Source organism: Manis pentadactyla, chromosome 9, assembly GCF_030020395.1.
Source record: "Manis pentadactyla isolate mManPen7 chromosome 9, mManPen7.hap1, whole genome shotgun sequence".
Classification (NCBI taxonomy): domain Eukaryota; kingdom Metazoa; phylum Chordata; class Mammalia; order Pholidota; family Manidae; genus Manis; species Manis pentadactyla.
Genome location: NC_080027.1, coordinates 34,364,745 through 34,436,833, shown reverse-complemented (window position 1 = coordinate 34,436,833; position 72,089 = coordinate 34,364,745).

Below are 72,089 nucleotides of genomic sequence, written 5' to 3'. Positions count from 1 at the left end.
CCTCTTGAATAATTACTCCCCATCTTCTTCAGTCAAGTTGATTTACTCCTTGAGGGGCACTACTAAAGTCCAGAGACCTTTCAGTAGAGACAAACTGGCCAGAAAGGGTGGGGAGAAGAAGTTGAGGTGCCCACTGGTGGGTTCTGTTTACAGAGTTGGGGAGGAAGAGCAGCTGAGATACCTTTGTCCCTTCCTGACTAGATGTATATGCTATAAAATCCCTGACAGTGGAAAATGGGCAGAAGACACTTGCCACAGTTCACGGCACTTAGCTCTGGGTAAGAAGCAGTTCCTTTCATTATTGACACCCTTCCAGTTAAGTAGCTGGCTGAACTCAGATGTTTCTTTACAAGCCTTAGGTTTTCTAAGAAGTATTTCTGGCCTATTAATGCCACACTCTATGAAACTTGCTAAAAATCACAAAGTTTACCAGTTGTACAGGTAGGAATTAAACCCAGATACTCTGGTTCTAGAGTGTGTTTTTCTAACTACTATAATAAGCTGCCTCTTAGAGGAAGATTCCCAGAATTTCACCTAACATTGGTATTGACTAAGCATTGTGTGTAAAAACACTAGAAGTGTGTTTTTGTTTGTTTTGCTTTGTTTTGACTGTTTTTTAGGCAGGGAGAGAGGTTAAAAACAAAACAACAAAGCAAAACCTAGACACACAATCCGGTATGTGTAACTGATAGGTAGAAAGGGAGCTTCAATACTATGTAAATGTGTTTAATAGTCAAAAATCATCCAGTGACAGAATTTATCTTTGTTTTTGTTTTGTTTGGTTTGTTTTTTAGTTTTAGGCCGTTAACACTAATAAGACTGGTTAAGGTTCCAGTTACATAAAAAAAGAAATAGAAAAATGAGACAAATTCCTTCATTACTAATACCTAAGGCAAAATAAATCCACTGGGCATTGAATGAGGTGCTTTGGGTTCAAATTTTGTCATCATTTAGCTATTGTGAGTTAGCCCAAGTCACTCAACATCCATAAACTCCATCTTTTCGTTTGTAAATTGAAAACAAAATAACAATACCTACCTGCCTATCTCATAGATCTGTTTTAAGTGTTAGCGTGGGTTAATGCAAATAAAAGCAATAACAACATTCATAAACCAGGGTGTGGAATCCACATGGATGATGTTAAAAGATGGCAAACTTCTTGAGAGTTATAACTAAGACTCATACATTTTACCCAGCACAGCACATTAACATTTACAAACATTTAGTAAATATTTGCTATATAAATAAGATCAACTAATCATCTGAATTCCTTTAAGAGATATATGAATATTTGAGCATGTAAGGAATAAATGCCAACTATAGGCTGTTATTTTTATGAAGCATCCCTTACCCACCTTCCAAAGAAAAAGCTGCAGAGCTATTCACAGTGAAAGTCAGTGTTTACTCTCTTGCTGTGAAAATCAAAATTGTTTTGCTTTTTCAATTTTTCTATATATTGTACATTAACTTATAAAACAACCATAAATCTTATCTTGAAGCCAATCTCCCCTTTCTCATAAAATAATGAACTTTTGGCCCTACTTTATATTAATCTTCTCTAACGCTGCATAATATACATGGCTCTCAAAAGCAGATGTTTTAAAATAGTAACAAAGAAAGGGAAAACAATTTAAAAAATGAAAAATGCTGAAGAGGTGGCAAGAAACTGCACGATTTGTTTTCAATTTGAACACACATACATACATATACATATATATCCTGTTTGTTCTTTTATTATAATTTGAAGTTTCCTCAAGTTTTTCTTATGCTTTACAAAGTAAATACAAATGATCTGATTAAAAAAAAAAGGAATGACAGAACCAGACGCGTCTACCCTGCAGAAATGTTTAAAAGGGAGGCCTTAGTTTGAGGGCAAAGGTTCAGGACCAAGAGTCATAAGAATGGACATATGAGTCATCTCCTCCAGGGATTCATCAGGGACCTTCACCAGTCACTTCTTTCTGTGCTTTGGTTGGGTCGTCTATAAAATCCCAGGTATGGTTGGGAAGAGACTAAGGTGCTGAGGTCCTTCAGAGTTCTAACTTAGTAGAATCATCTTCAGAATATATAGATGTAGCTATAGAATAGACATATCTTTAGAACAGATATATCTGCATCTATAAAATATATATCTACATCTATAGAGTAAATAGAATAAGATCTGTAAGTGTGTATATGTCTATCATCCATCCACCTCTCCCTTCCTCCTTTCCTTCTTTATCCCTCCCTTCCTAACTTGGCACATTTCTCTAGAGGGAAGACTGAAGATCTGCGTGTTAAAGAAAGAACATGATGGGGTTTGAAGACTCTAATGTCTGTCCATTAATTTATTTGTTCACACAGCACTCACTGAGGTTGCTGCCCCTTCTGAGAATATAACAGAATGCAAAAGTCTATGAGGTCCTCCTACACTGCTGGTGGGAATGTAAATTAGTTCAACCATTGTGGAAAGCAGTATGGAGGTTCCTCAAAATGCTCAAAACAGACTTACCATTTGACCCAGGAATTCCACTCCTAGGAATTTACCCTAAGAATGCAGCAATCAAGTTTAAGAAAGACAGATGTACCCCTATGTTTATCGCAGCACTATTTACAATAGCCAAGAATTGGAAGCACCTAAATGTCCATCGGTAGATGAATGGATAAAGAAGATGTGGTACATATACACAATGGAATATTACTCAGCCATAAGAAGAGGGCAAATCCTACCATTTGCAGCAACATGGATGGAACTGGAGGGTATTATGCTCAGTGAAATAAGCCAAGCAGAGAAAGAGAAATACCAAATGATTTCACTCATCTGTGGAGTATAAGAACAAAGGAAAAACTGAAGGAACAAAACAGCAGCGGAATCACAGAACCCAAGAATGGACTAACAGGTACCAAAGGGAAAGGGACTGGGGAGGATGGGTGGGTAGGGAGGGATGGGGGGGAGAAGAAGGGGGTATTAAGATTAGCATGCATGGGGGGGTGGGAGAAAGGGGAGGGCTGTACAACACAGAGAAGACAAGTAGTGATTCTACAACATTTTGCTATGCTGATGGACAGTGACTGTAAAGGGGTTTATAGGGGGGACCTGGTATAGGGGAGAGCCTAGTAAACATAATATTCTTCATGTAAGTGTAGATTAATGATAACAAAAAAAAAAGAAAGAAAGAAAGAAAGAAAGAAAAGGGGGATTACTCCCTGATAGGATAAAACTAACAGTAAATCAACAATTAATGCATGCTTTAAATATCCTTAATTTTGATCACTTAAAGGGTGTCAGATGATTGGCTATGGAGGTACATTTTTCTGATAATATTCCCTTCTCTTTAAAAAAAAAATAAAAACAAAATTAAAAAAAAAAAAAGCAGTTCATGTGTGGTGACCTCCAATGAGTTCTACACAATGGTATAAAGGGCATATCAAAGTGTGGGCAAAGGGACTGTGTTTATACAGAGGATCAAAGCCTAATTTGGCTACCCAGAAAATGAACTAAGATACGGTATGAAGAAGAACTTCCAACATCAGCACTCTCTGGAAGAGTCACACCAGAAGATGATCATCAAAAAACCTCAACAAAGATCCAGGCAATGCTGCAGTTGTAGCTGCATTCATCCCACCGGTTCCTGGATTTGCCATTGGAATGAAGAAGGAGATATCTAAGCTGGCCTGTGCAGTCAGTAAAACAACAAATTTGACTGGATCTATACTGTTGGAACTCAACCCAGAGTTAGGAGAAGTGCAAGTTGTAGCGCTCCACAATCTTACGACTACAGACTATCTACTGTTAAAAGAACATATGGGATGTGAACAGTCCCCAAGAATGGGTTGTTTTAATTTGTCTGATTTCTCTCAGACTGTTCAAGTTCAGTTGGACAATATCCACCATATCATAGATAAGTTTTCACAAATGCCTAGGATGCCTAACTGGTTTTCTTGGTTTCACTGGAGATGGCTGGTAATTATAGGTCTGCTTTGGTTATGTAACTGTATTCCTATTATGTTTATGTGTGTGTGCAATTTAATTAGTAGTTTAAAACCTATACATGCTTAAGTTACTCTACAAGAAGATATGTCAAAGAAATAATCAATCTTCCCACGTTTTCTTCCATCTGCTACTCCTATAGCTTTTCTTCTTCCTTCCTAATTACAACCCTTAAATAGAATTCATGCCTCATATCGAATTTACCGAGTATCGAGTATCATAATTCTTCCAAGTGGCAAAGACACCTCAAAGACAAATGCTGGGCATAGAAGCCACAGGGCATAAATCTGCAAAGAAGTAAAAAGCTAACCTTTTCAAACAATATGGCTTCTCTCTCTTACCAACTTTACATTTCCCTGTATGGCCCCGGAAGATGACTGGTTAGCCAGAGACGGGTAAGATTCCTCAAGGGAGGAACAACCTAAGACAGGCACAGTCGCAGGGGGGCCATCTGGTGAGAAATTGGGGATCAACAGAGGTGAGGCTTAGAACCTCACCCCCCATGTTCTGAGAGAAATCTTCTGCATGCATGGATGTTTTATTGCCCTTGTCTAGCTTGGATTAACACATAGTCTACAGGCACACACCTGATCATCTACATTTGCTCTCTTACAGCACTAAACTATGTTTTCTACCTTTATCTTGCATCTACCTTCCACTTCAGCATTTTATTAAAAATAATAATAATAATAATAAGGGAGAAATGTGGGATTCACATATAAATCAAGTATAAAAATCAAACGAATATTCATATTTGACCTGATTGTTTATAGTTCGTAATTACTGATCAAAACCGAAAGTTTCTGTGATGACTGCCCTTGTACCATAAGTTCACCATGTAAGAACTTATTCACCATGTAAGAACTTGTTCGTTATGCTTCAGAAGATTGGAGGCTGATGAGAATTAGGCTTGGGGTGGATTAATGATTGTGCATTGAGCATTGAGTCCCCTATACAGAATTTTATTGTTGTTAACAACCATTTGATCAATAAATATGAGAGATGCCCTCTCAAAAAAAAAAAAAGCCTGGGTATTGATGGAAGGGGGCAGCAGGGAACTTTCTGGGTGACTGGAAATGTTCACTATTTTGATGTGGGTGGTGTGTATGCAGATAAAAATGTATCAGGCTGTACACTAATGTTTTCCATGCTTATGTCTGTATGTGGCACCTTAATAAAAGGTAAAAAAAAAAAAAAGTCTATGAGGGGATGAAGTAGCATGACAATGCCAGACAATGACAGTGTGATGTGACCAATAATGTAGCAGCAGCAAGCACAGGGGCTTCTGCAACAAAGAAATAGATCAAAGAACCCAGTCTAAGTGATCAGAAAGGCTTAAGGAAGAAACAGTGACTAAACCAATTTCAAAGAAATGGGTAAAAGTAAGCAAGCAATGTTAGACTGGTCAGATTTCAAGTCCTGGTTTCTCTATTCAATGTCCTTGAGCAATATACTCATATTCTCTGAGCCTGGGGTCTTCCTTTGTAAAACAATGATAATAATGCTGCTTAACTACAGGAAGAGGTGGATTTAAAGCATTCATAGCAGTGCCTAGTATATTCTAAGAGCATAATAGATGTTGATTCTCTCCTTTAAAGAGGGAGCATACAGGAACACAGTTTTGTTCTGTTTTGTTTTTTTAATGAAGACATTTATCATTGCTATCCTTTTGAACCTGAAATAGGATAACAGATAAAGAGGGCACAATGCCTTTCCTTCTTTTGCTCATATCAACCTTTTTTGAGGTTGAAACAGGCTTTTTAAAACAAGGCTAGCCACAGCCCTAAGCACTTTCATAATTTGTTATTTAATCCTTATAAAAACTTTTACTTTATCAGATAGGTACTGTTGTTATCTCAATTTTCCATGCTAAGAAAATGAGACACAGAGAATTGAAGAAATTGCTTAAGATGGCCCCAAGAGATCAAATCAGTATTCAGATGTAGGTTGCCTGATTTCAGAGTCTGTTCCCTTAGTCATTGTATACCATATACACTCTTGATATAATATGTCTTTTATCAAGGGCATTATGCTCATTTATTATGTATTATAATAACCCACAAATCATCTCTAGAGTAAAAACAGAAGTCCAAGAACAGAACCCTGGGAACACCAAAACTGAAATGTTTATAAAAGGAGAACAGCTCACAGGAAACTGAGAAGACACTATGAGAGTGTGGTGACTTACACGAAGGAACCTGTTTGTCACCTCTGCAGTAACTAGCGCATCTCCTCACTTCCAGCCAGGCCATTGGTGGTGTTCAGACAGCCCTCTGCCCTTCCATAGGATACAGGGAAAATGGAATCCATCCCAAGGGGAAGGAGAGAATCATGAGGACTTGACCTCGGGCTGACCACAAGCTGGTCCCGGGCAATCCCTCACCTGCTCTCTGTCCTTGGAATGTACACTGTGCCCACGGTTCCCACAGCAGGAGTGTTCCAAGGATGCAGCCTTGAGAACGTTAGGTGTTACCGAGACTATCTGATGGTATATGTGATTGGACGCACTGAAGGCTTCTCTGTAAACATTCAAGAATCCGGCGTGAGAGTGGAGATTCACTTCCCTGTGGCCACCCAAGGCAAGCCTTGTGTGTAAGTTCTCTTACTTATTGAAACTCGCCACCTACTAATGTGAAGTGGTCTGCTTCTTTGGTTTGTTCCCCTCCATGCATAGGGACCAGTTTGTGGGTCCGCATTCCAGCTTCAGAAATAATTCAATCACCCTAAATAATTCCAAATTGGCAAAGGCATTTCTCTCTATACTCCTATTGGTCCAGCAACCTAGGTCAGCACCCTAAGCCCTAAAAAAAAGGACTCATATTATAGGACTTCTCATTGCATTGGTAACGCCCTGCTCTTTCTCCCACTGCCTGTGGACCAGGAAACGTTTTTCCCCACTTGCAGTTAGTAACTATCCTACGGCCACAATGAGCCGCCCTAAAGACAAAGCTGACACTGAGGACGCAGGAAGGAGAATCCAGGAAAGCAGAGCCAGACCCCTGGTGTTCTTGCCACTGGTTGTGTTCCTACCATTATACTTAAAATTCAAGAGTTATACAACCAACAATGCCCTCATTATTTAAGTTGTTCTGAATTTTTACTTGAAGCAAAAAAAGAATTCTAATTGATATATCTTTGGAGACAATGTAGCAAAGAGTTTTAAAAGGAAACATCCAACGGTGTGACATGTTTCAGAGAGAATACAATTTTTAAAAAATCTCATGATACAGATATAAGCTTCTGATCTCTAGGTCATTTGACCCATCAGCCTATGGTGGATCTAGGAAATGTGCAACACATATTGCGGTATGTCCACAATATCAAGGGAATAAAATGGAAGAAACAAGTTAACTTTGCCATTCAGCTCATGGAAATTCACTCAATTATATGTATTTTATTCCTGCAAATAATACTGTGCATTTATATGTAGTCAGTCTTGTATGCTACACTCAAAAATACAGACTTTGTCTCTGAGAAACCCATGTAATAAAGCTGGAAGGATTCTGTAATTAACCTTAGAGTAATTATCTTCTTACCAAGTAAGCCAGGAGTGAGCATGTGGCTTAACTACCACGAAATATGTTATAACAAGGTTGGAGGGAGCAATTTCTAACATTTTGCCCATCGTGTATAAACCTTCAATGGAGACAAATGCCAGTCATTCACAGAGCTAGACAGAGAAGATCAAGGCAAGTGAGAGCTTAAGAAAGCTGTATTTTAAGCACCAATTTCCATCGTTAGCCTTACCAGAGTATTTCGAGTACACCATCCAGCTACATCATACAATCAAAGAACCAGAGAAATTGAAAAGATCTAAGAGGTCACAAAAACCAGTCTGATTTCCAGTGTGAGGTTCCTTTCAATATATCCCTGACAGGCAATTGGATAATTTCTACTTAAATGACTTTTGAGAACCGGTAGTTAGAAAAAAAATTAATGCACCTGAGCACTGGTTTCCCCTTCTGAGATGGTTAAGACATTGTTGTTTCCTACGACACTGTTTTGATATGACATTTTGTTTTGAGAAAGATAACACTAGTTTTCTTTCTTTTCCCTTTTGTTGCCAAACATTTAGAGTTTTTATAGAATCGATGAGATATGAATCTATAATCGGCCTCCCTACAACAGCTTCTCACTGGGTTCTCATGCCCTGTTCCCAGGACTGGACAGAACATGGCTGTTTTCTTGGGAGACATATTACCCTACCCCAGGGAAGATACTTCTTGAACTCTGGAGGCAAGACCTTTGACTTAAAATGAGCCTGAGAGCTGAGGATCAAAGCCTAATTTGGCTATCCAGAAAATGAACTAAGATACGATATGAAGAAGAACTTCCAACATCAGCACTCTCTGAAGAGTCACACCAGAAGATGTTCATCAAAAAACCTCAACAAAGATCCAGGCGATGCTGCAGTTGTAGCTGCATTCATCCCACCGGTTCCTGGACTTGCCATTGGAATGAAGAAGGAGATATCTAAGCTGGCCTGTGCAGTCAGTAAAACAACAAATTTGACTGGATCTATACTGTTGGAACTCAACCCAGAGTTAGGAGAAGTGCAAGTTGTAGCGCTCCACAATCTTACGACTACAGACTATTTGCTGTTAAAAGAACATATGGGATGTGAACAGTCCCCAAGAATGGGTTGTTTTAATTTGTCTGATTTCTCTCAGACTGTTCAAGTTCAGTTGGACAATATTCACCATATCATAGATAAGTTTTCACAAATGCCTAAGGTGCCTAACTGGTTTTCTTGGTTTCACTGGAGATGGCTGGTAATTATAGGTCTGCATTGGTTATGTAATTGTATTCCTATTATGTTTATGTGTGTGTGCAATTTAATTAGTAGTTTAAAACCTATACATGCTTAAGTTACTCTACAAGAAGATATGTCAAAGAAATAATCAATCTTCCCATGTTTTCTTCCGTCTGCTACTTCTATAGCTTTTCTTCTTCCTTCCTAATTACAACCCTTAAATAGAATTCGTGCCTCATATCGAATTTACTGAGTATCATAATTCCTCCAAGTGGTAAAGATACCTCAAGACAAATGCTGGGCATAGAAGCCACAGGGCATAAATCTGCAAAGAAGTAAAAAGCTAACCTTTTCAAACAATAAGGCTTCTCTCTCACTTACCAACTTTACATTTCCCTGTATGGCCCCGGAAGATGACTGGTTAGCCAGAGACGGGTAAGATTCCTCAAGGGAGGAACAACCTAAGACAGGCACAGTTGCAGGGGGGCCATCAGGTGAGAAATTGGGGATCAACAGAGGTGAGGCTTAGAACCTCATGCCCCCCCCCGTTTTGAGAGAAATCTTCTGCATCCGTGGATGTTTTATTGCCCTTGTCTAGCTTGGATTAACACATAGTCTAAGGCACACACCTGATCATCTACATTTGCTCTCTTACAGCACTAACCTATGTTTTCTACCTTTATCTTGCATCTACCTACCACTTAAGCATTTTATTAAAAATAATAATAATAATAATAAAAATAAAGGGAGAAATGTGGGATTCACATATAAATCAAGTATAAAAATCAAATGAATATCCATATTTGACCTGATTGTTTATAGTTCATAATGACTGATCAAAACCAAAAGTTTCTGTGATGACTGCCCTTGCATTGTTCACCATGTAAGAACTTATTCACTATGTAAGAACTTGTTCGTTATGCTTCAGAAGATTGGAGACTGATGAGAATTAGGCTTGGGGTGGATTAATGATTGTGCATTGAGCATTGACTCCCCTATACAGAATTTTATTGTTGTTAACAACCATTTGATCAATAAATATGAGAGATGCCCTCTCAAAAAAAAAAAAAGCCTGGGTATTGATGGAAGGGGGCAGCAGGGAACTTTCTGGGTGACTGGAAATGTTCACTATTTTGATGTGGGTGGTGTGTATGCAGATAAAAATGTATCAGGCTGTACACTAATGTTTTCCATGCTTATGTCTGTATGTGGCACCTTAATAAAAGGTAAAAAAAAAAAAAAGTCTATGAGGGGATGAAGTAGCATGACAATGCCAGACAATGACAGTGTGATGTGACCAATAATGTAGCAGCAGCAAGCACAGGGGCTTCTGCAACAAAGAAATAGATCAAAGAACCCAGTCTAAGTGATCAGAAAGGCTTAAGGAAGAAACAGTGACTAAACCAATTTCAAAGAAATGGGTAAAAGTAAGCAAGCAATGTTAGACTGGTCAGATTTCAAGTCCTGGTTTCTCTATTCAATGTCCTTGAGCAATATACTCATATTCTCTGAGCCTGGGGTCTTCCTTTGTAAAACAATGATAATAATGCTGCTTAACTACAGGAAGAGGTGGATTTAAAGCATTCATAGCAGTGCCTAGTATATTCTAAGAGCATAATAGATGTTGATTCTCTCCTTTAAAGAGGGAGCATACAGGAACACAGTTTTGTTCTGTTTTGTTTTTTTAATGAAGACATTTATCATTGCTATCCTTTTGAACCTGAAATAGGATAACAGATAAAGAGGGCACAATGCCTTTCCTTCTTTTGCTCATATCAACCTTTTTTGAGGTTGAAACAGGCTTTTTAAAACAAGGCTAGCCACAGCCCTAAGCACTTTCATAATTTGTTATTTAATCCTTATAAAAACTTTTACTTTATCAGATAGGTACTGTTGTTATCTCAATTTTCCATGCTAAGAAAATGAGACACAGAGAATTGAAGAAATTGCTTAAGATGGCCCCAAGAGATCAAATCAGTATTCAGATGTAGGTTGCCTGATTTCAGAGTCTGTTCCCTTAGTCATTGTATACCATATACACTCTTGATATAATATGTCTTTTATCAAGGGCATTATGCTCATTTATTATGTATTATAATAACCCACAAATCATCTCTAGAGTAAAAACAGAAGTCCAAGAACAGAACCCTGGGAACACCAAAACTGAAATGTTTATAAAAGGAGAACAGCTCACAGGAAACTGAGAAGACACTATGAGAGTGTGGTGACTTACACGAAGGAACCTGTTTGTCACCTCTGCAGTAACTAGCGCATCTCCTCACTTCCAGCCAGGCCATTGGTGGTGTTCAGACAGCCCTCTGCCCTTCCATAGGATACAGGGAAAATGGAATCCATCCCAAGGGGAAGGAGAGAATCATGAGGACTTGACCTCGGGCTGACCACAAGCTGGTCCCGGGCAATCCCTCACCTGCTCTCTGTCCTTGGAATGTACACTGTGCCCACGGTTCCCACAGCAGGAGTGTTCCAAGGATGCAGCCTTGAGAACGTTAGGTGTTACCGAGACTATCTGATGGTATATGTGATTGGACGCACTGAAGGCTTCTCTGTAAACATTCAAGAATCCGGCGTGAGAGTGGAGATTCACTTCCCTGTGGCCACCCAAGGCAAGCCTTGTGTGTAAGTTCTCTTACTTATTGAAACTCGCCACCTACTAATGTGAAGTGGTCTGCTTCTTTGGTTTGTTCCCCTCCATGCATAGGGACCAGTTTGTGGGTCCGCATTCCAGCTTCAGAAATAATTCAATCACCCTAAATAATTCCAAATTGGCAAAGGCATTTCTCTCTATACTCCTATTGGTCCAGCAACCTAGGTCAGCACCCTAAGCCCTAAAAAAAAGGACTCATATTATAGGACTTCTCATTGCATTGGTAACGCCCTGCTCTTTCTCCCACTGCCTGTGGACCAGGAAACGTTTTTCCCCACTTGCAGTTAGTAACTATCCTACGGCCACAATGAGCCGCCCTAAAGACAAAGCTGACACTGAGGACGCAGGAAGGAGAATCCAGGAAAGCAGAGCCAGACCCCTGGTGTTCTTGCCACTGGTTGTGTTCCTACCATTATACTTAAAATTCAAGAGTTATACAACCAACAATGCCCTCATTATTTAAGTTGTTCTGAATTTTTACTTGAAGCAAAAAAAGAATTCTAATTGATATATCTTTGGAGACAATGTAGCAAAGAGTTTTAAAAGGAAACATCCAACGGTGTGACATGTTTCAGAGAGAATACAATTTTTAAAAAATCTCATGATACAGATATAAGCTTCTGATCTCTAGGTCATTTGACCCATCAGCCTATGGTGGATCTAGGAAATGTGCAACACATATTGCGGTATGTCCACAATATCAAGGGAATAAAATGGAAGAAACAAGTTAACTTTGCCATTCAGCTCATGGAAATTCACTCAATTATATGTATTTTATTCCTGCAAATAATACTGTGCATTTATATGTAGTCAGTCTTGTATGCTACACTCAAAAATACAGACTTTGTCTCTGAGAAACCCATGTAATAAAGCTGGAAGGATTCTGTAATTAACCTTAGAGTAATTATCTTCTTACCAAGTAAGCCAGGAGTGAGCATGTGGCTTAACTACCACGAAATATGTTATAACAAGGTTGGAGGGAGCAATTTCTAACATTTTGCCCATCGTGTATAAACCTTCAATGGAGACAAATGCCAGTCATTCACAGAGCTAGACAGAGAAGATCAAGACAAGTGAGAGCTTAAGAAAGCTGTATTTTAAGCACCAATTTCCATCGTTAGCCTTACCAGAGTATTTCGAGTACACCATCCAGCTACATCATACAATCAAAGAACCAGAGAAATTGAAAAGATCTAAGAGGTCACAAAAACCAGTCTGATTTCCAGTGTGAGGTTCCTTTCAATATATCCCTGACAGGCAATTGGATAATTTCTACTTAAATGACTTTTGAGAACCGGTAGTTAGAAAAAAAATTAATGCACCTGAGCACTGGTTTCCCCTTCTGAGATGGTTAAGACATTGTTGTTTCCTACGACACTGTTTTGATATGACATTTTGTTTTGAGAAAGATAACACTAGTTTTCTTTCTTTTCCCTTTTGTTGCCAAACATTTAGAGTTTTTATAGAATCGATGAGATATGAATCTATAATCGGCCTCCCTACAACAGCTTCTCACTGGGTTCTCATGCCCTGTTCCCAGGACTGGACAGAACATGGCTGTTTTCTTGGGAGACATATTACCCTACCCCAGGGAAGATACTTCTTGAACTCTGGAGGCAAGACCTTTGACTTAAAATGAGCCTGAGAGCTGAGGATCAAAGCCTAATTTGGCTATCCAGAAAATGAACTAAGATACGATATGAAGAAGAACTTCCAACATCAGCACTCTCTGAAGAGTCACACCAGAAGATGTTCATCAAAAAACCTCAACAAAGATCCAGGCGATGCTGCAGTTGTAGCTGCATTCATCCCACCGGTTCCTGGACTTGCCATTGGAATGAAGAAGGAGATATCTAAGCTGGCCTGTGCAGTCAGTAAAACAACAAATTTGACTGGATCTATACTGTTGGAACTCAACCCAGAGTTAGGAGAAGTGCAAGTTGTAGCGCTCCACAATCTTACGACTACAGACTATTTGCTGTTAAAAGAACATATGGGATGTGAACAGTCCCCAAGAATGGGTTGTTTTAATTTGTCTGATTTCTCTCAGACTGTTCAAGTTCAGTTGGACAATATTCACCATATCATAGATAAGTTTTCACAAATGCCTAAGGTGCCTAACTGGTTTTCTTGGTTTCACTGGAGATGGCTGGTAATTATAGGTCTGCATTGGTTATGTAATTGTATTCCTATTATGTTTATGTGTGTGTGCAATTTAATTAGTAGTTTAAAACCTATACATGCTTAAGTTACTCTACAAGAAGATATGTCAAAGAAATAATCAATCTTCCCATGTTTTCTTCCGTCTGCTACTTCTATAGCTTTTCTTCTTCCTTCCTAATTACAACCCTTAAATAGAATTCGTGCCTCATATCGAATTTACTGAGTATCATAATTCCTCCAAGTGGTAAAGATACCTCAAGACAAATGCTGGGCATAGAAGCCACAGGGCATAAATCTGCAAAGAAGTAAAAAGCTAACCTTTTCAAACAATAAGGCTTCTCTCTCACTTACCAACTTTACATTTCCCTGTATGGCCCCGGAAGATGACTGGTTAGCCAGAGACGGGTAAGATTCCTCAAGGGAGGAACAACCTAAGACAGGCACAGTTGCAGGGGGGCCATCAGGTGAGAAATTGGGGATCAACAGAGGTGAGGCTTAGAACCTCATGCCCCCCCCCGTTTTGAGAGAAATCTTCTGCATCCGTGGATGTTTTATTGCCCTTGTCTAGCTTGGATTAACACATAGTCTAAGGCACACACCTGATCATCTACATTTGCTCTCTTACAGCACTAACCTATGTTTTCTACCTTTATCTTGCATCTACCTACCACTTAAGCATTTTATTAAAAATAATAATAATAATAATAAAAATAAAGGGAGAAATGTGGGATTCACATATAAATCAAGTATAAAAATCAAATGAATATCCATATTTGACCTGATTGTTTATAGTTCATAATGACTGATCAAAACCAAAAGTTTCTGTGATGACTGCCCTTGCATTGTTCACCATGTAAGAACTTATTCACTATGTAAGAACTTGTTCGTTATGCTTCAGAAGATTGGAGACTGATGAGAATTAGGCTTGGGGTGGATTAATGATTGTGCATTGAGCATTGACTCCCCTATACAGAATTTTATTGTTGTTAACAACCATTTGATCAATAAATATGAGAGATGCCCTCTCAAAAAAAAAAAAAATGTCTAAAAAAAAAAAGGTTAAAAAAAAATCAGCCTGAGATGTGCAAATTCTTCTGAGAAAACTGCAAGATTGTTTTATTATCATCACTAGATGTGGTGGAAAGGTCAGCGATCTTTGGCCTAAGAATGAACTCTTCTGCCCTTGGCATCCAATTCTCCAATGAGAATGTTGGATTAAGGTATTTTATGATTGGAGTTTATAAAAAAAATTTCTCTTGTCGTAGAATTTCTGAACCCTTCCTCTGCACACTCAGAAGTCTGTAACTGTTTCATAAATATGGCTACCAGAATCAAAAGCAGTATTTCCAGTGTAGCTCACTGCAAGATCATAATGCATAAGAATCTGTCATTTGGATGCTGTACAGCTATTAAAAGAGGTAAAGTCATATTATTTTGTTGAATGGTCATACCACATAGGCCATTAATTATGTTTTTATTTCACAAAAATCTCTAGATTTTTTTTTTCCTCACCTGGGTCCTGAGTCGAAATTTCAGCTTCACTGGCTCTATGATCACAGTTAATCTGTTGAACATTTGGGCCCTCATTTCCCATCTGTAAGACAGGAATAAACCTAACTAAAGAATTGTTGGGGGAATTAAGTAAGGTGATATACAAAAAGGGCCTTATAGCCAGCAAATACTCAGAGTTTAACAAGTGTCACTTCCCTTACCATTCAAGGGGAGGTATAAATGAGTGACAATGTGATAGACACCTGTAGCCTAACAGATGAAAGAGACCAAGACTATAAATAATCTACCACTTGTCATCTTTGGCCATAACCACACTGTGGTGTCTAGCACCTGCTGACTGCAGTCCTCAGGTGAGTATTCCAGGCAGCAACCGGTGAACAAAACCCACTGGATCATTATAATACAATTATTAGTGTGTGAGAGGCAAACGGAGGGCACACCACACACATGCACACGTGCACAGATGCATACAAACTCTTGCCACCCTCCCAATCCTGACAGCATCTTTGTCAGTGAACATGTGAAACAGAAGCTGGGCACATTTACTGGTCATCTGCTGCCAAAGAGAGCTGGAAATGTTCTGCTTCAAAACGGTAGCTTCCTAAGTGTAAGGGTTTAATTCCCAATTCTTAAAGCTGGAAAGGTTTCTCAACAATTCTATGCCTTCCAGTCTTTGTGACTAATGAGAAAGGTCATCCATGTTAGCCTTTCTTTCGTTACCAGTTGCACTCTACTAATAAACTCCATCTACAATAGCCAGCCTGACAAAATGACTTTCCTGTGGAGAAGGTTCTTTTTCCTTTTTTACTCCCTGATTAGCGACACTTTAGGTAGGGTAATTGGGGGAACTAGGACCATTATTTAAAACTCTAGGGAGGGCCATACTTTTGCCTATGACAATAAACCAAATAAAATCAAGTGAGTCCATTTAAACTCAACAGACTATATTCTGCTAAATGTACCTTAATTGGTAGAGAATGTATGGTGTGATTTTAAAATGGCATTTTAATGATTCTGGGGAGCAAAGACACTTACTCGAGCTTAAAATTTGTTCATCCACTGATTTAACGACTGTTTACTGAGCAGCTACTATTCTGGGCAGTTCAGCTCAGTGGAATGCTATGGATGTTTGAGTTACCCAACTTAGATTCGATTCTCATTTTCATCTCTTATTAGAATGTGTTCTTTTGGAATCCACTTAAAGTTGATCTATGGGAAATCAAGATGATAATATTTATTTCATAGGGTTAATTATACTAAGAGATAATATGGTAAATATTAGACACTTGATAAATGGATAAGACTGTGTATTTGTTAACATTAAAAATACTAAAAAAAACTCTGGGATTTCCCCCAAGGAAATGTACTTTGAAGTCTGGGAGCTTAAATTAACATAAATAAACTAAATACTACCAGATAACTGCAAAGAAATGAAACTATCATGGACTGAGAATGTGCTGCGTATGCTTTATCCCAGTCAAGTGACTTTTTTCACTTTTGTTTGGGGGTTAGCTGAAATGCTAAGATGATTTTCAAAAGTAATAGAATCAACTGGGAAGTATAAGAGAAAAAAATATGCTTAACACTTAGTAGGAAATCCAGATGGGCAAGTATTACAAGTAAAAGGCTACCGTTTTTGTTCACATACTTTGAACAAAGAGTTCTTAAGAAACACACACCTTTGAGCATGCCACTTCCTTCTTTAACACCTTTCAAAGTTCCTTATTGCTCTCAAAAGGAGTCCTTACCAGGGCCCAACAGGTTCTGCAGGATAGGATCCTTGCTGACTGTTTCCTGCCGCCCTCCCCCGCCAGCTCTTAGCCTCTTGAGGACTACTCTTCTCAACCTGACCCTTTGCAGATGCCCATTCCTCTCCCTAGCACTCTCATTTGCCCTTTAAGGTGCATGATTGCATTTATTTTTGTAATAACTGCAATATATAGGTATTATTAATCTCCATTTACAGAGAGACTAGAAGTTCTTTGCCTATGAACACACATCATTAGAAAGAGTAACCTAGGATTTAAACCCAGGGCTGTCTGATTCCAAACTCCATCCTTTTATCTGTTCAGATTAATAGTCTAAATATAGTAGAGCCCCCAAATACACTTGTTTTCCTCTGTTAACTTTTCTGGGAAATATTCAGAGCAGCATGAAATAATCTAAAAATAAAACAAAGCAAAATGAACAAAATAGCAGTAGACTCATGGACACTGAGAAGTGACTGGTGGTTTCCTTGGGGAAGGAGTTGGAGTGGGGGGATGGAGAGGGTGAGGGGGATAACGGGGCACAAAACTTTCAATCATAATATAAGTTGTTCTTGGGGATGGTAGTACAGCATGGTGAATATAGTCAACAATTCTGTAACATCTTCCTATTTTGATAGATAGTAACTGCACTAGTGGGGGCAAGGATTTAATAACACAGGTAACTGTTGAATCACTGTGTTGTATACTTGAAAGCAATGTAAGATTGTATATCAATGATACTTTAATAAAAATAATATAAGTTGGTCACAGGGACGGAAGTGCAGCATAAAGAATGTAGTCAATGGTTCTGTAACATCTTTCTATGTTGACAGATAGTAACTACACTAGTTGGGTAAGGATTTAATAATATGGGTAACTAAGTTGTATATTTGAAACAAATATAATATTGTATATCAACTATACCTCCATAAAACAAATTCTTAACATTTCAAGACGAATGATGTGACTTGCCTCTTCTGTCTTCAGTTCCCCCACAAGTACCTGCCCCGTGGAAATGGACTAAATCAGTCTGGTCTACATCATGCTACCATCCAAAACCTGATCATGCCCTTTAAAATGTCCCTTAATAAAAAAGACATATTATGGAAATACCCTTTCATGAGAATTTACACGATCTTTTCCTGTGGGGGTGGGAATAGAAGGATAATAAGGATATAGGTATTTTCTTTAAAATATTAGATACTTAAAAAATTTATAAGTTATATAAATCACTCAGAAGAATGTCTGGCATAAAATGTTGCTTAATAAATAGTATTATTTATCTTATTCATTCAAATAAGTCCTTTTTTTGTCTACTCTGGGGACACAATAATAATTATCACTTCAAAGCTGTCTCATACTTTGGAGTCAGAGTGCCTGGGTTAAAACTCTGGCTCCATCATTCAGTAGCTGGGTGGCCCTGGGCAAGTTTCTTAGCCTGTCTGTGCTTTAGTTTCCTCATCTCCAATGAATGGATAATAATAGTACCTGTCTCACAGAGTTGCAATGAGGATAATGAGTTACTTCTGGAGAGAGAACATTTATAACAGTGCTGGATGCTGTGGAAGTGTTTGATAAATTAAAAAAATAAAGTATTTGTTGGAAACCAATTATGAAGCAAGGTGATATGATAAAAAACAAGACACTTTTCAACTAGATTACAACGAAACCTTTAAGGAGTTTAGAATCTTATTGTAAGAAATGATGCACCCAGGAAAATGATTATTGCAAAAGTATAAGGTGCTACATTCCAGACAAGGAACAGGCATGTTTATGTTGCTTGAAGTTTCCAAAGAACATTTTTACATATGTCAGGAGATTTAAATGAGATAATATGTAAAAATGTTCTTAGGAATCTTCAAGCAAAATATGTTCCAAAATTTGGAAGACAGCAGAGCTATAACATTAAAGTTAGTAGTAGAACTGCATCCAGGACCTCTGATTTCAAATTGGAATTCAGTCATTTATTCACTTGTTCATTCACTCATTTATTTATTAAAAGGTATTTGTGCTTCACATGCACTTTATATAGTAGCCAAATTGCCTGAAATATTTAGGATGATTCTCTAATATCAGGGATACTCGTAAAATCAGTGGTTTTGAATATTTCCATGGGATTTGTACTAGTAAGCAACTGGGTTGAGCAGGGACCAGGCCCACTTCTTCACAAGGGGACTCATTTTTTACCAACATTCTTCCTTTTTCCCCTTCTGCTCCACCTTGGCTAAAATGCAATGAAAATGCTGAGGCAGGAGAACATATTCCACCTGGAGGGTGGGGAAGAACACCTGATTGCAACCTGAAAAAGGTCAAAAGTGAAAGAATGCCTGTGAGCATCCTTCCTGGTCACTGTGGACGTGAAAGAGCATATCCAGCCACATAAAGATGCTAAAGGGTGTGACCCAGGTGTGACAGCCTCTTGCTGGAACTTACCCAGAACACTTCCCTTTGCTCTCAGACATCTCACCTTCGTTATTATTACTGCTATTGTTATCATAAAGTTATGAAGGATATTATACTAAAAGGAGAAGAGAAAAACACTGAAAGAAATGTAACAGTTGACATTATGTTAAATGTACTTCCCTACTTCTTCTATACATAGCTCAAACAAACAACAAACATGCTACCACAATGCTGCTCTGAACTTGCTTTTCCTCATTCATTCTGTCATGAACATCTCTTCATGCCAAACCATAATGCACACTCAGCAGTACTTTCATGGTTATGTCACAGTCTATGGAAAGGAAAATGTACGTAATGAACTCTCCATGGATGCTACTTGTTATTCTTTGATCCCCTGTTTGGTTCTGTCCTCCATCCCTCCCTGTCTTTATCCCTTATTCCTCCTCCTTCAACAGATACTGACTGATTGTGTCCCAAGCCAAACTCACTGACAGAGGAGCTAGAAATCCTTGCAGGGGGTGGTGGTGCAAACAAAGGCCAAGGACCCCAGAAGTGATATGATCTGAACTGTGATTCTTGCACTCACACCTTGGGAGGTCAGGCCTACCTTCCTCTGTCTCATGATTGACACATGCTTATGGACTAACTAGCTTGCCTTTTTTGGTGTTCTTCTCCAGATGGGGCTTTTAGTTTAACTCCACAACCCCACTCACAAGTACTCCCCCTGGGCCCCTCCCTTCCCTCAGATCCTCCCTCCCATTTTTTGTCCTTCATTTTCTTATTTAGTGTCCTCCTTATTCACAGCCTTTCTCTCATCCTGCACAGATGTGCTTTGAATGACAGTGTTTACTTTCTGTTGGGGAATCCTTGCATTTCATCACAAAGAGGTGTTTTTAGAGCCGATAACTAGCTGAACTCCATAACTGCTTTTCTGAATAACACAGTTCAAACTTTTGAACTTGCATGTTGTTTTCATTCAGAACACATGGTTTATCATAACCTCTGGGGATCTTATGTCCTGCATTTCACAACTTGTCCTTTTCTCTGTCAGTGACTCTTGTTTCATCAACGTATCATCTTGGTGTAACAGAGAGGCTAAGCCACGTGGCAATTATCAGAACTATGAGAGGATACATACAGATACATGCTCACCCCAACACATTAAGCTGGACAACATATGACGCATGTGTCGGGGAGTTTCTGCTTTGCAACTGTATGAAACCAGCATAATTTAGTCATGACTAGAACTAAAGACAAATGAACAAACAAAAGATTGCTAGTACTGTTCTCACCCCAGATTTTGCCCTGCCATTTACTGTCTGCAATGAGTGGCGTGGCTAGTTCTCCTGGGGCCTTTAAATCCTGTCTTACTTCTCTAGATCACCAGAACACTTTCTCGTTTCATATATACACTGTAAAAAGAAAGAAAGACATAATTGGCAGTATTATTGAGAGGAACCAACTAATTAGATCAGAAAACCAAAAGACTGGTGTGTAGGCCCTGGAGCATACCTGCCACATCCGCAATCCCAAGGAACTCCTTTATGTTCACCTTGGACTTCACTTCCTCCTCTGTGGTTGGAAAGGGGGAACAGGGAATAGGACTTATGGGGGATGGGCTGGAAAATTGCCAAGTATTATTAATATTGATTCACATGTTGCTAAACACCTGATCAAAAATCAAAAGAAAAGTCTTATTGCTTCAGAAAAACAAAAGCAATTAAGGAGAAGCAGGAAACCTGAAGCCAACCATTCCAATTTGTCATTTATCGACTTCCTGGGAAATACATGTGCATATATATATATATATATATATGTAACAGCAAGATTCTTGACCTGTTAACTGTAAAAGATCATAATTATAGACATGTGCTGGCTCAGACAGACTCCAGAGGCTAACAAATTCTAAATGATTATCCTGGGACATTGCTTGCGCATTCACAGCGCATCAAGAGCAGTGTGGTACATAATGAAGAACTCTCCCTACCTTCAAAATCGTAACTTACAGAGATCGTTCATGGATTTACTGCTCTAGATTTTTCTATACCAAAGTAGTTCTTTTTTTCTTTTTCTTTTAATTGAGAGGAAGATTGATACTAAGTCCACACGTTATAGTAGAACAAACTTTATCTTTGGAATCAAGTTTCTCGAAAACCAAATTCCAGTAGCAACTCATTACCTAGATAACCCTAATACCTCTAATCTTTGTTTGCAGGATTAGTATATCAATTATATAAAATACTTATATACGTGTGTGTGTGTGTGTGTGTGTGTGTGTGTGTGTGTGGCACCAATTATATAAACTATATATGAAAGTACCTAGCAGAGTGGTGGGTATACAGGTACCCAGTAAGTACTAGCTTTCCTTTTCTTATTGAACTGTAAATTGTTTCCAATGTGGTATATCAGGTATCACAACAGGATGATAAGAAATGTCTGTTTTTGACACAGGGGGTTTCAAAGAAAGAGCCAAGACTCTGAAGCCACATAAGTGTGGATTTGAATTTTGGTTTCTGGTGGTAAGTGGCAATCAAAGATGTAAAGATTTTTATGTCTGTCTCCAGAGCTATGCCTCTTTCACTATTTCAACCTTACAAAGCAAAATGCTAAACTAATTCCAAAGCAACCCCAAAGAACACAGGAAAGGTTTGGCTGTTGGTGTGCAAGGAGGAGCAGCTCTGGTTGCCTGCTTGCTTCGTTGGAGCCTCAGAGCACTCACAAAACGGTAATAGTGCTCCTAGTGGTCAGCCCCCTTACTGTTTTCACCTAGTCTCAATTCCATTCAGGAATTGGTTTGCAGAGTGACTCAAAGATCTCTCTGGAAGATGAAAAATTGAGAAAATTCTTCCTTTCAGGATCAGTGAACCAATTATCCTTAAAAATAATACCTTTTTCTTCAGGAAAACCCTTCCTAGATTTAACCAGTTGTAACTAGAATGACTTATCTGTCTTTCTGGAAGACATGGGACTTTAACTTTCCTAGTTTTCATTGAATGCATCCATTGGTAAGGTTGCTCTCAGCCCCTAAACTGATTTTCTACTTTGACCCAATTCTCTCTCTCTTTTCCCAATTGCACTTAATGCCCTTGGGGTGGCGTATATTTGAAACAATACGCTATTTGTTTCATGAGAAATAAGAGGATAGAGGGAAGCCTGCTTGCTTTTACTGTAAAAGCATTATAGGTCCCTCGGTGCACCTGGAATTGGCTGGGAGGAGGTCAACCTGATGAATCATTTGTCTTCCTCTTGGGAGTAAGAGAAAAGTATACTATCTTCCAAGTCACGTAAATCAGACTTCCAACTTATACTTTGTCTCTCCTTATCCCTGGGTGTACTTGGGTAAGGCATTTCCTCATCTATACCTAAGTCACTCCATCTGTAGAATCAGGATAATACATGACAACCTTGTATAAAGATTAAACAAAATAGCCTATGCATGGAGTAGCTAGCACAGAATTGGCAGGCATTCATGGACTATCAGTTTCTAATCTGTTATGTCTTTAGTTAAGGTTCGTAGAGGACCAGCATCATGAATAATGCTCATTTTTTAATAAAATAGACCTTAAAATAAAATAATGAACTCGCCTTATAAAACATTTCTTTGAAAAGCTGTAGTTGTTTGGAGTTGATTCTGCATTATATATGGGGGATACATTAGAGTAGTAGAATTAAAATATCATGACTATTTTTATGACTGTGTTTTTAACAAAAAAAGGAAACAAACCTGTTCACCAGAATTCATGCCTGCTGCCTGCGTTTAATAATTTTTGTGTTTCTGAGCTTTGGTTTCCTCATTCGTAAAATGGGTAAAATAATACTTGCTTTGTGTCTGTAGATTATTACTTAGTATAGTACAAAGGAAGATATTTTGGAGGTGTAACATGCTGCCCAAATATTCAAATAAATGGTATTGCTGTTGCTATATGTAAATGTGAACAACAGCATTACCTATCACTTGGTTTATAATCATTTTATTTGACTAATCTTAACATTTTGCTATTTTACATGTGATTCTTTTATTATTTTATGAGAAAATCCTCTTCCTCTTTAGAACTTAAACATAATTCAAGGGAAAATACTTATGTTTTCCTATTTTTCCTCTAAGATTTAAATATCAAAGACACAGAAGAGCAAAGTATATAGAAGAAAGATAATGTCTTGGAAAATATTTAATAATACCTTAGATTTCTTAGAGCTTGCTATCTTCCCATTTTCTTGCATGTTCAAGACCCTTTCAAAGGCAGGTTCAAGAAAATTAAGACAGCCAGCATCCTGAGCTTTGCAAATGACATCTTTTAAATTCCAAATTCATCTTACTAATGAGTCAGAGTTGAACAGGTAAAGGGATTAAAAAGACCTTGGTTCTTTAATGTGAAAGGTATCAATGTTGAGTGGATTTTTATTGGTCTGAACATTTCTTGAGAAGATTTCTTGACCATGTGCTGGTCATATTCACATCATTTCCATTAATGCTCACAGTGCTCTCAGGCCAATGTATGGTTCCAGTTTTCAGACACTGACAGAGACTCTGATATTCAGAGGGATGAAGTCACCAGTATGCAGTGGAACTAAGCCATGAATCTAGACTTAACTGACATGTTCTCTTACTCCAGAAAGTCTCATAGACTGAAATAACCAATCATGGCCTTTGACTATTAGATGGTCTAGAATTTAAAGTGGTAAAAATGCAGGTTGAGATCCATTTCTGACTTCATATCTAGACTTCTCATCATTAGCTTCAATAAGACAATGGTTTTCAACAGTGAACAAGCAAATGTAAGAACTAGTAGCTGCTGTAACATTTCAGAGCCTAGTATTTTAACAGTTAAAAAAAAAATCTTCCCAACTACTCATTAGTTGATGAAATTTATGAGTTAGAAAAAAAACACATTATGTATTACAATGCAGTCTTTGCAGCAAAATGGTCATTAACAGTGGTTCTCAAAAGCGCCATCACGGACATCCGGACATCCGCATCCCCTAGGCTCTTTTTAGAAATGCCACATCTCTGAGCTCCCTCCCAGACCTACTGAATCCCAAATTCTGAAAGTGTTGTCCTGCAATCTGTCCCACAGATGATTCTAATGTTTGCAAAAGTTTGGGCATTCATGGACTATCAGTTTTATAGTCCCAAAGATCTATAGTTTACAAATAGTGATCATATACTAGGACCATAACACAATACTTATCTGAGATCTACATTTTCAACAAGTACTCTGAGTCCTTGTCATTACCGTATCATCAAACATGGCTACATTTACAGGAGGCATAGGACAGATCCATAAGAATAAGACAAATATGCAAGAAGATTGACTCCAAAGCCATATAAATTTAATAAAACATATATGTGATAATTCTTAATATCACATTAAGAACATGGCAAAAGTATCCTGAGAGAGGAGGTACGACTATATGGGATGTCATTTACCAGACAATTCTTCCCAAAAGGAAAGCAAATAAATGTGTAGTTACATCCTAGGCCGGCCATGTAGTTGCCAAGTAACCCTGAATAAGTTAAATATCCTCCTTGCTTCTCAAATTCCTCATATAATGTAGGGATTGTATAGTTAGGATGCCAAGGATAATAATGATGAAATGATGAATGACAATATAATTTCATGATATTTATGGATTAAATAATATAAAATGCACAGTGTTTTGGAAGGGGCCTGATGTAAAGACAGTGCTCGATGCATCCAAATACCTTTCACCTCCTTTGTACCATAACTACTCCCACTTATTCTGCAATTATTCCTGGCCATGAACTACTGAAAGGACTTCTCTTACATCATCTCAAGCAGTCCACACAACCTCCATGAGGTAGGTTTGTCATCCCAACTTCAGAGATGAATCATTCACGAAACAAAGAAAGAGAGGAAAGAAGAGAGAAAAAGAACTGTCTAAGCAAAAATGGTTTTGTGTGTGTAATAGCAGTATCATGTGACATCAGCAATCCCTCATGTCCATTCTGGCTATTGCCACTAGCTGATTCTTTCCTCTGTAAAATTCAGCATAATACCTAGTAGATAGTAGGCTTTCCATATATTTCTGCATAAGTGAAAGACAAATAAATGGATAAATGATAAAATTCTTTTGATATTATTGTACTTGATTTTTTAGGGTAGAAAAAAAAGACATACTTAACAAGGAATATAGAATAGTATGTTAATAATCTGCAGGAAGAGTTTGCTAAGTGATGATTAAATTAATTCTTTTGAAAGACCATGAATCACACCTGATAAGTAGTGAGCTTTTCAGTATTGGCAAAGCAACCTATTCTTCAATAAGCTGTATCTGGGAAAGAATGAGGGTAAAGGGAACGGGGATATTACTAATAACATTTGTCTAGAACTGTATCATTTTCAAAACAATTTTATATAAACTATTCATATAATCCCTACCATATAAGATAAACAGATCTGTCCCCTGTCTAAATGACAATAGTGAAGGTGGAAAAGCTTTCATTATATATAATTGTGAGAGCAGAGTTCCAACTACCCTTGCAGTCCTGTGATCTTTATTTCATGGTCTGCCACCCCCTGGCCTCTAAGTGATCTGGCCACAGCCCATGTGGTCTCACTCTCTTCCTTACATCTCTGAATCTACCCTGAGAGGTTGTGTCAACTGCTCGTTAAGTTCTAAGCTTCAGCCTACGAAAACAGCTATGAGCACAAAAGACTACTGATTTTATCCTTTAGCTGGCCTGAGGGGATTAGAGATGAAATGAACTGAGAAAGGGAGAGGCGACCTTTAGGCAATGAGGAACAAGGGAGGGGAAGTGGGGACCGGATCCTGCAGAAATCTCCTGAAGATTTCTTTTCTTCAATGTCCTTTCTATTTCCTCCTGTGGATAAACTGAGCTGAATGTTCATAAAAGTCTTGTTAAGTGAGAACACTGTTCTTTCTTCCATCAAAAGATATTTCCCTAATAGTGTTTTGTTAGTGAAAAAGGTGCTGATAATGATAACACAACTGCATATTTATAGTTCTTTAGGTCTCATTTGATCTTTGTAATAACATGAAAACAAACCAAGGTTCAGAGTGAAGGAATGACTTCTTCAAGGTCACTTAGCTTAAAAGAGAACACAGCTGGGTCCTGAGGCCCCATATTCTTTCTATTATCATATCCTGTACTTGACATACAGGAACCCATCATTATAATGTTTGACCAAATTAATCTATCTTCAGATTGACATGATTTATAGAATTCATATGTAAAATTGCCAGGAGGCAGGTCCTGCCGTTTTACATTCAGTTGAACAGGTGAGACAAACGTGTGATTTTTATAACAAGGAACAACCAATTTCCTACCATGAATGAAGCTGACATCAGTTTCAAAGAAACAAAAGCAAGGAAGAAACACATCGGGTTTACTGAGTGAGAATGGGAACCTCACCACATGTCTGCAGACAGCTTTTGTGACAGGAGACACCAGCATTTCTCCACGTTTGCTTTCAATTATGAGCTGATAATGACTACTACTTGGGAATAGTGTTCTGTTTCATATTTTGCCTTAAAGACCTACTCAGGTTCTCCAAGAGTCATGCTAATAAAAAACACCCCCTGCTGCATCTTCAGGGAGGCAGGATAATGCCATGAAATGGGCTTTGGAGTTGTGCCAAACTGGTTTCAAGTCACAGCTTTGACATATTTTAGCTTTGTTACTTTGGATATATTGTAGAAAATGGACATCAGAATGCTGGCCTGGAGAGTTTTGTGAGAAGCTCAAATATAACTTTTCTTCTGCAATTATATAAAAGAAAGATCAGTAAATGATTTTATTTTAATGCTTTATACAGTTACTGTATGACCCTACCTCATAAAAGATGCTCAAAAATACTGTAGGATTGTAGGAATTCAGCAGTTTGTCTTAAATTTCTATTTACTATTATGTCAAATACAAATCTTGGTTATTTACATCAAGCCACGGTGTTGGAATGAATGACTGAGACGGCGGGGTCCACCCTAATGACAGTGGAGCCTCTCGAAGCTGACTTTCATCACCACAACTGTTGAGTGCTATGGCTGATCTTTACAGTTTTATGATCCTATGGGAGGTACTCAGTATTCATTTTATCATCTGTAAGATGGGGATAAGATGGTAAGCGATGATCTTTCCACCATACAAGATTTTGATGAGGATGAACTCAGATATTATATGTGAAAATGTCTGTAAGCTGTGAAGGGCTATTTTAATATAAAGAAGTATCACTGTTACTGTCACATCTTGTCCTGATGGCTGACGTTGCTTGTATACAGCTGTTTGGCCAGGACTGTGGATTCCACATCAATATTTTTACAACTAAGAAAAAAGCACAGGAAAAAATCCAAAGGCTTGAGATCACCTTGCAAAGACCGTTTAAAGGTTTTTTTGTGTGTGTGGTTGTTAATGTTATTATTGTTGTTTTCTCGCCCCCACCTCATAGTTATGTGGTGCTGTCAACTCCCCAGATTTGTATTATTTTCTTCATTCTGGCTCAGGAATGATATAGTGAGAAAAAACATCCTGTTTTTACTATGTTTCTTGTTCAAATATGAGCATATTTGGGGCCAGTTTATGAGATTTTAGCATTGTCTCTTGGCTCAAGGAAGGTAAGAAACACTCAGTCTTGTTTTCCTGTGTGTCATTTTATTTGAATGTTAAAATTTCCTCTAATGTCACTGAATGGAAGGAAAACATCCTGGACAAGTGCCCCATCATTAATAATATTTCCCTGAAAGCGCAGCCAAGTCAGTTCATTTCCAAACCATGTACCGAGTAACTAGTTCGCCCCTCACTGTGCTAGTAGATGAAGAGAAGAAATGGCTGTGGCTCCTGCTCTCAAGGCATTCAGAGCCCAGTGGGGAGACAAATGCTTATTTAAAATAGAATGAGAGAAGTTCTTTGACAAAGAAATGCACATCAGGACAGGAGAGCTCAGAAGACAGCCACCTAGACAGGAGGCAACACAGCCAAGGAAGGCTTCCTGATGGAGGCTACACCCTTACATATCAGAAATTTAAAAAATAGGTAAGACAACCTCTTAAAATGATTAGCTAGTTGTATTTCAGAACACAATTCCATCCTTATCCTCCTTGTTATAGTATACCTTGATTGACTTCGTACCAATTTTCTCTCATTTATTTCAAGGGCAAGAATTAATTATTTACTAGCTAATCTACTAGAAAATCTCAGGAGGCAAACAGAGTTGGATGTTGTAAAATGGCTGGTATATTTTGGAGGTATATTTTCATTTTCCAAGTAGGAACAACTAGCTTACTTTACTGTACTTAAAAACAAACACCTCCTTAAGAAATCATCTTCAATGTGGCATGTTTCTCAGGGTGAGACAGTGACTGTGGACTTAGGCAGAGTAGAGTGAGGGCCTCCGGAGAAAAAGCAGAGCAAGATAATTACAGTCAGAACAATGTAACAATGAGTAAAGAAGTCCCTATAGAAACTCTGTGTTAAGCATTATGCAAAGTCAGAGTCACACTAATTCTCTAGGTAAAGATACCAGACTAGGAATATAGACATCTTCATGAGATCAGTGAAAGCTCAAAAGGCCAAGAGCAACTGGGCCTGGAATGTTTGAGTGTTCTGCAGATAAAGCGCAATGTCTCAGCATAACCCGTGACTTTACTGTATCAGTTTAGATCATGACACTGTAATTTACCATAGCCTGCTAGAAGGCCTAGCTTATTTTTAACTGTACCTATGTGCTGTATTTCCTTCTCTGATCCTAATCAAGTAATCTGCAACATAGGGAAAAGACTAATTTAGTAAGTAAGTCCAACTATAAACAGCCCAAGAAGTTAAGAAGTAAGATTCTTAACACACTTTGGCAAACAGGCAACAACCCAGCCCACCTTGGGGGCAGGGCAGGCAGTCTTGAATGACATACTCCCAGAGGGAAATTGCTATCCTGAGAAAGAATCAGAGCAGTGAATTTCTTCTGTTACTCATAAAAAATGAGCATTCTGGGACCACTCAGCAAGTCTGCACCTCTAGCCCTTTACCCCCATTCCTGAAAATCCTCAACTGTGCATAAAACCCCTAGACAATGAGCCAACCACAGACTCTTGTCCCCTCCTGGCATGAGCCAGGAGATCTGTCCTCTCACTTTATCTCTAAATAAAAGGCTCTACCTGGCTCTCCTACCTTGAGGGTTTGCGAAGCTCATTCTTCGGCTCTGTGAACAAGAACCCTGGCATCAAGGGTATCACATGCCACAAGCCAAATGATAATATTGATGTGGTCTGCTGATCTACCCCAATAACAGTTTTTTGAAGTCATACATTTTTCCCTTGTCTCGGGGAGTGGGGAGGAGGAAACTTCAATTCTCTAATTTATAATTTAAGAAGTTTTGTTAGATCAAAAGGAAAGAATGAACAGAAGCAAAGAGCGTAAAAAGCTTTAATATTTGAGTGATTGTACCATATTCGGAGCAGCTTTTTTTCACTGCTGCTGTACAGCACAAGCAAAAAAAGAGAAGGATTTGCTCAAGGTTGTTCAATGTGAGTCAGAAAAGATTGGATATTTGAATACAAGGCAGAGCTGACATCTTTCTCCCCTAAAAAGGTATTTTTGTATGTGATTGGTTTCAATCCCGAAAAGTAAACACAATAACATTTCACACATTTGCAGCAGGAAACAAGGTGTAGCTCCTTTTCTTAAGGGAAGAAGTGCCAGGAGGCCTTAGGGGGAAATATATTTACTGCATAACAAAAATACAAACAGGTTACTCAGCAGGATAGTGGGGGAGATTGGTATGGCCTCCTGGGGACAAATATTGGTGAGCAGGAAGACAGTACCAGGTGGGAGTAGGCACGGGCAGAGACTGTGAGGCAGTAGGAATGCAGAGGCAGAAATTGCTATTTCTTTGGGTACCTTTTCAGCTCCGTTGCACTTACCACCTCTGCAAGCCTTCCAGCTCTTCCTCACCCTTCCTAGCCAGCCCAAGCAACTCCTATCTCCACCGTGCTCATCTGCTCCTTATGCAAAGCAATGTGACTTTCTGGGTAAGAGCTCAGTGTGTATTGCTAAATAGCATTACATTCAAATCCAAAAACTATGTGCTACTAGCTTTGGGGTTTTTGGCAAGCTAATTTACCTCTTAGAGACTCAGGCATTCCTGATTGAAAAAAAAAAAAGGGAATAACAGTGTCTGCTGCTGAGGTGCTTGCAGAATGGAAGAATCCATGTGCTCACTGCACTGCCTGACAATGTCGAATAAAATAGCAGAGAATGTTATCAGTTTCATGGCATGTATTGCATTTACTGTTTTCATTTGCTTGTCTTCGCTTAAAGAATGGTGCCTCTCTAGAACAGCTGTAAGTAAAACATGAGGTTACTTTGAAGTCTATTCAGTAGGCTTTGTTAATAAATTCTAGTTCCTCCTCATTAAGGAATTTAGCAGTAATCCTGAACCATCTGTGATTATAAGAGAGTTAAGTCTACTCTGTCCAGAAATGACATTCTGTTCCTTTGTAACCCACGTTTCTTTTGCTCCTTGGCTGCCCCAGGATGTTTGGTTCTTCCTAGAGGGCCTTATTCATAAATTCGTACATTTTTCTGTTTTTGTGGACTGTTAACCATGAACTCATGTGAAGTCCTTTGTGACACTGTTTGTGTGATTTAGTTTACTCTCTGGGGTCAGCATTTTTCAGTAATGAGAAAGGGTTATAAACTCCCTTTGCCAGGAAGGAGCTTGATTTGAAAATGAAATTCCCCACTGGACAGCACCATGACACTCCATCCTACATGGAGAGATGTACCTTGGAACATTGCTATTTAATTTCTTATATTCAGCATTATTTAAGTTTTCCAATTCCTTCTAGGGAGAGAGAGAGAGCTATGCTCTCCTGATTCCCTGTTTTCACCTGAACTATCCAAGATCTTTGGTGCAATAGGAGACTGAGGGCAAATTTTATTGAAAAAAGTGAATGAAGCCAGGCATACTCTCATAGCTAGGTGATCTGAATGTTTAAGAGGTTGAATACAAGCAGTACCTTTAAGCAAATAATAAGGGACTATAGGGTTGAATCAGATGGGTGTGGTAGGAGAAAGTAGGCTTAGAGGGTAAACCATTAAGGCCAACCTAGTTAAGAAAGAACATAAAGTAAAGTGAAGGCCAGGAGATAAGACAGCTTATTGTGGCTAGGATGCTGAGGTCCTAAAACAATTAGAAAATTAAGAGATCTGAAACAGAGAATTGAGGGCAGTGAATAAGGTCTCAAAGAGTTAACACTTCTCAGTTGTGGTTTGGAAAGTGATGGAGACAAGAGGGAGTTATTATTATGAGGAGGTCCCAGACCTCCAGGTACAAGAGACTGTACTATAGCCACTTAGAGATAACCTACTTTTCTTTGGTCCACCTTGTCTACTCCAGGGCATTGCTTTCTACTAGAAGACCTTATTCTTAATATCACACTTTCTACTCAGCAGACTGAAGAGATTATCATGCAATCTGTCCACCAAAATGGGTAGAAAGCGTCCTGAGACATCGCGTGCAGTCTTTTCTCTTCACTTTTTCCAACCTGACTCAACCCTGTAAGAGCTGGTAAACAGAATGTAATTGTTCAACAGAGCTGTAGTCAGCCAAGAATTCAAGAGAGTTAATTTGGTTATGTAAGGATAATAGAATTGAGAAAAGGGGACAGCAGGGTATACGCTGGAAACTGTAGACCTCTGAAGAAGGAATTTTTATATGAAAAAAGAAGTGGAGTTAGCAAGATTTCCTGGATAGCAAAGAGCATGGGGGGAAGTCTCCAAGGCTTGAAATGAATCAAGGGTAAGCTGATGAGCATCCCCTTGGAGGACAGTGTGGAAGGTCATGTCCATTTAGGAAAACCACATGGCAATAAAAGAGAAGGAGCAAAATGAATGTTTATTGTACTTACAAACATGTGTCTATTGTTTTACACACATTAGCTCTTGGAATCTGTACAACATCTTTATGAAACTGGTACTGGTATTATTTCCATTTTACAGATGAGAAAATGGTTAAAGGGATGTTAGTGACTTGCTGAAGGTCACACAGTCAGTAAGGGACAGAAGATTTTAAACCTAAGGTTTTGTGAATACTAAGCCACACCCTTCTCATTTAGCCCCAGATCTCATACTGCGTATTTGTTAGCATGTTTTATGTATGTTGATAAAGAATGGCAGTAGGAAACAACAGACTGAATAGGAAAGGAGAAAGAGATGCAGATTTGAGGAGAAACTGATGGTGTATTGAAACTACAGGCTTGATTGAACTGGGATGATTGAGGGACTCATGCTGATGGAAGGTGGAGAAGTCCATAAATAGTAAGTATTTTGGGTTTCCAAACAAAATTATGGTGCAAAATTAATTTAATGCCACATGAATTTTTCACCCCAGGTAGAACCTGGGAACTTGTTCAGGGGATTGAGTAAATGATCCTGGTTAAACTAAAATTTTGGTAGGTCAAAGTATGCAAAATGTCACAGATCAGTTTAGAATTGCCTCTTTTCTAAATGGACATACAATAAAAACTCATTGTGGAAAAAGTGTATATTATAACACTCCATGAAATTTGACCTTATTACATTGGCATACTTATTGTTTTTCAAATATATGGTGTCACTGATGGAGAGATACAACATTATTTTATGTATCACTAATAAAGAAAAATAGGCTTCCAATTGTAATTGCAAGGTGCCTTTAATTGTAGGACACATGATGATTTCAGAGATGTTAAAATGGGAGTACATCTGCATTCTAGAATTAACCAATTGCTATATTTTCTTTCCATCTAATTTCTACACATTTTTGAGGTCATACCCAATACGGATAATTTTGAATACTGCTTTTTGTACTTGCCTCAATATTTTCTATTGGGGTGGAAAACTTTCCAAAATCAGAAACTTGACAACTTCATAATACTCCAGCATGAGGCTATCATTATTTATTTAACAAGCCCAAATTCTGGGGTAGTAGACTATTTTTTACCCAATGTTTCAGTATTATAAATAACTTCACATTAAAAAATATTAAAATAAATGTTAGTAATTGTTCTTAATGATTTTCTTTAAAAAGAATCTACCAAATTGAACTAGTCAATCAGCAGGCATAAATATTTTACAAACTTTACTTATATATTTCCTAATTGCCTCAAGGAAAAGTCATATAGTTTACACTAGAAACACAATTTTACAACCAAAGACAGTAAGGAAAACAATCTAGTACTTATGGCTCTTCCCAAAATCCAGATTCTATCAAAGAAGCCAGCATTCACTGGACTTATGCCTTATTCTAACCCTGCCCAATCCATTTTTATTTCCCTTGATACAGAATCAATTTCAAAGCACATGCTGTGTCCAGACCTTTCCTACTCAGCAGACTGAAGAGAATATCAGGCAATCTGTCCACCAAAACTATTAGGAAGCATACTGAGACATTTCATGCACTTTACCAGGTTCTCTTTCCTCAGGACAGTAGACAAACTCTTCAGTGATAATCCTGGCCCAGCAATTTTTTTTTTTACAATCTCACCTTTACTTGACAATTCTTAACCAGCCCAAAGAAACTGTCTATGTATTTTCAGCATGCGTAGGCAGTGCTCCATTTTGCTGACTAATTTGGGGCCAATGGAACAAAATAGCAATTGCATTAACCATCTGTACTGTTTCGTTCATTGAACTCAGTTCTTGGTGGGAGTCTGCCCCAGGAGGGCAGCAGGTGAGTCTTGACCACACTGTGAAGCCAGATTGCATAAATTTAGGTTCACCACACAATTGTTGGTTATAATATGTGGGTGTTAATAGCAGCTCCCCAAAGGGCTTACCTCATTCAGCCTTGCCTTTTTGGTCCAATCAATCCAGTGAAAATGTTGATTTATCTAGAAAAGGGGAAATATAGGAGCAGAATGAGTAGAGCATAAAGTTGAAAATAAAATGTGTAGCAAAAAGCATCCAGGTAAGTTCAATTATTTCAGTACAAAAAAACCAGAATAACAGAATCTCACTCCATAATTCAGGAAAAGAACAAAAATGCAGTAAGAGAAGTTCTTATCAAGTGACTCAAACAACACTTATAGAATTTAGACCCACATTTAGTCTAGCCTTCAGAAATGACCTTGCAAGAAAAAACAAGAGTCCTTTTAGAGTTATTTAATCTCTCTAACTTCAATTTTCTGCAGGCAAAGAGCCACAGCATTATCCTACCTCGTTAGCTCAGGGAGGGGTCTCACAAATGAATCCAGTGTAATTACAAAACGCCTCTGAGATAGCAAGTGCAAAATGTGCATGTTCTCCCAAGATTTGACTTCTCCAAAGGTATCGCCCAATGTTAATAAGCAACTTTAATTCACACTAGAATGGAAGTGATGAATCTAATCCTGAATCTATAATCATATACATGGGCAAGAACATTTTCCTCAGCATGACAGAATGCTGAAAACATTCTGATGCAATAGGATACATATGTTAAAATGATATAATAGAGAAGACTTCCTTTAGACTATATTTATGATCTTTTCAAAGAAATGTAGAATTAATCATGATTGATATACTTTGTTATTATTCTTTATGAAAGGATAAATAGCAAAAGTAATTTCAGTGGAGACTCTATGCTCACTTTGATTCTAGAACTCTATGCCCGCCATCTATTTGAACTATTATGATTTAAGATGACTGTTTTATTTTAATATCCCAAGAATGTCAAACAATAAGATACAAATACATATTTGCAAAGGTCACTACATTTGTAACCTCTAACATATTTTTCTGTCTTTAATATCATTGTTCTTCATGGCTTATGTAACATTTCAAAAGAAGACATTTAATGCTAAGACATACAAAATGGTAGTATTAGAAATCAATCTTCATTAAGATTACAGGAGAGGACAAACTAGCACAAGAACTTTCACTAGAAAGAGAAAAAAGATTCTTGGATTTGCAAGGAATACTACAATAGTTTTAATCCATCCAATTTAGTATCTCCCCAATATTCCTAATGTATTACAAATAAAAATGCTGATCCCTGACCCTGGAGATCTGCTCAGGAACATGAGTTCATATTGCATTGAGTTTGGTGATTAGTGGGGCTGAACACTAGGATGGCTGGAACACTATGGGAGGCTGAGACTCCGGCAGCTTGTGGAGGATTGGCATGTGACAGTGGTCCTGCTGAGAACCAAAACAGGTGCCAGTTTGAAAGACTTGCTAGCAGTGGGAAGGGTGCCAGAGAGACAAGGGTTGGATAAGTTCTTCCCACATGAGAAAGGGCAGGTGGATGACACTTCCCCATCACACCCTCAGCCTGACGTGTTGGGAGTTCCTGGGAGCCCCAAATGCTCCCTCTCCCTCACTGTTGGCTCAGCCACAGGGGCTTCCCTGTGCACCTGCCAGCCTGCCCAGCCCTGCCCAGCAGTATCAGACTTTGCTGCCTGGCAGGCAGAGGGAGGCTTTTCCAGCTTTCATGGCCCTGTCTCAGTCCAACTGGGGAGATGACTGAGGGAGCCAGACACAAGCAATCCTTCCTCCTCAGTCTGCACCCCAGAGCCCAAAAATGCCCTGCCCACCTCCTTATTCCAGTGGCACTGCCATCTCTGCAGGGCAGACAGAGAGCAGACTCACCAACTATCCTAACAGAAGCACCACTGCTTTGCTCACAAAGATCCAACTGAGGCAAACTGCCTTCAACTAGATAGACCACTGCCAGCAGGCAGACAGAAAGGCAGCCCTGCCCATAAACCACCAAGAGTAACTGATCTCCACTTCAAAGGAGAACTAGGCACTGGATAGTAAAGTCTTGAGCTTCTGCGCACCACAGGATGTCTTCTTCATAAAGCCATTACGCCCTAGACCAGGAGGCATAGCAGATCCATTGAATACAAAGGAAGAAACACAGAAATCCTGACAAAATGAGGCAGGGGGATATGTTTCAAACAAAACCACAGGATAAGACACCAGAAAGAGAGATCACCAATCTTCTTCATAAAGATTTCAAAGTAGAAGTCATAAATGTGCTCACCGATCTGCAGAAAAGTATTGAAGATCTCAGGGAGGACTTTAACAAAGAGACAGAAGAGATGAAAAAAGCCACTCAGAGGTGAAAAATACCCTAACTGAAATGAAACATACAATGGAGGGAATGAATAACAGACTGTTGCAAGTAGAGGAGACAATCAAAGAGATGGAAGTTAGAGAAGAGGAACACAAGGTAGCTGAGGAACACAGAGAAAAAAGAATCTCTTAAAAATGAAAGAATGCTAAGAGAGCTGTGTGACAAGTCCAGACAAAATAATATCTATGTAATAGGAGCACCATAAGGAGAAGAGAGTAAAACAGAAATAGAAAGTCTCTTGGAGGAAATGATTGTTGAAAGCTTCCCCAGTCTGGGGAAGAAAATAGATACCCAAGCTCTGGAAGCACAAAGAGCCCCTAACGAAAGAACCCCCAGGAAGACAACAGCAAGACATACAATAATTGAAATGACAAAGATTAAGGATAAAGAGATAGTATTGAAAGCAGCCAGAGAGAAAAAAAGATTGCTTATAAGGGAAACCCCATCAGGCGATCAGCAGATTTCTTAGCAGAAACTTTACAGGCTAGAACGGAGTAGCATGAAATATTTAATTCATTAAACTATAAGGACATTCAACCAAGAATCCTATACCCAAAAAGATTATTGCACAAATTTGAAGGAGAGATTAACATTTCCAAGATAAATGAAAGCTGAAGGAATTTATAAGTACTGAACTGGCATTACAGGATATGTTACAGGTAATTCTGTAGATGGAAATGTTCTTGAGACTAAATAGTTTTCAGCAGTGAAAATATACCCACAAAATATTAAAAAAGATAAATGCAATCATAACACTAAGGAAAACCATCAAATAAGAGAAGACCTATAAGAAAGAAAGAAAGGAATGGAAATGAACAACAAAACAGCCAGAAAATAATTAATAAAATGGCAATAACTACATACCTATCAATAATTACCTTAAATAAAATGGACTGAATGCACCAAACAAAAGATGTAGAAAAGTGAAGATTGGATAAAGAAACAAGACCCATCTATATGCTGCCTACAAGAGACTCATTTAAGACCCAAAGACATACACAGATTAAAAATGAAAGGATTGAGAAGATATTTCATGCAAACAATAGGGAGAAAAAAATTAGGAGTAGCAGTACTTACACTGGACAAAACTGGTTTCAAAAGGAAGACAGTAACAAGAGACAAGGAGGAAATTACATAATGATAAAGGGATCAGCCCAAAAAGATGATATAACCATTATAAATATATATGCACCCAACATAGGAGAACCTAAGTATGTAAAAAGTATGTAAAACATACTAACAGAATAAAACAGGAAAATAGAAGGTAACTCATTCATTTTAGGAGACTCTAACATACCACTCACATCAAAAGACAGAGCAATGAAGTGGAAAATAAATAAGAAAACAGAGGCACTGAAAAACACATTAGATCAAATGGACTTAACATATCTACACAACATGCCACCCAAAAGCAGCAGTATACACATTTTTCTCAAGTGTACATGGAATGTTCTCCAGAATAAATCACATACTAGGCCACAAAAAGACCCTCAATAATTCAAAAAGATTGAAATTCTATCAAGCAACTTCTTAGACCACAATGGTGTAAAACTAGAAATAAATTACACAAAGAAAACAAAAAGGCCCACAAACACATGGAGGCTAAACAACATGCTTCAAAATAATCAATGAATCAATGAACAAATCAAAACATAAATCAAGTAATACATGGAGACAAATGAAAAGAAAAAATACAACAGTTCAAAATTTGTGGGACACTATAAAAGTAATTCTAAGAGGCAAATACATAGCAATAGAGGTCTATGACAAAAAGTAAGAACAAACCCAAATAAATAGTCTAAAATGACAATTAAAGAAACTAGGAAAAGAACAAATAAAACCCAAAGTTAGTAGAAGGAGGAACATAATAAAGATCTGAGCAGAAATAAATGAAATACAGAAGAATAAAACAATAGAAAAAAATCAACAAAACCAAGAGCTGGAACTTTGAGAAAATAAACAAAATAGACAAACCCTTAGTTAAATTTATCAAGAAAAAGAGAGAGAGTACACAAATAAATAAAATCAGAAAAGAAAATGGAATAGCCACAATGGATATCACAACAGATACCACAGAAATACAAAAATTATTAGAGAATACTATGAAAAATTATGTATTGTACAACCTAGAAGGAATAGACAAATTCCCAAATACAACCTTTCAAGACTGACCCAGGAAGAAACAAAAAATCAGAACAGAACAATTGCCAGCAATGATGTTGAATTGGTAATCAAAAAATTCCCCAAAACAAAATTTCAAGTCCAGATTTCTTCATAGCTGAATTATACTAAACATTTAAAGAAGAGCTAATACCCATCATTCTAAAAGTATTCTAAAAAGTAGAAGAGGAGGGAATACTCCCAAACTCATTCCCTGAAGCCAGCATCACTCTAATACCAAAACCAAAGACACCACAAAAAACAAAATTACAGACCAATATCCCTGATGAACATAGATGCAAAAATACTCAACAAAATATTAGCAAACTGAATTCAAAAACGACATCAAAAAGATCATCCATGAGGATCAAGTGGGATTTATTCTAGGGATGCATGGATGATACAATATTCGAAAATCTATCAATATCATCCACTACATCAACAAAAAGGACAAAAATCACATGATCATCTCCATAGATGCTGAAAAAGCATTTGACAAAATTCAACATTTATTCATGACAAAAACTCTAAACAACATGGGTATAGAAGGTAAGTACTTCAACATAATAAATGCCATATACTACAAACCCACAGAATCTTTTCCTCTAAGATCAGGAACAAGACAAGATACCCACTCTCATCACTTTAATTCAACATATTACTGGAGGTCTTAGCCATGGCAATAGGACAACACAAAGAAATAAAAGGCATCCAAATTGGTAAGGAAGTTAAACTGTCACTATTTGCAGATATCATGATATTGTACATAGAAAACCCTAAAGAATCCACTAAAAAACTACTAGAGCTAATAATTGAATTTAGCAAACTTGCAAGACACAAAATTAATACATAGCAATATGTTGCATTCCATATTACTAACAATGAACTAGGAGAAAGAGAAATCAAGAAAATAACTCCATTTATAATTGCATCAGGAAGAATAAAATACCTAGAAATATACCTAACAAGGGAGATGAAAGACCTACTCTTAAACTATAAAATACTCATGAGAGAAATTAAAGAAAACACAAATAAATGGAAATCTATCCCATGCTTATGATAGGAAGAATTAAATCAAAATGGCCATCCTGCCCAAAGCAATCTACAGACTCAATGAAATAACTATCAAAATACCAACAGCATTTTTCAATGAACTAGAGCAAATAATCCTAAAATTCATATGGAATCACATGACCCCAAATAGCTAAAGCAATCCTGAGAAAAAAACAACAAAGCTGGGGCGATTATGTCCCCTGACTTCAAGGTATAAGACAAAAAAACAGTTTGGTACTGGCACAAGAAAAGACCCATAGATCAATGGAACATAATAGAGAGTCCAGATATAAACCCATGCACATACGATCAATTAATATATGATAAAGGAGTCATGAATATACAATGGGGAAAAGACACCCTCTTCAACAACTGCTTTTGGGAAAATTGGACAGCTACGTGCAAGAGAATGAAACTAAATTATCATCTAACTCCATTCACAAAAGTAAACTTGAAATGGATCAAATACTGGACTGTAAGACATGAAACCATAAAACTCTTAGAAGAATCCAAAGGCAAAAATGTCTCCAACATATGCATGAGCAATTTTTTCCTGGACATATCTCCTTAGAAAGGGGAAACAAAATAAAAAGTGAACAAGTGAGACTATATCCAACTAAAAATCTTCCATAAAGCAAAGGACATCATCAGCAAAGCAAAAAGCCAACCTATAGTATAAGAGAATATATTCATAAATGGTTTATCCAATAAGGGGTTAACATCCAAACTATATAAAGAGCTCATATGCTTCAACACCAAAAAAACAAATAACCTAATTAAGAAATGGGTAGGCAGACCTAAACAGACATTTCTCCAAAGAAGAAATACAGATGGCCAAGAGACACATGAAAAGATGCTCCACATTCCACATTGCTAATCATCAGGGAAATGCATATCAGTGAGAGATCACCTCATACCAGTTAGAATGGTCACTATCCAAAAGATAAGAGATAACAAGTGTTGGCGAGGAGATGGAGAAATGAGAACCCTCCTACACTATTGGTGGGAATGTCAATTGGTACAGCCACTGTGGAAAGCAGTATGGAGGTTCCTCAAAAACTAAATATAGAAATACCACTTGACCCAGTAATTCTACTTCTAGGAATATCAAAAGAAACAAAATCCCTGATTGAAAAGATATATGCACCCCTACATTTATTGCTGCATTATTTACAACAGTCAAGATACCGAAGCAACCCAAGTGTCCATCAATAGATGAACAGATAAAGAAGATGTGGTACATACACTAAGTGGAATGTTATTCAGCCATAAAAAAGAAAACCTGCCATTTTTAACATGAATGGACCTACAGGGTATTATGATCAGAGAAATAAATAAGTCAGGTGGAGAAAGACAAATACCATATGATTTCATTTGTTTGTGGAATATAAAACAAAGCAAAACAAAATGAACAAAACAGCAGTAGACTCATAGACACTGAGAAGGGACTGGTGGTTAACATGGGAAGGAGTTGGGGGTTGAGGCAGAATTCTCAGTCATACCATAAGTTGATCATGGAGATGATAGTCTGCATGGAGAATATAGTCAAAGACTCTGTGACATCTTCCTATGTTGACAGATAGTAACTGCACTAGTGGGATGAAGATTTAACAATATGGGTACCTGTTGAACCACTGTGTTGCATGCTTGAAACCAATATAAGATTGTATATCAACTATTTGTTAATAAAAAACATGCTGATCATCAAGCAATATGTTTAAGGTAAGTCTTGAACTTTAAATTCTTCATGTAATTTCCCTTCCCAGTTCCAGATGACATTTACATGTAGCCACCAAGCAAACTTAAAGATATGATTTCAAAATTATTTATCACAACCAGCATTCTCTGATACTCTTGTTCCTGTTTTTACCAAACTAGGGCTAAAGTAGATACTTTTGAAGATGACCTCAGAATTCCCTGTACATAATTTAAATCATAGCATTTTTTATATAGAATGGTAGTTGATAGTTTAGTACATTCTTCCCCATCATACTGCAGTGTGTGAAGGAGGTGACCACGTGTTAATTTCTGACTTCACAAAACTATTAACAGGCATGCACACATCCTCCTTAGCTGAAAAAGAAAAAAAAAATACGGGGCTTTGCCCAGGTAGATTCCTCCTCATCTTCTCCATATTTCTCCCCTACATTTGAACACACTTATTTCATTCCAAAACAGTTTCTAGACTTTTGTGATACTGAATTGAAGTAATGTAGAGAATATACAGAACTGGAAAGTTGGAAGGAAAGAAAATGGATTCAGGAAGGACAGGGACATAAAAGCTGACTGTCAGTGGAAAAATGGAAGAGGAAATGCTCCACTAAGGTGGAGAGGTCACAGCATGGTAGTGGCACAGTGAATATCAGGGGCAGCAGCATCAGATGGTCAGAAAAGGGTACATGAGAAAAGGAGAGAGAAGGAGAGGCGAGAGAGCTAGTTAATTAGTTTCTGGGTTACTGAGTAAGAGAAACTAGTAATAAGAACATGGTGTTGAAGAACAGGATAGAAGAGAGTTTTAAGAAGTTTAGGGACCATATCCTTCAATCCTTTTCATTGGTCTATGAGATTAATAATGACTGAAGTATTTGGGGTTATTAATTGACTTCTTTAATAGCAAAACACTCTGGACTAAAACAATAGATTTTTACATTTACTGGCATTACAATCACTTATGCAACTTAACTGTCCTACACAGGGCCTGCTACAAATAATATTTCTGATGAGAGTTCATTGAATGCAAAGAATGCCTGAATAAGTATAATTTTCATGGTTAATTTTTCCACTACAGGAAGAAATTAAAAGATGAGAATTTAAAATATGTGGAAGACCTGACACCCCATCCTCTCTGCATGGTGATCTTGTTCATTTGCTTTAATCAAGGCTAAAACCAATGCTAAAAAAAGATGAAGGAACAAAATATAGGTCTTACACCAGAATGGAAGCAGAAAAAAAGAATGAAATATCAAGATTTGAGTTAGACAAAATTAAAGTTTCATTTATTTAATAAAATTAAGTTGGAGGCAATTTGTAAGGTACTGATGACAACAGCAGGCTGCGTCCTGAGGAGGCTTGCAAGTTGGTGGATAAGAAAAAGAAACCTAAAAACCGATCCCACTATTTTTAATAGAGGGAAGTCCAGTTCTGCGGAAGCACAGAAGGAACAGTGCTCACTCTGCTTTGGGTGGCAAGGGTCAGGACTGTCTTCGTAGAGCTCACATTTCAAAGATGAGCTATAGCTCATCAGGTAGAGAGGAAGGCATGCCTGGTAGAGAAATCTGAATATGCTGGAGGGGAATGAATAGGCAGGCAATGTTTGAACATTTTAAGAAGGCTATGTTTTTAGAAAATGCAGAGCTTTTAATGGTAGGAGGTAGGGACTTAGGATGATGGAAGATTATGATGGAGGTTAGGTTCAGATGAGAAATGCTATGATAAATTAGAAAAGGAACTTTCCTGAAGATGAGAGGGACACACACACACACACACACACACACACACACACACACACACACACACACACAGACATACTTGTTCATTTAATCTTAAACCAGAGGATGCATGTGGCATTGCAGAGAGATGAGCCTGCAGCAGGCAAAGGTATGAATGCTGTTCAACAGTCCGTGTGAAAGATGGCAAGGGTGCTAGAGATGTTGTATTTGAAAGACATTTTTGGAGTCAAGCTTGATGGATATGGTGATTGACAGGATATGATGAGTGAAGGCAAGGGAGAAATTGAGGAAGACACAGAAGTTTGTGGTTTCAGAGACTGGGCGGATGATGGTTGCTCCATTAAGCAAGATGGGATGTGCAGGAAGATCAGTTCTGGCAGTAAAGACAGTACGTTCAGTCTTGGAAATGTTACATTTGAAGCAAGACATCTAAGGCTTTCAGCCATAAATAAAGTTCTCGATATAGATGAGCATCAGCCTTATGGACCTAAGACAAGGAAAGAAAGACAACATGAAAATCCTAGTCAGGTGGAGGGTCAAACAGAGTTTAAGAGAAAGGGAAAACAATCCCTGGGGAGGGATCTTCTAAACAAGAGGAAAACTGAGGTACTGTAGTGATTTGGCAGTCTGAATTTAAGAGAAGATGATTTGTCTTCCACAAGAAAAATCAGGGTATGATTTGAGAGTTCAGGATTTGGATTTAGAAGACTTCACAGTTTCCTCCATCTAAAAAATATCCAAGGATATGGATAAGCCTCATACTAAATAATAGGCAAGAATTTAAAAATATTTTCAGAAGTAACAAAGTTGAAGTGCTTCTGAATTATATATTTTCATTTAAGTATTTGCCCTAAAACTATATACTGAGTTAATAGAAATATATTTTCCTTTCTTTTTCCTTTCTTCCTATTGGCATTAGGATACCATAAGCATTTACTTTAATGAACAGTGCTAGGAGATGAGAGCATCACATTCACATCTAGATGAGTTTGGTTCCAAATCTCGAAAGGAAAATATCAATTAATTCTAACTCCAGGCACTGGAGATGGCTTTCAGGAGAAGGTGACAATTAAGTTGGAAAGATAAGTGGGGTTTGAGCATACAGAGAAAATGTGCTGTGAACAAAGTAGATTCTCAGCTAAAGTCTCTGTAATAAAAATCATCTTCAGTAACAGACTGCATTTTTATGAGGTGATGTAGTTTCCAGAATTTCTATATTCTTGCTTAAAGATTTAAAATAGCTGCTGTGGACATGTACATGCTTTGTTATGTTACCTTTGTACATAAATAATGACCCAAATCCATGAAAGATTTAATCCAAACTAATGCAGATGCAAATGCCCTAGTTTCAGCCAGCTGCAATAGTTATTTCTGTACATCTGGGGAACAGCGATTGAGCCTCGTTTTTACACTGCTTTTTGTTTAACTTCAAATGAGTGTCAAGACTAAAAGGAAGGTAGGTGATTAGAAGGTGGTAAACATTTGGGAAATGCATGGGAGTTTCTGAGCATTTTTTCTTTCTTTTTTTTCTGTGAGAGCTTGTAACCAGCCCTCCTCTCCTAGAGCTGGCATGATGGAATGTCCCCATGAATTGCCTTTCCCCATCGAAGCTCCGAGGGCACCTAGGCTGACGGGGAGTGTAGTCTGTTGAATGATTCCAAAAGCACTCTTCTCTCATGATTACACAGAGCAAGTAATGGGAGAGTCATTTGCAAGGCCAGGAATAAGTGATTACTCACCAGAACACAGAGGTTATGATAGAATAGACCAAAGCTGATGCTGACAGTCAGAGGCGAGGTGCAGAGCCTGACTGTTTGCTGCAACATGCTACAGAGACCATGCATCTGAGCCAGACAGCTGACGAGCTGCCTTCCTCTTGAGATTCGTGCCACAATAACAGGCTAATAGATTTATGCCATAAAGACACTGACCTTAGTGGGCAGGAACATTTTCTCACAGGAGAGAAAAAGACACAAAGTGCCCCTGTGTGCTACAGTTTTGGCAGTGACTGACAGCATGGGCTGGCCCCAGTATCCAGGAAGCCTATGTATAAGCTTTTGCATTGTTACCCTTTGATTAACTTCTGAAATACTTTGCAACATAAAATTCTTACAGTGAAATTGCTGTGTAATGCTGGTTGTAACATCTAGAAACTTTGCCAATGACAGCTAAAATAAACTCAAAAGCAGCTTGGCCTGAAATGATGTGTGTGTATGTGTGTATGCATGGCACATGTGTAGAGGTGACACATTTGGTCTTTCCATTTTATGCCTCGTAATGCCATTATTCAACCACAGTATTTAGAATAAGCTCTCACATTTTATAGGCATACTGTACATGGAGAGACTTAAGTGAGGCCAAGATGAAAATAAATAATGCATGAAGTCAGAGGCCTGAAGCAAATGTTAACTAATTTCAAAATGGGTCAAAATCACAACAATTAAGTCTCTGACATGTGAAGTCATTTTTTTTCTCCCTAAAATATTAACCAACTTGCTTCACTTCTTCTTGATTGATTTGTAGAGCATGAAAGGTCATTTTGGAGGCAGGGGGGAATTTGGCTTCTACAAGCCATCCATAATGAGAGCCAATAAATTAGGTAAAGCTCCTGTTTACCTAAGCTGAAATATTGATGTCCAAGCCCACATCGAATGCAAATCTCTACATTAATCATTTTTCTCCAGTCGGGAAATTCTGACCATGGTAACACATGCTTTGATAGACCTATACATCATAGTTACAGCAACATTAGACAGTGCCTCAGTGACAGAATACAAATATATTGCATTGGATTTCCTTCATTTTCCCCAGCCTGACTTTTATTTGTGTCTGCAAACTCTGCTCTGGGTATATGCAGTTTTGACAAGGGTTTAAGCAATATTTTTGGTTCAGGAAATAACTGAAGATTGGTAAGTAGAATTTTCCTTTGTTGGTTATCTGCCAAGCAAATGTAGAGGAGGTTCATGTCTAGTTCCTTAGGCACAGTATCTTGATGATCAAGTTCCCTGGGTCCAGCCTTCTCCCATTCACATACTAATATCATGTGTGCATGAACCTCCTGAAACTGATCCTCTGGATGCTTGCTGGGAAATGCAATTTCCTAGTCCCCATACTAGATATACTCAACCCAAGTCCCTTAGTGGGGCCAGGGAATGTTCATTTTGGTAGGATCCCCAGTTGTTTGTTATGAAAACTGTTGCTTCCTAACTGCTGTAGGCTGCTGTCAGCCTTAGGCTCCTAAAGACCACTCTGATCTTGCCGATTTTCTACTCAAAGTCATTCCTTACCTAAGTACATTCTAAACCTCGATTGTGTTTTATGCTCTGCCCTCTTTTTCTACTTATCTAAACACCCTGCACAAGCAATCTCATCCATTGTTAAGATTGTTATTCTATTTACAGAAGATTTCCAAGCCATTATTTTCAAAAGTGATGCTTACCTGAGCTCCAGATTAACATAAGAAAATGCCGATTGGACCTCTCCACTGGTCACCTTAAAGTCAGCATGTCCCAAACTGAACTATGCCCCTCTCCATGACACCACCCATCCAGACAGAAACTCTGGTATTCTCATCGATCCTTCTGTCTGCCTTTTATTTCCATCAAGCATATCATCAAATAAATGACCCGTGTCCTCTCTCCGTGGTCCCCATTATGCTTCTTTCCCACTAGCCCTGCCCAAAGGTCAGACCTTCATCACTTCTCACCTGTAACATTGTAACAGACATATAAGTATTCTTTATTTCCTCTTGAACTTCTAAAATCAATCTTCTACATGGTTCTGAGTAGTCTTTTTAAAAATAAATATGACTGAGTCACCTGTTTCCTTAAAACCAGACTTCCTTATGCAGGATAAAATCTAGGTTGCCTGGCATGAATTACCTGCTGTTTTCCATCCCGCCCATACTCAATTTCCATCAATCCTCACCCTGATTCTACCCTTTCAACAAAACAGTCTGTGTCAACTTTATGGAAATCATGCTTTTTCAAAACTGCATCTCAGCTCATATTCCTTCTGCCTGGAATGCCCCTTTTTTCTCAACTATTTCCAATATTAGAACATTATTACTCAACAGTGATAATAAGTGTTGTAAATGTCATTTACAATTATATTCTCTAGCATTGACTGAGTACTTACTCTATGTTATGCATTGAATTCAAGATTCCTTTTGATTCTCACCCAGGACCAAAATGTGATAGAGCCCATTAGCAGTTTTTTTAAACAAACTTTGTTCAGTTCATTGTTTTCTCAAGATCTTTCTCATTTGTAGTCCAATGTATTTCTTCCCTTGTGATCACCAACCTAGGTGCTTACTTCACCTAAAATGTTTAGCCCACTATATTGCAACAGTATGTTAGTATCTCTTAATCACTAAATTACCTGCTCCATAATGGCAGAGCACATCTTATTCAGCTCCATTTTCGAAGCCTGTAGCCCCAAATCTGGTACATTGGAGGCTGCCCAGTCAACATTTTCTTAACTCAACAGATCTGATCCACAGTCATGGAGAATATCTTGGTGAGTGGCTCTTCTCAGCATAATAGTGGCTATGTTTGAACTTCAAAGGTAGAGACTGGACCATGCTCATGTTTGTACCCCTGGGAGTGATAAGCACCTCATCGTTTATACGATCAACGTTCACACGTGTTGGTAGTAATTTAACTGCTACTCTCTGAATTTCAGGAGTATTTAGGTAATACTCAGCTCTGCTAAATTTTAGAAATAGAGTACATAGAGTCACTGTTAAAAGCAAAATCATCAGTCACATTAGCCATATTTAAGCAGCATGATACCACAATGGATATTCATTAGATTTAATGGATTTGTATTTGTCCACCAGAATAAAGGTAAGAACTTTTGACAGAGTGCAAAGAGGAAATAGGAATGCATCCTTATGGTGAGAAAAGGGCAAAGAGCATCTTGTAGGGAGACAGAAGCCTCAAGACTTTAAGGGGATCCATGGCATGCATTCTTTTACACTAAATGTTTAAAAATCATTTCAATAATTATGTACTTTTTACTATATCTGAATATTATTATTGGAATAATATCAAAATAATAAATCATTGTTCTACTTATTGAGTGCATACTCTGGCCAGGTGTTTCACATAGCTTAACATACCTGCTAGATATGTATTTTCTCTCATTTATAGATGAGGAAACTAAGACACAGAAGGGTTTAGTAACTTTCTCAAGGCCATTATGTAATATATTTGCATGTAATATTCTGTGTACTCATTCATTTAACAAGCACTTGTTGAACAATATCTGTGCCAGACATTATACCAGAAGTAAATATATAAGGATAAATAAGAGCTTTAAGGATTTCACCATCTTCTGGAAGAGTCACAGAAAATAACACAAGGTATAAAGTAGCAGTTTCCATGAGAGATTTAACCTGTGGGAACAATGATGAGTGCCAGGGTAACCTGTGAGACAGGCATCTATTTCAGCTTGGGGTGAAAAAGCATGTATGGCATCATGGACCACTTCCCAACAAGTCCCAAAAAGTCTGACTAAATGAGGGAGGAATCATGTTTGGACAGAGAGAAATGGCAAATGCCATCAACCTAGAAGTTGGTCCAGCCCACATTTCTCATCCCTGCTTCTGCTGCAATGTATGAGAAACTAATGGCAGAATACCCTGACTGCGCACTCTTCAAGTGGACGCCTGAGAGGTGAGGTTGAGTAGACCCCTCACTTAAAACACTGCTGCTTCAAGGTGCTCAAGGAAGATGTGTGGGTCAGGAAGGGGCGCTAAAAATGTGTCCTACACCATGCAAAGGCTGCCCTTCAGTGACTGTGCAGGGTACAGCTGGAGCACTGCCAAGGACAGCCCTGTTTCAGTTGGCGTGCAGCATCCCCAACGTACTTTATCTGATTTCTTCCTCACACTGCTTCTACAAATTGCTTTGCTTGCTTTCACTCTATGGATAGTGTTATACCACAGGAGTTTAAACAACTGTTCAAAAACAATACACAGAACAAATAGAGACAGGATCTGAAACAAAATTTCTATGGTTCCCAAATCCTTGTTCTATCTGCTATGGAATCAGAAATAAGGGAAAAATCCTATTTCACCTATTTGGTGAGTTCTCATCCAGTATCACAGAAAGATACTTTTCTTCTCCCAATCCATTGCTCACGGGGCACAAACAACATGCTTCTTCTACACCAGGTTCTTGATGAGTGGCAGCCTATCTGCACCCTATTTCTTTCCACTTTTCTGCCTTTCTTTGATTTGACTGTCTTTTACTCTCACTTCCCCCATAATCTAGCTAGAAAAGGATCACTCCTTTTGACTACATATGCTAGTATGTTTATTCTTATTATGCTTGCCACCCTCTGTCTATTAAACTGTTTCAATGTTGATCTAGGCCATAGAGGACCAATAGAAATGCCCTATAAATGTAATATTTCTTAAGTACCGTATGGTACTGGGTTTACGAGAACTCAAGAAGAGCCACTAATGGGAACTATAAGCTCAGAGTAATGAAATAAATACAAAAGATGGCTCTGATAAGAAGTGTGGGTTTCCTCTGAACACCCTTCTGTCTCACTTTCAGGACTTTGGGGTTGTTAAGTCTAATTTTATGACCAGTATCATGTTGTAAAACCTATCTATTTTTACTGTATCCTTAGCCATGAGGTCACTGCCGCTCCTCTGTTTTTCACTTTAGTTTAATTCCAAATTTGGGTTGAAATCCCAGAAGTGGTAGGTTTCTGCTCTGAGCACACTGTGCATTAATCTACTACACACCAAAGTCCATTAATTTTGAATAGGCTATCCATTACACTGCGTGACAAGGAGATAACTGTGTTATCACCTTTGCAGAAATGTCTTTCTTAGGAAAACCGTATAGCTTCATCCAGACTCTAATGTTGATGGATAACTCTCTTCTCAAAAAAATCACAATTTGACTGCATTTTTCTTTTATAGGATCTTAAAAATGCAAGCAAATAGAAAGCTTCTGAAGCTTGTGTCACATAAACAATGAATGGCCTTACCAGTATTCTTCTAATAAAAATTAGATTCTTTCTGCTCTTTCTGGGTCATTTAAATGTACCTCTCTTCCAAGTGTGAAGGTTCACAGAAAGACTGTTAGCACCTACCTGTACCTGGCCTGGTTATTTTTCCCAGGTTTACCTGTTAGGTATCAATGGGAAGTGACTTCTTGCTTTTCCTCCCTTTGGCTCTGTCCCATTCTCCCATTCTCTGTCCAGACCCCTCATATTGGCAACCTGGCCTGTCCTTCCTGGCCTTCCTTCAGGACAGCTTCTGGTTTGTGTTCTTTGCTCAAAAACTCCAATATAAAGGAACAAATCCACCTTTGTGCTGAGCTCCAGGCCTCTTGAATAATATCTCCTGGATCAGCCAATAAAATATATTAGGAGGCGGCTCAAAATCTTTCCTGGCTTCCCAACCAGCTCTACATAAAACAGAATCTTTGTACCACACCAGCTACTCACTCACTCACGCAGTGAGCATACACTGGGTGCCGCCCCTGTGCCAGCCACCCTTCTAGGCTGCTCTTGACAGAATGGAAGCCGTGTTCCTCCCCTACACTTCATAAAGGAGAAGGAAAATAGCAAGGAATAAATACAGCTGCATTACAACTGCAGGTAGCAAAGGGGACACAGAAACTCAAGCAGGGTACAGGCAGGGTGTCAGAGAGCGGAAAGGAACGTAAAGTTCTGCCACAGAGAAGCAAGTTGGGAAAGCTCCTGAAGCAGTGATGTTAGAGCAGAGATCTACATGAATACCCAAGGGAAGCTTTCCAGACCAGCAGCGCCACCTGCTCAGGATCTGAGGCCGGAATGCACGTGGCAATTGCAGGAGAGAATGAGGCCAAAGTGCTGGGAGCAGAGTGAGCAGGTTAGTGTTGGCCAGGGGCTCGGTGGGGCAGGCCCGGGAGTCAAGGGAAACCAAGCACTCTTTGAGCTGCTCCTCATCTGGGTCCGGCCTCAGGGTAGAAAAGCAAAAGGTTCCTTTGCTCCCGAAAGTGACTGACCACAAGTCTCCACTTCGAAGGAAATGATTCTACTAACATGTTAATAAAAATTGATTTTTATGTCCTTGCAATATTTCTTCAGGCTGAACCACATAAAAATTATGTTTTAGAATAATTAGTGGTATTAGACTATGCTCACAAAATTTTCTTTTCAGACAAAGGCAAAAACACAAGGTAGTAGCTGGTCCCATTTCATCTTAAAAATTATATATATGTGTGTGTGCAATATTTATATATAATATTTAATCATATAGGTATATAATTCATGAAATTTATACATGAAAATATCACAAAATTATACACTGTGATATTAAGAGTAATTTTATAGATGGTTTATGGATGATATTTTACTTTTTTATTATTTTCATTTTATTTCCTAATTTTCCACAATAAATATGCATGAATTTTACTATTAAAAAAATCCAAAGCTGAAGTCTTTTGAAAAATTTTCCTAATTTGCAGATCTTTAGGAAAATATGGAGAAAGATATATTATTTCAAATTCTTTATCATTCACATGTGAATCATGTACCTATTGCTAATTAACAATATGATATGGAACATGTTGCTTAACTTCTCTTGTCAATTTTATTATTTGATAATGTGTAAAATAATGTCTACATATCAGTATTATTGATGAGAAGTAAATTAAGAAGATTGAAAGTGGACAATTTACAGAAATACCTTATGTTATTTTAGCAGTCAGGGATTGTACCTGTTAAATTGGTGTTATGAGGTCAATTCCAGTGTATAGGAGGGAGTGGTGTTCCACGTGTACAGCTAAGCAGTTCTCAGACACCAGCAGGGTGTCTGAGAATTCAACCCAATTCAACTCAATCCTCACCCTATCTACCTGGAGAGAGCATCAGATTCCACAGGTTAAGAGTTCAAGTCCTACGAGACTGGTGTTCAACCTCCTCCCCTGCTAGTCAGGAGCCCAGCTGGTCACCTATACTTCTGGCTGATAGACTTTAAATCAGAGGTTCCTAAGAACCCCTTCTCATTCTGAATTAATTTGCTAGAACGGGTCACAGAACTCAGAGAAGGATTTTAATTATTCGATCTCTGGCTCATTATAAAAGGATATAACTCAGGAACAGCCAAATGGAAGAGATACATAGGGCATGGTATGGGGAAAGGGCATGGAGCTTCCAAGCCCTTTGCAGGCTCACCATTCACCACAGTCTCCATGCCTTCACCAACCCAGAAGCTCAGCAAACCCTGTTCTTTTGGGTTTTTACAGAGGCTTCCTTATATAAGCATGATTGTTTAAATCATTGGCCACTGGCCATTGATTCAACCCCCAGGCCTTCTCCCTTCGTGGAAATTCTGACGGTTTGGGGAACTGTGAACCAGAAACTATACAGGGACAGAGACCACTTTATTTCTTATAATAAATCACAATATCACTCCTATATTTACACAATATCTAGCAGAGTTTCATATAGAGTAACTTTAGATAGATAATACAAGCTTTTGATTAGAAACTCTAATGCACTCTCCATTGATACATAATCATAGGGTATAAATCACTGGCTGGAAATAGACCTTGATACATTTATCATCAATCCAAGCCTAGTTTCTTCCTATCAGTTAATGTACAGTTTATCTCTGAGTATCTTTAACAAATAGGCTCCTCATTCAGTTGGCAGTAACTCTCATATTCGAACAGAATTCACTATTAGTATTTTTTTTCCCTCTATTAAGCCAAAATCCATTTCTCTGTTCCTGTCACTCATCATCTTGCTTCTGTTTTCAGGATCTAGATGAAAGAGCCTTAATCCAACATTCAGATGGTAACCTGTTCAGTATTTAATAATAGCTCTCTGTTTTTTCAACTAATCCTCAGAAAATAGGTTTACGAGAACCCTCACCTTTTCCAGTGACATACTCACTACATATTTATGAAATAGGGAAATCTAAACCTAACCACAAATTCCAACCAGGTTTGACTAGCACAGAACAAGGGGCTCCACCTGCCTAAATATTTTAATTCTTTCTAAGATCAGGTAGCATTTTGGACGTCCTATCACTAGTTGTCTTACAGGTCTTCCAACATTGTATCCTGGAAAGGTGTTGGTCTTGGAACTCAGAGCTGAAGCATCTGGGACAGTGACTGACACATAAGTATTCAATAAATCATGGCCACTACTGTTAGAATTACTGCTGTAATTATTTTAGTACCTATAAGATATTTTACATTTGTAACCACTAAGCCTTATCTCCCTGATCCTGTCCAAACATGTCTGGTGTTTCAGATCTCTGGATAGAACATCCATCTTTGTTAAATTGCATCTTGTGAGAATTAAATTGTCTTATCATTATAGCCTGTTAAAATCTCTTTGGATCATGATTCAGTCAGAAACCGTATGCACTCTCTTTCCCAGAGTCCTGTCACCCCTGTGTTTGATGAACTGTCTACCATACCTTCAGCAAAGTCGCAGATAAAAATGTTGGCTGCAACAAATTCAAAGGGAGACACAGGTGCTGAGCGTCCCCCAGTGTAAGGAGGAAACCCATGCTCTTTGAACAACGGCCAACTGAACTATTTGTAATCATTTATTTTAACACTCTGGGTCACTACATGTACCTGAAGTGCATTTAAAATTATGGGATGTAAGGCCATTTGAAAACTATCATTAGCTGTCATTCATCTAAAAGATAAATTGCATCACAATTCAAATTTGGAAATTTCTTGATATATTTGAGCAGTATCAATGAAAATCAGGTAATTCTTTAAAAGTTATTCTGTTCAAGGCTCTAAGCCAGGCCTTAAAGAAGTTCATAGACTAGAGAAACACACAGATATATATTATTCCTATGTATTTCGTCAAGTGCTAGAACAGGCAGTCCCATGTGTTTCTAAAGCATTACAACCAAATTTCTAGCCACATATTATAATTATAAGGGTTTTAGAGCTGGAAAATACTTTATAGATACTCTATCGAATTCAATGTCCTCATAATATGGAGGAGAAAACTGGCTCAGAGAGGGCAAGCAACATACCCAAGTTCACAGAGCTAAATGGTGGACCAGAGCTCGGATGTCTAAGTACCAATCCAGTATTCCTTCTCCTTTCTTGCCCTCGACAATATCCTCTCACAGCAGTAAATGTATGCATTTATTTATTTATAGTAACTGAGTATCTTGTCTAAAGATGGAGTCTGATAATCTGGAGTAGATATTGATTCAGAATAGAGAAGAAATGTGTATTGCATTGAGTCTTCACCCCAGAACATACCTAAGAAATTAACACACACATTCATGCACAATTATATTTCCTTAAATTCTAATATTAGTTTGTCATTACTTGTTTGGGCTTTTTTCCTCCTCAGTGGAGTGTAGGGAAATACAATAACAATACCTTGTTAATTGAGGAATCGGGCTTGTTACTTTTTAATTAATTCACTCCACAAATATTTACTAGCTTCCTATTACATGAAAGGTGCTCTGTAAGATAAAATATAAAGTAGCTATGGTAGCAGCCCTTAAGAGAGTCCATTTGTCTTGGGGGTATTCTGCTCTTTGGGTTACAAGAACCTAAGGAATGGTATCATAAAACCTAATAAAAGGGGAACACTTCAGATTCTCACTCTCACCAAGAAAACACTGTTCTAGGATATCTGCTCCACCATTAATTAGAAGATCCATGAAATATTTAGTGGATCTTACCAACTGAAAAGAGTTGAGGTATGTGATGTAAGTGATATTTATCATTTGGTTCTCCCAACTACTCTGACAGCTCAAAATTTTAATTACCTCCTAGTTCTTTAGCTGAAGATCAGAGGTACGTAGATAATGATTGTCTCAGGTCACATGTCAAGTAAACAGAGGAGCCAGAGTTTGAAGGCAAGTCTGCATCACTGTGAAGACTATACTCTTTCCATAGCATTTCTGGAATGTTCTGGAATCATGGGTGTCTCTAGTTCAGGGACAAATGGGTATGGAAAGATTGGAAGGAGTCACTCTATCACTGAACTCCATACACTGCTGTCGTTTGAGGTAAACCGTGTATTATAAAAACTCATATTGAAATATAAATACACACACACCTGTGTGTGTGTGTGTGTGTGTGTGTGTGTGTGTGTGTGTGTGTGTGTGTGTGTTTCTCTAGTTATCTCTAGGTGAAAAATTCTGCACATAATCTGAGAAGTGTTACACTTAGTTTTTCAAAGCTATTTTTTACTATTACTGTTAATGAGAATTATTTTTCACTTCCCTTTCTGAAGCTTCACATTCTGTGTTTACCACATGGGCAGTTACATGCAAAATAGTTTACTGTAAATTTTTATTATAATTTTTCCAGTGTAGATGGCTCTGGCAATGAGCTTATCTCTTGTTAAGCACATTTGTCTTGGCCATGCCAAATTGCCTAAGCTATTTGGTCTTACCAATGGTACAGCACTTGCCAGCAGTTTCCCCAGGGAAATTAGGCAGTTTTAAGCAGCTCCAGATCTTTCATCCCCAAGTTTCTTCGAAATAACCTGAACCATGTCCAAACTTCAGTTCTACCTCACTGGTCCCTGGACGAGTTACATATGATTTTTGAATGACCTTGATCCATTCTAATTTGAAACCACCACAGGAAAAGCTGAAAGAAGTTTATTCCCGAGCAGGAAGGATCCTCTAGAAACTGACACAGGCCCTGTAAGGGAGGCCTCACGTCTTGTTTTTCTTACTGGAAGGCTTCTTTCCTTATAATGGGGAAGGGGTTTCTGCTGAAAGAGGCATTTCTGTTTAAGTACGTCAAAAAGGAAAAAGCAGGGACAGACTCCTGATCCCCCTTTGATTTACTTTTGCAAAAGTGAGTTGGCAATGTGGACAGATGACTGAAATAGTAAGGCCCTTCCGTTAATCATGCAGTTGCACACAGTGGGGATAAAAGAACGGAAGGATAGACAGAGTTCCTCACTCACGAAGCCTGCCGTTAGTTGTGAACAGAGGGCATTTCCATAAAGTGGGCCATATCAGGACAGGAAGAACTAGGGCAGCTGAGGAGGGGCACCCACCACAGGCCTGCAGGGCTGGCAAAGTCCTGACTTTTGATGTCTGCGTCTACTCATCCTCAGAGTTTATATATTATATTTTTAATCTAACAGGAACTTCTACAATATTTGTTACATAACATGCACTATTATAAGTGCTTATACATAGTAACTCATTTCATCTTCATAGGAACCCTATGAGATAGATACTACTATCATCAACCTCATTTGATGGACAAGGAAACTGGCACAGGCCGTTTGGGTGACTTGCCCAACGTCACCCAGCTGAAAGTGGCAGAGATGAGATTTGAGCCCAGAGGCTGTGTGGTTGCTGCTAAAATAGGCACCTTTCAGTAAATCCCTTAAAGTGAAAAGATCCTCTGAGCTGGTCTGCAGGGGTGGTGTGGAAAGATTTGAGAAGGCTGTGTCATATTCTGCAGTGCCAGGAAAGTACAGAAGAGGGAAGCGATATTCATTCCATGGCCTTGGCCTGAAAGATAAAGAAGATCCCGAGAAACTTCTGGGGCCAGAAATATGGCCTAGGCTGGGCAGTAAAAAGGCCTGCCTGAGGTTCCTGCCAGGGTACTGTGATAGGCTTGTCACATTTCACTTACTTAGTTTAACCCCGGCCTATCACAGACCTCTGTTAAGTGCCAATCTCTAAAGACGGGAACATGTAAATAATCTTTCCCCACCTTAAAAGCAATTTTTGCAGACAGCAGTTTCTCTCACCACACATCTCCTGCACATGCAGAGAGAGATTGATAACAAAGACCCCTTTTCTGACAGGCAAGTCTAAAACTGTCCTCACACTGCCAGGATTTCAGAGGAAATGAGAAAACAGTTGGTCAAATCAGGGTGAGGATATCCTCTTTGTTGCTACCATCCATAATCCAAAAATAACTGCACCTCCCAATAGACAGAAAACTCAAAGAACAGAAAGTAGGAAAGTGAAAAATGCATCCATTTCATGAACTAGGAAACATAAAAATACAGACAGGGCTCTGCATACACTTAGAGTAAATTATCCCACTAAAATGGAATCCCTGTGGCCCTTCAATCATCAAATGGTATCTACAGCAGACTCTCCTTTTTAAATATTTGCCCGTGCCTTCCCTTCTCCTTTGCCTCTATTACCCAGAAAACATAAACATATTCGAATACTACTTTGACCTTAAGGAAGCGGCTCACACTCTGACTCTCAGTCTCCTCATCTGTACAGTGTGGGAGACCAGTTGGACTTGCAGGCAGCTCCATAGTTAACTGACAGGCACACTTGGCACTAGGTCTATTTCACCAAGAACACTCAAAATAAGCTTCTACGTCTAGCAACAAAAGCAGCTCTTGAATACTGGCTCATCTTCCTTAGGTTTGTGATCTTGCATATGTCATTTAACCCAGCTGAACCTCCTTCAACGGCTGTTAGCGGATTGTCACCACAACTTCAGGCAAGCAGGACAAGATGCTCCACCTAAACTAGACATAGAGGAGGAGAGAAAAGAATTGAGAAGAGAAAGGGGGAGGAGGAGCAACAGAAGGTCCTCGTGGGGAATCAGTAAGCCTACTGGGGTTAAAGTTGTATGAAACTCCTCTCTGGAGCATTAGGTAAGGTAAGAGCAAGGTTTCTTAAATTCCATTTTAAGTTGTTTGCATTGTGTGAAGTAAATCCTTCCCTGACTTATACATCTTAAGGACAGTCTAATAGACTGACATATTTGTTAGGATTGTCGATGTTAGAAAAATGGAAGAGCTTGAGTTTCATGTGTAAGTCAACAAAGATGACCCAGGACAGAGCAGATACTCACTTAAGTGGCATTAGAATTTTTGAATATATCAGGAGAAGCACTGCATGTCCACAGGCCCAGGTAGGTGGTGAAGAGAGCTAAACTCAATGTTACTTGGATTTTGAAAGGTAAGGAGCATCCCAGCTGAGAGTGGGATTACCCAAGTAGAATCATATTAACTCAGCAGGTAATCACTGAACCTCTGCATCATGTTACCTGGACCTCGGTAGGTGCCCTATCTCCTTCATTTCTCCCTCTAGTCTTTATATCCCATTGGCATTACATGTAGCCTTTAATATAAATGCTCTAGTTTTACTTTGGAGTGCATATTTCTATGTTTAGTCCAGCCTATATCATTTCAAAGGGGAAATATTAGCTTGTCTGTTCCAACTGCAGGATCCTTCAATCTCTAGAATACACTTTTTTTTTTTCCTTTTTAAGTTATATTATCCCAGTGAATATTCATCTGTGTAAAACTGATTCATTATCACCTTTGATTTTTACCATCAACTATCTTATTGTTCATTACCATCCAGAGGCTGGTTTCTCATTTTTGTCCTTGAATTCACAATTTTTATTTCCTCTGCAGACTACTTTTCACATCTCCTTTTACAGTTTCTGTGTTCCTGCATAACCATCCCTCTGTGTTCTGTGATCAATCCAAGTGTCAGTCACTAAATTATTGGGTATTCTCCACAGCTTCCTAGCATTGATGATTTTCGGCTATATAATCTGCTCGCTCTTTTCAGTGGGCCATAAATTGGTAAGGATATATGGGCATTACCACTCACAGAGCTCGAAATGCAAGGGAGCTTACTCAGACTGGTATCTTTGGCTGATTTAGAGATCAACTTCCTGTTTATTACCAACTATTTGTGTTGATTTTTTTCTTTCAATCCTCTTTGTCTTTCTGTCTCTAGTTGTATACGATCATGTTGTTTAGCTTCTGTTCCATTGCAATGCTGTTCCTCCATCTCTAATGTCATTCTTCACTGCCAAATACCTGGATTTAAGGTCCTCTGCAGCCCTCTCTTTGTTTTTTATAAACGCATTTGGTAAGTTCCCACTCCACATGAAAGCAATCTCGGGCACCCTGGAATTTCTTACAGACTCTTCCCTGTAATGCTCGTCTTGCCTATATAGCATCGACCTCTGGTCCCCACTTTTTAAATGTATTTTTCTCTTAGTTAAAGTAGTAGAGCTTGATTGATCATAATCCTCAATTCAGGAACATTATCGATGATCATCGCTGGCTTATAAAAGTCTCCTTTATTTTATATACTTAGGTATTTTCTCTTCTCGTAATGCCGTGTTCTCATTTGTCTGCAGGAGTTCATAGAGCCATCTCTGCTATAACGCTTGTTTGTAATTGTGAATCTGTTCTGATGCCACTGACAGAACACTTCAAATATGACACAAATTCACTTTACATATAATTCCATCCAGGAGAAATACCAGGTGAATGAAGAAAAGTGTACCCTGCTTCCTGGAACCCCACAGGAATACACAAAACACACATACACTCTCCTCAAACATCTATCAGCTACCTTAATTCACCATGTATGTTATGAGCCATATACCGTTATATCTGCATTATGACATTCTGTCTAATTTCACATAAGTGTCATTCCAGCACCTCACAATAACTCTCAAGCTGCGACCCTTCCCATGCCCACTTTCCCAAGAGCACTCCTGGTCTTTTTCAACATAAAAGTTGAAGTGTGTACATATTATAGTATATATGTTTTTTTTTAACCATATAGCATGTATAATAATTGTGCTGCGGTTTTCATTAGATTCTGATCTTTTTAATGTCACTAATGGAATTTTTGAGTGTTGTTCCCAAACCCATTTTCTTCATAAGCACTGCAGTTTTCACTGTAAGATTTTGAATGGAAAGATTACTTTTAGGAAAGAATATATTCCATTATGAAAAACTGACTGCATTGTTGTTTTAGAGACATGTATATTTCATTGATAAAAATGAAATTGTGTTAGAAATGTCATTCTGTTACCTACTATTACCATGGTTGTTGTTGTTCTAAGCACTATGCTTTCAGATCCTTCAATGTTTTTAGGTATGGTTTCTAGTTACTGCATTAACTCCTCCGCATTTTATCCATCCATTTTCCTATGGGTGGGCACCCACAGAGATATCTCCAAATCTTTGCTATCACAAATAACACTAAAGTAAACAAAGTTGTAAAAAAAAATCCTTATAAATCTGCACAACACTTTCTTTGGAATATATACCCATAAGCAGAATTTAGGTCATGAAGTCAGCAAACCCTTACTTGCCCTAAAAAGTGTCAGCTTGCTCTTAAGAATGCACACACTAGCCTGTCATTGCCACAGCAATGCGTGAGCATGCTCCCATCTCTCCTTGGTACTGAGGTTCACAGACTCTAAAGTCTCCCCATCTACTGTACATTTTCTTCTGCCATTCGTAGTCTTCTGATTCAGCTCCAGAACACCTGTGATCCTTTTGACTATCTCCCAAGATTCAGTCCACAGTGGTAGCCCCTTAGCAATGGCATTCACATTCCTTTCTCCATGATCCACACCCTTTCCATGGTTACACTGATTTACTGTCTTCCTCTACTTTGTCAGTAAGTATCTCACAAGGTTTATTAGGCCCCAGCTGCCCATCTGCTAATTCAATACAGACTCTCATATATAACTCCCCTATTTTATGAATTTATTCCTCTGTAAGCAAAATTTGGACACTATCAAAATAACTGTCCAGGCCCCTCTCACCTATCACCTCTTCTGTGAAGCCTTCTCCGACTTCCTCACCTAAAGTGGAAATAATCCCTTTCTTCCACAAAACTGGACATACATTCACTACTTATTTTTTAACCTGTTTGCTTTGTTAATATTTGTTTATATATCTCTTTTCTTGAGGGGATCCTGAGCTACTTGAGGGTAGGGAATTTTTCTTATTCATCTTGATTTCTCCCATATTTAGTAGGCTCTCAAAAACTCTCCCTTGAGTGATTGAATAAATGAGCAAAAAATGAATAAATCAAATGCTGTTTGGTATCAAGTGCCCTTAAGTAATCAAAGTTTGTAATGCCCAATATGTTAGTCACAATTGAAAACTCTTTATTAACATAGAACAAAAAATAAGATAATATTTAATTAAAAAACTGTATCTTAAAACCTATTCACAAAGGAGATTGCCTGATTATTTGTTGCTTTTTTTCTTAGGATAAGATGTTTTATTAATTAGCCTCTCTGGTCTGTAACCCTTTGCTATAGTTATCTTACTGCATTATCAGTAAAGCTGGGATCTGCTCAAATAAATATAATTGATAATGAATTCAGCAGCTAATTCTCACATCATTATCAGGTGAATCCCAACTGAGTCAATTCATCCTTTCTCATTTTCTCTGATTTTTATTAAATATTAACATAGGAATTAGGAAGGATTACAGTTCTATATTATTTGTGCAGGAATATATGCTACTCTAGAAGTGTGTTTGTGTGTGTGAGCATGTGTGTGTAAGGAGTTGTAGGGTGCTCAACCATCCCAACCTGCCCAGGACTGTTTGTGTTTTACCACTGAAAGCCCTGCATCCCAGGAGTTGCTTTAGTTTTGGGTGAGTTAAGATGCTTGGTCATCTTACCTGTAAACCCTCATCATTTATTTGCAACTTTTAAACCAGGTATTTAAGACCTTCTATGACAATGACGTTCTTTTTTTATTTTTAGCAATACTTCCCACCACCTACTTTCTAGAAAAACTGAACTGTAGCCTGTTCTTTACACACCTACTGGTTTCCTTGTCTACAGTGTCACACATCTAAATTCTACCTATTTGCCAAGGGCTAATTAAAATGTCATTTCTTCAACAACACTGCCTTTCTTGCATTGTTTCTCTCTACTCGGAATATGGTTTTTGACCTTGATCCATTTCTGCCTTATATTACAGTCTCTTATAGGTGTCCTTTGTCCCAAAGAAGGAATCAGTGTTAAACATATGATTGTAAAATGTAGCTCAGACTCTGCTCATAGTGTATAAATATCATTTATCTATGATCAGTTAAATAGCCATAGTTTCCTGTAATCTTTCAAGACTGATTATTATCCTATCAATGAGTTTTGTTTTCTATCTGAAGCATGAGAAATACTATCAGTAAATTTGTTTTACCTAAGTTTTTCTATATAATTGGGGAGAAAAAATGGTACAATACAATGAATATATATATACTGAAGCTATTCATACATGAGTTTAAATTCTATTTCTTCCTTTTACTGCCTAGGATGAGTCATCTAAAGTCACTGAACTTCAGTTGTACCATTTTCAAAATGGGCATAAAACAGCATCCTGCATACATACAGCTTAAAAATAATGAATATCAGGTATTTAAACTTTTTTGTAAAGGGACAAATGATAAATACTTTGTCCTTTGTGGACCAAACTCCCTTTCAAAACTATTCAACTACCATTGTAGTGCAAACATAGCCATAGGCAATAAGCAAATGAAGGAAGTGGCTATGTTATAGTAAAATTTTATTTACAAAAAAAAGACAGTGGTACAGATTTGGCTTATTGGCCACAATTTTCTAACTTCTGATATGTACTAAATACTTGATAAATGGGAACCAGTACTATCATCGTGAGCTCATTTGTCTTTCCTTACTGAACATTTTGATTTTGTGGTCCTTATTCAAACTTTCCCAATACTTGCCAATAACATTTCATAAGTTTAATTTTTATTTACCCCATAACTTCTTCCATACAAGTAGTACAGGAAAATTATATGACCTAGTACACTGAATCTTTTCCTATTCGGGATGGGACACTGAAGATTTGGGCACTGAGAATTTTAATCCCTGATTATCCTTTTTCCTGCTTAACTATAGTCACTGATATCCCTGATCTTACCAATTCTATCTTACCCAGTACCTTAAGGCATCATTACCAAGTCATGAACCATGTGGGAACCCTGAGAGGGTGTGATATTACCAGACCACCGTAAACTCTGTGCCCTGGAGTGAAATCGAGGTCCCCAAGTCTCCCAAGACCAACCTTTCTCTCAGCTACACTAATTTCTCCAAAATTCAATGTTTTGTGCTTCAATTAGCTCTACAGCTTGCTAGAGAACTTCACTGATCCCTATAACCAATCAGTCTCAGTTTGGTTCAACGGCCTGTTGGAATTGCTTACAAAGGTCTTAAAAAGGATTTTTTCTAATATCAGCCTAAAGAAGTTACCATGAAAGAGAGAGGAAAAAAAAAAAAAAGATAAATTAGGCTTCAGCAACACATAAAACTTCTCTCATTGAACAATATCAAGAAAAAATGAATTACCAAGCTGCAGAATGAGAGAAAATGCTTCACAAAACAAAAATCTGACAAAGGACTAGTGTCCCGGACATCTACAGTAAAAAACAAAGAGATAAAAAACCAAGCAACAAACAAAAAGCTCTCACAACTTAATGGTAATAAGATAAGAACCCAATAAAAATGTGGTCAAATTCCTTAAAAGTCACTTTACAAAAGAAGATATATAAATGGCCAATAAGTATATGGAGAAGTATTTATATATACACTTTCAAATTTATGTGTATATATATATATTTATATTTAACTGAAGTTTTATAATATTCAAACTTTATATTTACATATAACTTGAAAGTACATATACCTTGCTGCCACAATGAGATGACCAATGTGTATCTTCCAGAATAACAATAATTAAGAAGACTGATGACACTAAATGTTGGTGAGGTTGTGGAACAACTAGAACTCTCTAATAAATTATTAGTGAGAATGCAAAATGGTACAATCCCTTAGGAAAAGAAGTTAAGGCAGTTTCTTGTGAAACTTGAACTAAACTTGCCTGACAGCCTAGTGATTATGCACTTAGAAAAATGAAAATGTATCTTCACAAAAGGACTTGTAAGAATGCCCATAGCAGCATTAGTTAAAATAGCTAAAAACTAGAAGCAGCCAAAGTATCCATCAAAAGAAGAATATATAAAGAAAATGCAATATATTTATGTAATACAATAGTTCTCAAGAATAAAGAGAAAAAAATATTATTAGAGGCATTAGCCTGGTTGATCGCATAAACATTATGCAGAGTGAAAAATGCCTTATACAAAGGAGTATACAGCATATTATTCCATTTTTATGAAATTCTCAAAAAGGCAACAATATCTGGTGGAGAAAAAAGTCAGAATTATGATCCTGAGGAATAAGTCAGAATTATGATTGCCTCTGGGGAACAGGGTCAGGGGATTGACCGGGGAAGGACATGAGAAAACTTTCTGGAGTCATGGAAATATTCCATATCTTTAAAGAAGTTTGGATTACAGTGGTGTATATATTTGTTAAAATTCAGCAAGTGCACACTTAAGACATGTGCATGTCAATGTATGCAAATTTTACATTAAAAGAAAAAAGTTGTAAATAATATTGTATTCTTGTTAATGACATGCTAGGTGACATATTTAGGGGGAAGTGTGTTAGTATCTGCAATTTACTTTAAAATGCCCCCAAAACAGAATGGATGACTAAATGTATAGAGGAATGGATATACAGATAGATGTTTGATAAAGCAAGTATAACAAACTTTTATATGTGGAATCTAGATAGGAAGTATACAAATGTTCAATGAAAAATTCTATTTTGCTGTATGTTTAGATACATTTTTTTATAATAAAATAACTCCACCACAGAGACTGTGATTTAATGGGTTTGTGAGTAGGACGTAGACACTGTTTTTGTTTTGTTTTGGAAAGCTTTTGAGGTTATTCTAATATATAGCAGTCAGATTGAAGAACCACTGCACAAACATTTTCCAGCTCCATCCCATGGAATATGGACCATTTCCTGCACATATTCATTCAGAAGTAAGAATTCTTCTCTAAATGTGACAAGCATTCTGCAAACATAAAACTGCCACCCTATATGTGAACCATATCACCCTGCCTCATTCACACTGTTACACCCCTTGGTTCCTGGTCCTGGTATGAAGCAAGTGCCAACGAACCAAGCCTACTGATTTCTATTTAGGAACCAGCAATTTTGCTGAACTGCTTCTTTTTGCTCCCCCACCCCCACTCCCATTATAGCTTCTTTCACCCTGCTTGTTGCACTGAGGTCCCAGTATGCATGAGAACAATTTCTGCTTGAGTTACAGAAGATAAAATTAAGGCATCAGATCATAAGATTAGATGAGAATATATAACAGGTAGTATCTTATTTAGCTGTGCCTGAGTTCTTAAAGAAAATTCAATTTTTAGCAGGTAAAAATATTAAAAATGATCACCTCTCCTTATCATCATCATTAATACAGGTTTTTGGTTAACATGTTATATCATATATCATATTATTCTAGGTGCATACAGGTATGTTTCATTATGTGGCATGGGAGGCAAAACAAAAGATGCTGAATTGTTTGTGGATGAAAGCTGCATAATAATCATCTGTTGAAAGACAAACAAGAAAAGAAAGCCAAGTACTTATTAGAAAAGATATATGCACTCCTGCACTAAATCTGTTTCTTCTCTCAAACTTGATTGTGAGCTCCTTTTGTGCAAGGACCATGTTCAACTTGCCTTTGATTTTTCCACTGTCAACACAATCCTGGCATGTAGGAAGTTCTCAATCCATAATTGAGGCTGTGAAAGCAGTTCAACTAGAAATCCTTGTCTTACAACATGATTAGCTCACGGGCATCCATGTACCTGTAAATAATCTATAATTCAAGGTTAATTCACTCAGTCACTTTGTATGATCATTATTAAAACTGCTCTTTACAGTTAGAAAACTCTAACTGTACAGTTAGAAAACCTCTGAGGTTTACAGAGGTACAGCAGCTTGTTAAATGCACCACATCTAGAAAGCAGCAAAGCCAGTATTCCAGCCCAGGTCTACCTCCAAAGACCAAGCTCTTTCCATGCCATCTGTCTGTTTCCCACACAGAGCTCAGCAGAAGCAAGAGATTATGAAGCTATCTCTCAGACGTCAAAGATTCACTGAGGAATCTTCCTTTCTCTCAAAGGCTTGAACAGAGTCCATTCCTTCCACTGTAGAGTACATAATGTTTCCAATAAAAGTTTTCCTCTTTTTTATTTCTCTGACAAGCAAAGACCAGACACTCCCCTTTACCCTCGCCTTTAAGTCATCAGATGATTCTAAGGTTTGAGTGGAAGGAATCTGTCACAGGTATTGTTCGTCATTTTCCTTCAAGAAGAGGATCTGTGAAAGGCACACTGCTGAGTGATATAAATCACATCCCTCCACTGCCACCACATTTAGTCTGATAAGGGAGAGAGAAAGAAACTGCTGGCAAACGATCAGAACTGATGGCCTTTTTTCTGATATGTCAGCCTGCTTGTACTGTCAACTATCAGGGCATTATTTATCTTTGTTACCAGCACCCTGGGTTAAACCAGAATCAGGTACAGAAAAGGGACTCTGCCAGGTGAATTACTCCAGAAAGCTGCAAACACTTTCTTGGGACCATTTATGTATTTTACTATGATGCTTGCAGGTTACCTTATCCAATCCTGTTTTGACAGGAGTGGAGGCACCACAAAACTAGCAGCTTATCAGTGAAGATTCAAGATAGCGGTGTGAGAGGTGAGACAGAGAACTCCTCCCAAAACAAGACAGTGCAAAAATACAGTTAATACAACTAACCCTAAAATAGCAACAGGAAAAAAGGCTGCACCAGACTGCACACAGACCTCATGAACAAAGCAGATGTCACGAAACAAGGTAACGTACCAAAGCCTTAATCCGGCTTGGACCCAAGCCCTTCCATCATCCCAGCTCACCGGCAGGAGGAAGAGAAATGGAGAGGGGAGGGAGTGGAAGGAAGCCTGAGACTGCTGAACACTTGGCCCTGGAGATCTGCTTTCGAGCAGAAACCTGCATATTGTGGTGCTCTGGAGGATGGAGAGCTGGGACAGGCAGAGCGCTTGAGAGACAGATTCTGGCCATTTGTGGAGGACAGGATCCACACCCGGCCACTCTGGGACAAGGGAAAGACGGGCGGTCTGAGAGGCTTCCTAGCAGCAAGAGGGCTGCTGAAGGGGTGGGGTTTGCACAGAGCTTGCTATGTGGGAGAAGGGACAGGGGAACAAGGTTGTCTAGGTGCGCTCTGCCCAGCTGGTTGGGAACTTTGAGGAGCTTCAGGCACCCCGTCCCCCTGGCTGGTTACTCAGCTCCGAGGACCCCCACTGTGACATGCAGCCTGCTGCACTTTCCTCCTAGCCTGATGGCACAAACTCGCAAAGCAGAAGTCACTGTGCTGGTGTCAGGCCAGTCAGAGGGAGGACCCACATACAACAGCTACAGATGCAAAGCACAGAGGCTTACACCTACATGTTCAGCCCACTGGATCTGATACTGGAGACACGCATGACAGATGGAAACCAGGTAAAAGATCTTTCCTCCCACCAGGCACCAGCTCTGCTCCCCTACAGCCCCCAACCTCACTTTACGGGCTGAGCATCTCCAGAGACTGGAGCTCCTGGGCACTAGAGGACACCGCACAGAAACATGAACATGGTTCAGACCAAAACCTTGGAAACCCCAGAAAAAGGGCCAAATGAAACTGAACTCACAAATCCTCATGAAGACAGTTCAAAATAAAAATCATAAACATGCTTATAGAGGTACGGAAGAATATTCAAGAACTCAGGAATGAATTTAAGATGGAGATTCAATCAATAACACATTCCATATCAGAAATGGGACATACAATGGAGGGATTTAAAAGCAGATTAGGGAGAAAAAAGCAGGAGTCGCAGCACTTGTATCAGACAAAATAGACTTCATAACAAAGAAAGTCACAAGAGACAAAGAAGGACATTACATAATGATAAAGGGGTCAGTACAGCAAGAGGATATAACTATTATAAATATCTATGCATGCAACACAGGATCACCTACATATATGAAACAAATATTAACAGAATTAAAGGGGGAAATAGAATAAAATGCATTCATTTAGGAGACTTCAACACACTACTCACTCCAAAGGATAGATCAACCAGACAGAAAATAAGTAAGGAGACATAAGCACTGAACAACACATTAGAACAGATGGACCTAACAGACATCTACAGAAAACTCCATCCAAAAGCAATAGGATACACATTCTTCTCAAGTGCGCATGAAACATTTTCAAGAATAGATCATATACTAGGCCACAAAAAGAACCTCAGTAAATTCAAAAAGACTGAAATTGTACCAACCACCTTCTCAGATCACAAAGGCATGAAACTAGAAATAAGTTACTCAGAGAAAATGAAAAGCCTACAAATAAATGGAGGCTTAGTAACATGCTCCTAAATAATCAATGGATCAATGACTAAATAAAAACAGAGATCAAGCAATACATGGAGACAAATGACAACAATAATTCAGCACAACAAAATCTGTGGGACACAGTGAAGGATGTGCTAAGAAGGAAATATATTGCAATACAGGCTTACCTCAGGAAAGAAGAACAATCCCAAATGAACAGTCTAAACTCACAATTAATGAAACTAGAAAAGGAAGAACAAATGAGGCCCAAAGTCAGTAGAAGGAGGGGCATAATAAATATTAAAGTGTAAATAAATAAAATTGAGAAAAATAAAACAATAGAAAGAAACAATGAAAGCAGGAGCTGGTTCTTTGAAAAAATTAACAAACAGATAAACCACTAGCCAAACTTATCAAGACAAAGAGTGTCTAAACAAACAGAATCAGAAATGAGAAAGGAAAAATCACTATGGACACCACATAAATACAAAGAATTATGAGAGAATACTATGAAAATTATATGCTAACAAACTGGATAACCTAGAAGAAATGGACAACTTTCTAGAAAAATACAATGCTCCAAGGCTGACCCAGGAAGAAACAGAAATCTGAATAGACCAATTACCAGCAAATAAATTGAACTGGTAATCAAAAAACTACCTAAGAACAAAACTGCTGAACCAGATGGTTTCACTGCTGAATTTTATCAAATATTTAGTGAAGACGTAATAGCCATCCCAGTCAAGTTTTCCAAAAAGTTGAAAAGGTGTGATTACTCCCAAAGTCATTCTACAAGGTCAACATCATTCTAATACCAAAACCAGGCAAAGACAACACAAAAAAAAGAAAATTAGAGACCAATATCCCCGATGAACAGAGATGTAAAAATACTCAACAAAATATTAGCAAACCAAATTCAAAGATACATCAAAGAGATCATCCATCATGATCAAGTGGGATTCATCCCAGGGATGCAAGGAAGGTACAACGTCCTAAAATTCATCAGTATTATCCACACATCAACAAAAAGAAGGACAAAAACCACATGATCATCTCCATAGATGCTGAAAAAGCATGTGACAAAATTCAACATCCATTCATGATAAAAACTCTCAACAAATGGGTATAGAGGGCAAGTAACTCAACATAATAAAGGCCATATATGATAAACCCACAGCCAACATTATACTTAACACCAAGAAACTGAAAGATTTTCCTTCAATATCGGGAATAAGGCAAAGATGTCCACTCTCTCCACTTTTATTCAGCATAGTTCTGGAGGTCCCAGCCATGGCAATCAGGCCACACAAAGAAATAAAAGGCATCCAGATGAGCAAGGAAGAAGTCAAACTGTCCCTGTTTGCAGATCACATGATATTGTATGTAAAAAACCCTAAAGAATCCACTCCAAAACTATAAGATCTAATATCTGAATTCAGTAAAGTTGTAGGATATAAAATTAATGTACAGAAATATCTTGCATTCCTATACACTAATGATGAAGTGGCAGAAAGAGAAATCAGGAAAACAATTCCATTCACAATTGCATCAAAAAGAATAAAATACCTAGGAATAAATCTAACCAAGGAAGTGAAAGACTTATACTCTGAAAACTACAAGATACTCATGACAGAAATTAAAGAAGAAACCAATAAATGAAACAAATCCCATGCTCATGGATAGGAGGAATTAATATTGTCAAAATGGCCATCCTGCCTAAAGTAATCTACAGATTCACTGCAATCCCCAGCAAATTACCAACAGCATTCTTCAATAAACTAGAGCAAATAGTTTTGAAATTCATATGGAACCACAAAAGACCCCCAATAGCCAAAGCAATCCTGAGAAGGAAGAATAAAGCAGGGGTCATTACGTTCCCTGACTTCAAGCTCTACTACAAAGCCACACAGTAAACAAGAAAATTTGGTACTGGCACAAGTACAGACCCACAGTCCAATGGAACAGACTAGAGAGCCCAGATATAAACACAAGCATATATGGTCAATTAATATACAATAAAGGAGCCATGGACATACAATGGGGAAATGACAGCCTCTTCAACAACTGGTGTTGGCAAAACTGGACAGCTACATGTAAGAGAATGAAACTGAATTACTGCCTAACTCCATACACAAAAGTAAATTCAAAATGGATCAAAGACCTGAATATGAGTCATGAAACCATAAAACTCTTAGAAAAAAACGTAGGCAAAACTCTCTTAGACATAAATATGAACAACTTCTTCATGAACATATCTCCCCGGGTAAGGGAAACAAAAGCAAAAATGAACAAGTGGGGCTATATCAAGCTGAAAATCTTCTGTACAGCAAAGGACACCATCAGTAGAACAAAAAGACATCCTACAGTATGGGAGAATATATTCATAAGTGACATATCTGATAAGGAGTTGACATCCAAATTATATAAAGAGCTTAAGCACCTCAACAAACAAAAAGCAAATAAGCCAATTAAACAAATGGGCAGAGGAGCTGAACAGACACTTCTCCATAGAAGAAATTCAGATGGCCAACAGACACATGAAAAGATGCTCCACATCACTCGTCATCAGAGAAATGCAAATTAAAACCACAATGAGATGTCACCTCACAACAGTTAGGATGGCCACCATCCAAAAGACAAACAACAATAAACGTTGACGAGGTTGTGGAGAAAGGGGAACCCTCCTACACTGCTGGTGGGAATGTAAACTAGTTCAACCATTGTGGAAAGCAGTATGGAGGCTCATCAAAAAACTCAAAATAGAAATACCATTTGACCCAGGAATTCCACTCCTAGGAATTTACCCTAAGAATGCAGGAGACCAGTTTAGAAAAGACAGATGCACCCCTATGTTTATTGCAGCACTATTTACAATGGCCAAGAACTGGAAGCAGCCTAAGTGTCCATCAGTAGATGAATGGATAAAGAAGATGTGGTACATAAACACACTGGAATATTATTCAGCCATAAGAAGAAAACAAATCCTACAATTTGCAACAACATGGATGGAGCTAGAGGGTATTATGCTCAATGAAATAAGCCAGGTGGAGAAAGACAAGTATCAAATGATTTCACTCATCTGTGGAGTATAAAACAAAGCAAAAAATGAAGGAACAAAACAGCAGCAGACTCATAGAACCCAAGAATGGACTAACAGTTACCAAAGGGAAAGGGTCTGGGGAAGATGGGTGTGAAGGGAGGGATAATGGGGAAAAAGGGTTATTATGATTAGCACACATAACGTAGCAGTGGGGGGATAAGGGGAAGGCAGTATAACACAAAGAAGACAAGTAGTGATTCTATAGCATCTTACTACACTGATGGGTAGTGACAGTAATGGGGTATGTTGTGGGGCTTGATACTAGGGGAAGTCTAATAACCATAATGTTGCTCATGTAATTGTACATTAATAGTATCAAAAAAAAAAAACTAGCTGCTTTCCTAGAACTGGTGTATATCAACAATCCATGTTTTCAAATACATGTAGTAGCTAGTAGCCTAGTAGGTTTTTACTAAGTATGACAGGTTATATCACACCTTATTGGGGTGGGGGAATAGAACGCACAGAGTTCTCTCTCCTTCCTACTTTCCCCTCAGTCTCCCTTCCTCTCTGTTTCTTTCTGTCTCCTCTCCCCTAACCACCCCCCCTCAACCCCTGTCTCCGTCCCTCCAAATAATAGGAGGAACTTCTGGTGGAAAGGACTAAAACTTACAGAGCAGAAACTTGGAACTTCTAATCTTCATCTGATGTGATTGGTAAAGTTTTAAATTGGGTTCCTCCAGAAGCCAACCTTGAAACTAGAAAATGTATTTGCAAGTGACCCCAAGCAAGTGAAGTAAGAGAAAAGGCAAGAAAACTAGTATCAGGTACATTAATAAGCAGGTCACTACTGCTCAGTTACACTGGGGCTCAAATATACTGGGGCCTTCGAGGAGAAAGTACAGAATGCTTTGGAGTGGTTCCACCTGAAGGGCAAAGAAGCTGGCTATTTGCCCACCCAATCCCTGTTAATCTTGGCTGACACCTGCTCAAGGAACTGACTCCCTAACACCCTTGACTGGCCCTATAGTAGGGAGAGCACATGGCTA